The sequence below is a fragment of the Adiantum capillus-veneris genome, chromosome 7 (assembly GCF_014529385.1).
Source record: "Adiantum capillus-veneris isolate H3 chromosome 7, ASM1452938v2, whole genome shotgun sequence".
Lineage (NCBI taxonomy): Eukaryota > Viridiplantae > Streptophyta > Polypodiopsida > Polypodiales > Pteridaceae > Adiantum > Adiantum capillus-veneris.
This window is the reverse complement of record NC_140937.1, coordinates 45,081,373-45,153,461: the sequence shown is the minus strand read 5'-3', so window position 1 is coordinate 45,153,461 and position 72,089 is coordinate 45,081,373. Positions and strand designations below refer to the sequence as shown.

General features: G+C 42.0%; 1 protein-coding gene across 1 annotated transcript; it reads right to left on the bottom strand.

Annotated features, from left to right (window-relative positions):
- Nucleotides 1-32,677: 32,677 nt before the first annotated feature.
- LOC147453778 (putative glucan endo-1,3-beta-glucosidase A6) lies at nucleotides 32,678-58,008 on the bottom strand. The gene is made up of 6 exons (XM_086516970.1): nucleotides 57,640-58,008; nucleotides 56,657-57,530; nucleotides 56,097-56,525; nucleotides 33,239-33,363; nucleotides 32,958-33,171; nucleotides 32,678-32,913 (listed from the first exon to the last, which is right to left on the bottom strand). Exons 1-6 carry the CDS (start codon nucleotides 58,006-58,008, stop codon nucleotides 32,678-32,680), a joined length of 2,247 nt encoding a protein of 748 aa, XP_086373096.1.
- Nucleotides 58,009-72,089: the final 14,081 nt, after the last annotated feature.

Genomic DNA, 72,089 nt, shown 5'->3' with positions numbered 1-72,089 from the left:
TGGGTGCCAGACCCCACTAAAGTCGGAACTACCTTGGCCAGGCCACATATTGATCAATACGATCAATATATTAAAGCTTATGAGGAGTCAGAGGCTATTTTGGAACAGCAACCTGTCGAGCCATACACTGAAGAGGAGGTACAGCAATTAAAAGCTGAGCTGAAAAAAGACGACAAGGGGAAAAGGAAAGTAGATGAGTCTACTAAGCCTCAAGAGAAAGATGGGCAAGCCGACAAGGGGAAATCCAAGGAAGCTGAGGACAAACATCCCTCTATGACTGATGTACCAAGCCCGAAGAAGACGGAAAAAATTGTGGAAGAGACCACAGTAGAGGTGGACACAGATGTTTTGGAAAAGCCAGAAGCCGAGACCAAAGAAAAGAAGATAGATCCAGTTCAGCAAAAGAGAAATGATTATGAGGATCTGGTAGAGATAGGATACACCGAAGAAGAGGACCTTGAGGCAGTTTATGGGATCACCCTACAAAAACAAGATGAACGAAGAGGGATGGAGAAAAAGACAAAGAGTAAAAAAGAAAGTGAAGAGAAACTGGACGAACCGAAAGTACTAGAAGAGCCAAAGCCAGTGGAGGTGGCGGCGGAAAGAGCTTTAGAGTTGATAGATGATGATGAAAAAGACATGCACATGGTGCATGAACTGCTCAGCAAGATAAAAGAAAGGTCCAAGGCAAAGGAAGTAGAGATTGAGATAGCCAAACAAAGGGAAGCAGAGTTGAAGAGAAATTTAGAGAATGCTATGACTGAATCTGAAAGTCATAAAGCATCACTCTATGACGCGGAAAACGAGAGAGACGGCTTGGTACTCCAGCTAGCCGAGGCTTCAAGAGAAGTAACAAGTGCACAGGAAGCAAGGGAGCGGATAGAGGATGAGTTGGAGGCGGCTAAGGATGAGCTCATTGAGCTAAGGGAAAGAGTCGAGCTCCAAGAAAGAACAATCACTAGACTCAGGTCTACCCCTAGAGCTAGCAGAGCAGGAACCGAACAAGAGGGAGCTATCGTACCAGTTTTGGAAGACCAGGTCCGAAGCTTACAAAGAGACCTAAGATTAGAGCAAGTGCAAAGGTTGCACATTGCGGAGGGATCATTGGCCGTAGAGGAGAGGCTCACATTAGAAAATCAAACACTACGGACAGAGAATGAGGCCCTCCGCAAACAGCTCCAAGATCTACAAGAGCAACAAAGAAGAGAGACAGAGACACCACAAGAAGAATCAGGTGGAGCAGCCATAGAGCTACCAGAAACTGGAGAGGCAACCACAATTGAAGATCCAGCCCCAGCTCAAGAGGTGGCCTCGACTTCAAGAATCTCTGAAGAAGAAGAACAAAGGCTCCATGACCAAATAGAAAAGTCAGCAGAGGAGAGTGCCAAGGCGGAAATGGAATGGGAGAGGAGACTCCTAATCTCCATTAGACTTCAGGGACTAGACACAAAATTTCTCCATGAACAGTGGATGCAACCCAGCCTGCCTTTCCCTTTGATGAAATTTGAAGTGCTAAAGACGAAAAAGAGAATAGAGGAGGAGCAGTATGTCGCTCTTTATGAAGGCGACATCACAAAGGAGGAACAATCAAAGAAGATAGTAGATTCACAACCTAGATGGAGGAAAGGTTGGCTGAACAAATACCCAGCCTACCTCATCTACTTGGTGGAGGCACCAAAGGAGATTCGGGAGGATGCAACCTTCTGCCCAGTGCCAAGAGTCAGAAACTGGAAAGAGCATGGCAGGATTGCAGAAAAGAAGCCAAATTGGCTTAATTATCCCAGGATGCCAGGACCAAAGGCAGGAGAGAGAATAGGTAAAGCCTACATGGTGAAAACCCTAACGGGCACCATCAAGCTCTTTACTGGCTCTCCTGACCTTTCATGTCAGATGCTCAAGAAAATCTGCAGGACTCTCTTAGCTTGCATTAAAGTGTTCGCGCCAGATAAAGCCACGACCTCGAGTCTACTATCAACAGCCGACACGGTGACTGATATGATGTATGATCTTTCATTGCAGCCTTCTCCAAAAGTGTTACACCTCCTATACCAAAGGATTATGTTTTTGCCTAGCTTCCACATGCAAACATTCGAAGAAGCTTTCTACACCGGCTTTTTCACCCACGAAAGTAAAATATTCGGCCCAACCTTGACCATCGGCAACCTACGATACGAATCACATTTGCAGATGCTCAAGACGACAGGACTTTATTGACCAAGCATAAAATTCATGTCAGGGACGACATGAACGCGGAGGGGGGGAGTGTTGAGCCAACAGAGGATCACACCCACATTTTTGCTCACACTCATCATTTTGTAACCATTGATTGTAATAAATGTCTTTCCGACATTAATTTTGATTTGAGCCATTCATTAAGTAACGGGACTCAATTGAGTTTCCAGCTTGTAATCCCGAAGTAATTTCACTTGCTGATGTAATTAGTTAATGTTCTCACCTCCAAGGCTGAGGTATATAAGCCAAAGTTTTTGTAACCTAAGGGGGGGGCAGATTATTAATAAAAGTGAGTTTTTTGAGCGCCGTGACTGTGTCTGAGAGAGAGAGAGTGAGTGAGAGTCTTATCTACGTGCTACGCGAGCTACGGAGCCGCCATTGGAGAAACGACACCGCCATTGTGTTAGCAACGGCGAGAGCTACGCACAGATACCAAGAGTGCGCGCTATCGGCTTCTATGTGTGGTAAGTTCCTACGAGCTTCGGTGTGAGTTTTCTTCCAACTCGTGTGTCAGAATGGAGCGTGCAGCATATCTATAGAACCACAACGAGTAGAGCTACACATTAGTACCATTGGGGTCAAGTTTCAATCACCTGTATTTTTCGGCCTGTCTTCATACGCGTTTACCGCACGGAGTGGTTATAGGTTGATTTTGCAGTTCAAGTCTTTAGGGTGTTGTTCTTACCTAGTGTATAGACTTCCCCTTGAGTTTGAGATCGATTCAATGATTCTAGATCCTATTTCGTATAGCATTCGTTCGTAGTACGGATTTCAGTCACTTGCGTATTTTAGAACTTAGATTTTATTTCCTTAGTAGTGATTGTCATTAGAAGGTCGAGTAGGTGATTTGACACCCACCTAGTTGTTTCCATGCGCCTGCGGGTCAAGCTCCGTCCTCGTTTGACAAATTCTGTTGTTGGTTGAGTTCTCGCTATTTAGCTTCCGCTAGCGGCGTAACCGCCTTAACATCCCCCCTCATGTAGGGCTCGCCCCCTCCTTGTAGGGATTGAATCTTTGACTTTTTGACACCTCAAGCCCTCATGCATAGGCCCAGTTCCCACCAAAAGCTTGGCCCTTAGGCACTTTAAGCTTGGGCTGGGTTCTCACCTCAAGTGCAATCCTAACATCTCAAGCATGTCAAGCACCTCAAGCATCTCAATCATTAAGCACCTCAAGCACCTTATTCATCATCAAGCATGACAAGCAAGACAAGCACCTCGAGCTAGGTCGGGTTCTCGCGCCTCAAGCTCAGCCCTAGCTTACCTAAGGTCAAAGGAATTTTACACACATTATTGGAGGTCTTCAATGAAGCTAACCCTAAGGTCTTATGCTCCATTGGTTAGCCTTGCTCTTTGATAGACCATCTCTCATTTGGGCTCCTTTACCATTGGCCCCATGTTGAGATAGATCTATAAGCACATGTCTATATCTTAACCCTTGTTCCCGTTTATTCTCCCACATTAAGTGATCAGTTTAATGTGAGAAAATCATTTGGGTTGGTTAGATATTAGTTTTTATGACATCTTATGCATCTTTCTTCATTGAAGTATACGTCATTGCTGTGAACTATCTTTTTAGCTTCAGGATCCCATAACCAAAATCCCATCTTGCTGGGATTGCCATAGCCAAGAAGTATGCATTTCTTTGACTTAGGATCCAACTTGATTCAAAAATCCTTTGGAACATGGCAATATGCTTCACAACTAAAGACTCTAAGATACTTGTAAGAAGGTGGCTTCCCGGACCAAATCTCTTCAGGTACCTTCTCATCTAAAGCCTTGTTAGGAGATCTATTAATAAGATGTACAGCAGTTGCTAACGCTTTCACCCAAAATCCATTAGGAAACTCTGCATTAGACAACATGCTATGTAACTTCTCTTGTATGGTACGGTTCATCCTCTCACCAACACCATTTTGTGGAGGGTTATATGGAGCAGTCAACTCTCTTTTGATGCCTTTGGAATCACAAAAATTTTGAAAGGCTTTAGTGACATACTCACCACCATTGTCTGATCTTAAGCACTTGACTTTCTTGCAAAATTGATTCTTCACTAATGCCACAAATTCTAAAATTTTGAAAGAACTTCATCCTTCTTCCTGAGAGGATATACCCACACTTTCCATGAGAAGTCATCTATGAATGTAGTATAATGAACCTCCCATGGATATGTTAGGCATAGGTCCACACACAACACTATGCACTAACTCTAATGGCTCACTTTTCTGAGTGCTTCCCCTTTTGTGTGGTGAATGTGTTTGTTTACCATAAAGACAATACTCACAAAATCTCAAAAGTCTGAGAAATTGAAGCCAGGAACATAACCAAAACGAGACAATATTTTCATTCCCTTTTGAGAAATATGTCCTAACCAGTGATGCCACAAAGAAACACTTGACTGCTTGGTCACACAAATTACATGGTTTTTAACATTGGATACATATAACATGTACAAAGTCCCAGACTTTGAACCATGTGCTACCACTAAAGAACCTTTGGTGATCTTCCATGAACTATCACCAAATGTACAGTAATATCTTGCATCATTTAATTGTCCTATACTAATCAAAATTTTGGTAAGCTTAGGTACATGTCTCACATTCTCGAGCATGAATGAAGAACCATTCTGAAATTTAGGATGCACATCGCCGACACAAACTATGTCGCAAGAAAAAACATTTCCAAGACGAACACAACCTTTACGGGTTGCATCATATACATACTAAACCACTCCCTATGAGGAGTCACATGAAATGATGCACCTGAGTCAAGAACCCAATCCTGTAAAGCATAGTCATCAGTGGCAACCAAAAATGTTGAATCCATGGCAGATGTGACATAAATGTCTCCATCAGAATCTTCAACAAAAACATTGTTGATCTCTTCAATTTTCCTTAGTCTTGCCTTCTTCATGCTTCTTGTCTTTACCTTTGTCTTGTTTCCACTTTTGACAGTCTTTCTTCATATGACCCTTTTGTGACAATGATAGCACTCAATGTCTCTTCGGCCATGAGATTTGCTACAAGATTTCCTCTCTGATTCTACTTGCCCTTTTCCTATGATCGACCACAAACAACGAGAGCATTGCTAGTACCATGAGAAGCATCAAGATTCTTCATGTTAACCTCTTTAGTAAGTAACATTTCCCTCAACATCAGCACATGTTAAACCATCAAGAGGTGTTTAGTTACTATGGCTGTGTGAAAAGTATCCCAACTTTTTGGCAATGTAGCGAGCAAGAACATTGCGTTGATCGAATCGTCAAAATTGACTCCTTGTGCAAAAAGTTGACTGAAAATATTATTGAGCTCATTGAGATGGTGGCACATGGGTGTGCCCTCATCCATCTTCAAATCAACTAACTTTTTCAGCCAATAAACCTATGATGTTGCACTTTTCTTCTCGTACAAGTCACATAACTTCTTCCATAGTTCATAGCTAGTCTTTTCCATGTTCACATTGAAGTACAGATTCTTTGACAAAGTTAGCATGATGGTGAACCTGGCAAGCTCATCCAATTCCTGCCAATTATACTCATCCATATCCTCACGCTTTATCCCCTTCATCCTTATAGATCGGATCTGCTTCTTTTGTACTAAGACATTGTAAATTTGTTCCTTCCAAAATGGGAAGTTAGTGCCATCTAAATTCTCAATGTTGAACAAAGAGTCCTCTGATGATGAAGCCATCACCACTCAACAAGGAACAAAAAGTGATAGATCCGTTGCACTAAAGAAGATGATAGAAAAACCTGGAAAATTTCAGCAAAGTCTCCCCTACAAAGCTGACTTCTGAACCCAAAACAAATGTGTACAATGACTGAAATGCTGATCAAAATGGCTAAACTAGCAAGATAGAATCTCAAAGAACTATCAATGTCAGTGTCTCCAACTCTAGAAGGGTTTCTCTGACCAACTAAACACTGTCAAACGCATACGCAAAAAGATGACAGCAATGCGAACAATGGCGGATCAGGAGATGCACACCAATATTGCACTAACCGCATAAACATAGATCCTATGTTGTAATGTCCCCAACCCACCGACATCAAAAAAGCGGGATGGGATCCTTGACAGGTCTCTAGGTCTGATAAAAATCAGAGTCTCTAAACAAGAAAAATCCAAGGAATAGACCTTTACCATTGACAATGTCTTGGGTCTATAGCCTTAGAAGAAGACCTATTCCTGTCTCGCAGTGGAAACGGGACAACGTATTAAAAGTCCAGAAAAACTATTCCGGCCCTATAACTTCCATCATTCGAATTAAGGTTTCCTTAGCCAACGCTTTTTTCCCATAACATATGTGAGGGCACAGCCGCCGCTGGTGGACTCCTCTTCCAAGTGGAGAAGTTTCTAGATGCTTTCAGTGCGCGGGAATGGATAGTTACCTAACTAATCAGGTCCACTCGTCCATGATTGACAACCTTAGTCAATCCCCACTTACCACTCCGCACTCACACATGATTCCTTTATTTTCTAATTACTATCACATTGTTTTAACATTTAAAATAATGGTTTCTTTTAACTTTTCGTCACAGTAATTATTTCAATCAAATATTAAAGACAACATAAAAAAGAATTCTTTTAGCAAACAGACATCTTTAAACTTAAGACAGGGTACTGTCAATCAAAACATTGTCCATAATAACCATGACCAGTAGTCTTCTTGTCTCAAGATCACCTAAGGGTGAAAAAACGGCATCCATTCCTTATTCACAATCCGGAGTGGATAAACCCCCACCCAAGGTTCCGGGTGTCCATACACAAAACCAGTTGCCCATACAATCAGGCAGCTCCCCTGGGATAAAAACGGTATCCTAACTTATGTAGAAACATCAAGACATGATATGGAGTAGAAACTCATCGTTCATGGGGGTAATCGACTTATCCGTGGCTGGAAAGCCATCATTATCATCAATTTATACCAAGGAGTCGGAGGTGTCTTGAGACAATCTGTCTTAAGGATGATCAATCATATCTTTCCTAATTCAACCAGTTTTAACCCAAACAATTCTTTTCTACTTTATAAACAATTGCACGTTGGTGTCTTGGAAGTTACCTTCCGTTTTCGACCAACTATTCTTTTTCTGATTCTTACTCACTCCTTACATATGCAATGTCAACTTATAAAAGAACTTAAACTATTTAAAGACCTAATTGAATAATGGGAAACCCACCTGGGACTGATCGGCCATCTGCTGTTGCGCTGGCGCCTGAAGACTCTCCTCCGTAATCCTACTACTAGGCCCAGCTTCATCGTCGTGCGATGCTCTAGTTCTTTTTAGAGCTCTGTCCTCATCATCAAATGTAGGATTGGCTCGGGTCCTTTTAGGTGCCATAACTTCTTTTTAAAAAAACATCTAATCATTAGGTAAATTATTTGAAAGCTAGACTTAACCTTTGTATCAATTGTAGCCCATCCAAGGTTAAATTTGTAGTCTTAATTGGTAAATTCTTGACCTAGTAATTTCTTACTTTCCTATATGGGTATGATAAATTTTTCCAAAGCGTTTCCTAAGGGTCTTCTAAGCTCTCCTAATTTTCTTATAATTTTCTATATCTTTCTCCTAATTTCCCCATCAAAATTTAAGCTTGGAATCTGCTTATTTTGAGCTAAATATTTATTCTATTTATTTTATCTTAAAGATTTCATTTCCTCAATTTTATATCACAGGTTTACACTTACTTTAATTTTCCTAAAAACTTTTGACTGCAAATCTATTTATTTTAATTAATCTTTCGCTAAAAATAGGACTTTTGGTCAATTGTAATTTCCTAAACTCACTAATTAACTATGGTATAATTATCACAAGTAGATAAGGTTATTTTTAACCTCTGTTAATTATCTTTTAATTTTCTAACTTACTTATTTAATTTCCATCTTTAATTTTCAGCTAAAACTAGTATAGTTTGACTTAGATAAATATCTATACTAATTTTTTAACCTTGATATAATTATCACGACCTCTTTATCATGTAATTTAACTCTGATAAATAGGATGTAATCATATAACATGATTTACTAATTTCTCCCTTTAAATTTCAGCTAGAAGTAGTATAATTTGACTTAGATAAATATTTATACTAAGTTTCTAACCTTAACATAATTATCATGTCTTTCTTATGATGTAATATAGCTCTGAAGAATAGCATGTAATCATCTAACATGATTTACTAATTTCTCTCTTTACTTTTTATCTAAAATTAGTATATATTGTTCTATACTAATTTTCTAACTTTGATATAATTATCATGGCCTCTTTATCATGTATTCTAACTCTGATGAATAGCATGTAATCATATAACATGATTTACTAATTTCTCTCTTTGATTTATCTTCAAAAATAGGGTCTTTTAACTAAGATAATTAGCTAAATTAACTTTATATGGTTAAGCTAATTATCACAGGTCTTTCATGATATATTTTAACTCTAAAAATTATCTCAAAGCTATCTAATTTAATTTGCTAATTTTCCCCTTCAGTTTACCGTCAAAAATAGTGTTTTTCTACTAAGATAATTAGCTAAACTAATTATCTATGGTTACAATAATTATAACTGGTTCCTTGAGATTTTTTTTATCTCTACAAATTATCTCAAAGCTTTTTAGCCTAATTTTCTTATTCCCCCCTTTACATTTCTCTTAAAAACAGTGTAATTTTGCTTAAATAATTACAAAAATTATTCAAAAAATTAAGAAATAATTTTTCTAGCATCTTGACAGTCTAATACGACCTTGATAATTATCTTATATCAATCTAAGTTTAATTACTATAATTACCATTAATTTATGACTAAAATGATTAATTTCAGTCCTAATATAACATAATAATTAATTAGATTAGTATCCCTAAGCTTAATATCAATAATTAGCAAAGAATTAAGAATTAGGAGAGAAAATTAGAGTATAAGTAAGTTTAATATTCTTAAATAATTGGGTTTATTAAGAATATATAAGTAAATTAGCATAATTTTGCTAATTAAAAGGTTTAATGCTAATTATCATGGATTAACCAACTAGAGTTTTTCTCTCTAGTGATTTTTTAGTAGAGTTCTCTCTAGGTGAGAGAGAAATGGCCAAGACTCTGAGTCTGTCCCAAAATGTGAAGCAAGGGGTCTTATTTATAGGTTTCTAGGGACTCATAGGCTGAAACTGGCAGTTTTTTTAGCTCAAGCATCCCTACAGCTCAAGATGGTGTCCCCCTGCTGCTAATTGTGTCCCTGGTAGGTCAGTGATGACCCCTCCCATTACGTGCCAACTTTAAAATATCAATTTTGTTATATTTTGACCTATTTTTGCTTAATTGGTAAATATCTGGGAGGCCTTTAGTAAAGTCTATGCTTAAATGATTACTGCAATCATTCAATTTTTCTTAATAATTTAATTTACATTGAATCTTTCGAAAGGACTAGCAGGCTCAGTTTTTGTCCGAATTTAAATCTGAAAATTTCTAGCCCGGGGTTTGCTGTGCTTAAGATTCCAAAAATACCATTTTTAATTGCTTTTGAAATAGTGCTTTACCTGTTTCTAAGTCCAATGCTTTCCCCTAAAACTTTGAGTTCATCCCTCTGCAGCTAGAAAGGTGGAGACCTTACAATCACCCCAACTTAAGAATTTGAGATGTCCTCATCTCAACCAAAATTAAGAAAGTCTTTGAAAAAAAGAGGTTTCATTTTTCCAAGTGGCATCCTTGGTGAAATAATCTTTCCACTTTACCAAGTGTTCTTGATTACTCTAAGAATTCTTTCTAGTTTCAAGGATTCAATCCGGTTGGAGTTACTTGCTAGTCAATTTTTCCCCAAGAAACTCTCAGTGTTAACCTCATCTTAAAAACCTTTACAAACCAATTGATCATCTCAAAAACCAGATTAAATCCATTCTATAAAAGATCCATTTATCCACCTTGTCAACATGAACACGCTCAGTCTAACTGACCATTCAGAGCAATCAACGTTCGACAAGTATCATGTATTCAAGCTTTGCCAATCTGAATGCGCTCGGCGTGTTCTTGCCATCTTGAGCAATCTGCATTCGGCACAAGCTTCCACTATTTCATCAGAGGTACCCCCTTTGTGCTCTAACCTGGTTGACCAACAATATGTAAAGGGTTTTAAGAAGTATCATACCAAGAGTTCTTTTCGGCTTCCTATTAGTTTCGTACATTAATACTTTCATATCTAGGTCATTTTCCAAGGAAGGCTATCGTGTGCACAAAGATTGTGAGTTGGTTTTTTGATAAATATCTCATTCTCAAGATTCAAATTCTTTTCTTACTATCGAGAACCTCTGTCTCATTTGCTAGATCAACCCTTGATTTCTTGATTGAATGCTAATTTAACTTTAGACTCCTTAAGTAATTTTGGAAAATAAAATAATGTATACCATTATAATATATAAGTAACTCAAAGTTTTACATTATCGACTTATAGTGGTTTACAAAACTGCCTATTATTGCTGAGTTTTAGGATTGCTAATTGTGGCCAAGCGAGTGGCTCTTTCATCCTCCTCGTTCGTTAAGGTTGGTTCTCCCGTGATTGCATAAGATCTGGCTCCTCTTGCTCTTCCTCTACCTCGTCCTCCATTTCTACCTCCTCTTAGATTATTTCCTTGATTTTGAGGAATGGCTCTAGCGGTAGTTCGAGGGTTTTGCTCTTCTGGACAGTTATTTCTATAGTGGCCCATTTGAGTGCATCCATAGCACCTAACGTTTGGGAAGGTCTGCTCCAAGTTCACTGCTGTAGCTACTCCACGTTGTTGATATCCTTGGTTGAAATTTCCTCTGGCTCTTCCCCTAAAGTTATTAGATCCATTATAGTTCCTTGTAGAGTTCGTTCCTTCAGCTGCAAGAGGCTTAGCCCTGAGAAGGGCATCTTGTATTGATGTAGGCCTTTCGAGATGTGTACTCAAGGTTTTTTTGAGGCCTTGACAGAAGTCAGAAGAGGAGGAAGGTAAAGAAGAAGGAGAAGAGGGTGACCTCTTCCTAGCCCTTTTCTTCCTTTGTTTCCTCTCTTGCCTTTCAGAGTGATGAGGAGAAGGACTATGTGTTGATCTTTTCCTCTTGGGAGGAGTGGGCAATCGTCTAGACCGCTGTCTTCGTGGAGCCACATCTTCAAAGGAACTTAAACTTTCATTGCTTTCTTGCTCTTTGGATTCCTCCTCTCCAATGGGAGAGAGTCTTCTTTTGGGGGTCTCTTCTAGAGGCCTTCTAAGCTCTCTCTCCTCTTGGAGAGGAAGGGAAATTCCATAAGCACGAAGTTGTTGAGTAACTTTGGCTTGCAAAGCAAGGTTACCCATAGCTTGCTGCAACCTAGTGACGAGATAATTCACAAACATGGGAGCATCATCATTAGCACCTTCATGTGAAAAATCAAAGCTATCAATGTTCATTCTACTCTCTTGATTATTGTCAGCCATGTTAACAAAATTTATGTATGTACTTAGTGTATGCTTTGGAAATTCAAAACCTTAGTTGCCACTCCTCTTAGACTTTGAAAATTGGCTCTTAAGTATCTACACTCACGGCTCGAAGTGGTTAATTATAGAGAGTAGTGGAGTAGGTCTAACATAGCAGAGTTGCCGAGGGCTAGCTCCTTTCGGACTTCTTATGGCTCAATAATGGTAAACCCGTAGGCAAGTCTAAAAAGACTCCATTATTAAGTCCAAAGCTCCCGAAGTGTACACCATCCCCCACATAGTGGGCTCAACAAAACCGATAATAGATCCCAGCTCCACTTACCCTAATATAATTAACAACATCAACCATTTATAGGCTACTTAAGGACCTCTCTTCTTAAGCAAGAAAAGAGAAACCAAATGCTCTGATACCAATGTAATGGGATTGGCCTATTTAACTTGAGGGTAGCGGAAATTAATGAGAGTACTTTTGAGAAATGACTTTGTGAGCATAGAGGGTGAACATAATTGAAGATAGCAACATAATCGTAGAAATTTGTTAACTTGGCATGAACAATACTTTTGCAAGAGAGAGAATTTAGAGAACATGCAAACAATTGAGGACCGGATTTATGTGGAGCAGGTCCCCCCTCCAATAGGCATTTGTATTATGATTTCTCCCATTAAGAGAGACTTGTTACAATACAAACTTTGTGTTCCTTGGAACCTAGGTGATGCAATGAAGATGGAAAATTTCATGCATCACAAGCATAACATAAACTTGAAGAAAGCTTTAACTATCCCAAGACCTCAAACACCTTCGAAGGTGGAGAGAGCTAGCAGGGAATGAGGGAACAGGAAGAAGAAACATTTCATAGGAGAAAGAATTAGTTCCTCACTTATCATAACTCTTCTTGCTAGCATACAGTAATGAATAAGAAGGAGATGGCAAGCTTAAGAATTGAAGCATGGCTCTTGGTTGGATTTGCACTCCATAGCCAAGAGTGTTGGTGTAGGCTCTCAACCTCTACTTGCTTGGAGAAGGAGAGGGAGATCTTGCACTTTGCATAGCACACAATGAGAGTGTTCGTGAGTGTGTGTGGGTGAGTATACCCCTAAGAAACCCCCTAGCTTGCTTGGTTCGACCCCCCCTTGTAGCTCATGCTTGAAGCTCATTGGACCCCTCCATAGGCCTAGCCAATCACAAGCAGGAGGCATTACAAGCAGCAAGGGTAGCCTTGAGACAAGTGTCCCCCTTTCCCCTTTGAGAGAGAGGACTTGATAGATGCAAAATCAATTAATTCAATATCTTAAATAATCATTGGACCCCTTGGGTGGAAAACCAATAGGCTTCAGGCACACCATGAGGGCAACATGAGGAGGAACTTGACAAGTGTCGCATGTCAAGCACCTCAAGCATCTCAATCATCAAGCACCTCAAGCATCTTAAGCACCTCAATCATCAAGAACCTCAAGCACCTTAGTCATCAAGCATGACAAGCAGGACAAGCACCTCGAGATGGGTCGAGTTCTCGCGCCTCAAGGTCAGCCCTAGCTTACCTAAGGTCAAAGGACTTTTACACACATTATTGGAGGTCTTCAATGAAGATAACCCTAAGTTCTTATGCTCCATTGGTTAGCCTTGCCCTTTGATAGGCCATCTCTCATTTGGGCCCCTTTACCATTGGCCCCGTGTTGAGATAGATCTATAAGGACATGTCTATTTCTTAACCCTTGTTCCCGTTTATTCTCCCACATTAAGCGATCAGTTAAATACGAGAAAATCATTTGGGTTGGTTAGATAGTAGATATTAGATTTTATGACATTCTTTCTCTCTTTTTATCCTCTCTCATATTTTGTTTAAATATTGATTTGTGTGTATGACTTTCTCTAATATATTTTTTTACTCTTTTGACATTGTAGTTCATTTTGTCAGTGATTATGTGACTATGCTAGGATAAGAAAGTGAGGGAAGCTATTTTTAAACTCAAAGAGATAGTAAGGCACATCACATCTCCACTCAACTAAAATTTTATATGTACAAGTATCCTCAACAACCACTTAATGTACTCTTGTATGTTATCTTGTAGATTTGTAAACTCCAAAGAAATTGAAAACAATGCCATCCTTGCTGCTCAAACACTTGTCGTGGAAATTGTGTGCGCCATTGAGGATGCATTTTGTTGATCATTTCTTCTTAGCCAAATCCACCTCTTGGTTCACGTGGTTAAGGAGATCGCTATATGTGGAGTAGTGTATGCACGATGGACATTCTTTCTAGAGAGGTTTTTAAAGACTCTCAAAGATTTTGTGTGATTACAGTCCCAACCAGAGGCGTGCATGGCTGAAGGATGGATCATGCAAGAGGCATTTTTCTACATTTTAGAGTATCTGGAACAAGTTGATCGCACAATGCCTCAGATGTGGTCAGATGAGGAGGATGCAAGGATGACTTCACACTTGCCAAGTGGAAAGCAAAATTATTTAACATGGATATGAATCCATCTCGAGTGGTCAATAACTTTTGCATCCTTAATACAAAGGTTATGACCAAGTGGGTGGACTTGTGGACAATGTCAAAGGCAAGGCATTTGCAGGACAGGGAAGCATGGTCAAAGAAAGTGCATGGAGGTAGGATGGCACCCCCAGTGTCTCGACACCTTTCAGGTTTCCCAGATCTCATTAGTGCTAAGTCAATTCATGAGAGAATGATCAAAGCAAAATCATGCGGAGAAGCCATCACCGATAAACAATGGGAGTATGCATGAGGTTGTATACCAAAGGTAGAGTACTCGTATACTTAAACCATATTGTATAGTTTTTTCTTGATTTTATCTTTGTAATTGATAAAAGAATTTTTTCAATTTTATTGTGCCTTTCTTTAACTCTATGTGGTCAAAGGGTCGACACTTTTGTACATGCCACATTGATGAGTGTCAAACCACCGTGGACTCTGGCATCATGGGAAACTTTGATATAGATGGTTATGAAGTCAGGTATTGTGGGACTATTGAAAGGATAATAAAGGTCAAGTTTAGAACCTTTCATACCTTCATCTTTGAGTGCAAGTGGTTTGCAAATGTGTCTAGATGGCATGAGAATGGCCTCTACATGGTCGACTCTAGTGTGCATCACACATGGAGGTATGCCAATTTAGTTTTCTCACGCAATTGTGAGCAGGTGAGTGATTACCTTATTTACCCTTATTTGCTTGTAATATTAATTATACCAATGTTACTCGTTTTAAATTTCTCTTCTATAGGTCATCCATCAATCCACCAACCAAAACTTTGGTTTGTAGTTCCCGTAACACTTCAAGGGAGAACCATTTTTTCCACTAATGAAGTGGAGACCATCTTTGACTCTCTCCCACCTACTACTTTGGATGAGGTGGAGAAAAAGGAGAGGGAGATCAATGATTCAGGTCCCACGGAAGCCAATGTTAGCGAGGATGATTGCCATGATGATGACGATGAGATGGAGGATGACAAATTTAAAGATGATAAAGCCAACACATCCACAAACAATAAGTCATTATCTCTCTTTATTGATTTAGGAGCCATGGGCTTAAAATTGGATGACGCTTCTTGTAGATTTATTTTAGAAGATGATTCATAAAACTTTCTGTATACTTTAAGTTATGAAAAGTTTTTGTCATATTGCCCATCTCTCTCTCTCTCTCTCTCTCTCTCTCTCTCTCTCTCTCTCTCTCTCTCTCTCTCTCTCTCTCTATCTATCTATCTATTTATCTAATTTTGTGAAGCATGCTAAATTATGTTAATCAACTAGCTGTGATTAATTTAATTAATTATAAAACATCTATAATTTTAGTATTTAGAGTGAATTTGATTTCAGTACCAATCTTCAATAATTTATGGTATTATCCACCTTAGTCATTGGTGTTTGTAATTTCAACTTTATAATTTCTACCATAATGTGTGCCTAGTACGTGTTGGAACGAGGGCTAGCTATGGTGGATGTCATCTCATGCAAGCCATGGCGGGAGAGGAAGCTGCAGCAAGAGAGTATACGAGAAGGAGAGAGCAGATCAACACAAACCTCAAAAGCCACAAAAATACTATTGTATTAGATTAAATTTTGAATTCTTTACATATAGAAGCTTCTTGCCATGCAAACTGAATGCTAACTGAACCATGCAATTGCATGCTACAAAAGATCTTTCTACTGCATGCCTATAAGAGGCTTTCCCACGGGCTGGCCGACAAGGGCTTGGACCCAACAATCCCCCCCTCAAGCCCGAACTGGACAGACCCTCTCATGATACCTCGATTTTTTGGTATACTCGGCAACCGGGAGTTTTAGGTTCTCTCACAATCAAGAATTTTTGGTTTATCCATAACCTGGTGCTAGATCAGTAACCCCCCCTTGAACAGATAGGGTGTAGGTCAAAACATTAGCTACCAAAAGTGGAGTTTTTGGTTCACTGCCAAACCTTGGGTTTATGGTGTACCCAGTAACCTCATGAGAAGTGCAAAAATGGGCTGAGAACTAACAAAACATTGGGAGGTCTTACCACTTATCTTTGTGGCAGTGTCTATATCCCGTACAAATTTTGGCATGACAATAATTGACAAACAGACAAAAGCATAACAATTTATGATAACATAAAGAAATGCGAGGACATGACTTTTGACTAGAACCATTGGACTGAGGAAATGTTGAAGAATTCTTCCAAAAGAAAAGCCCAAAATAGGATGAAAGAAACCGATCCGAACTTGCTTCTTTTGTGACTCTTTTTCTGTGTGACTGCTTTCTTTCCCTTTTGTGCCGATTCTTATAGTTACTCTTGGGGTGATGATGATGATGATGATGCCGCCGGCGATTTTGGCTACTCGTATGCGATGTGCAAGTACATGGTGGATCATAAACATCTGCAGCAAAAATAACATGCTTCTCGGCCGGTGTCCAAGGCCATACTTTTCAAAACCACCTCGTAATGCTGGAATCTTTGTGTGCACTTGGAGTTTGTTGTAATGAATCTTCAACTCCGAATTATTCGTCATGGTAGAAAACCTGCTTTCGCTGTCCTTGTCGATATGAGCTTAATCACCACCGTCGTCAAGACCTTGGTCGAGTCACTCACCGTCTTGAGAAGAGTGGGATGGTCCTCTTAATCCAATTAATTTCCAAATCAATTAATTTCCAAATGGTGTGAACACCCAAGAAAAGAAAAATTCTGCGTTTTTCTGTAGCAGCAGTCGACGACACAGAGCTAGAACTCTCCTTGATTGGGCGGCCCGCCTGGGCTCTGGCAGTATTAGCGCCCTCTTGGGCTTGCTGAAATCCGACTGTTGTTGCCACCTATCAAAACAGTAGCGTGCTGATCTTCCTGCCCGCCTTGCTGATACTTCTTTGCCTTCGTCCAATGTCCTGCTAGTTTCCCTGCTCGCTACAGAAGGACTTGCCTCGTGTTGATATGCTCAGATGCAAAATTACTGCAGCTTCCCTTGGCGGCCCACGGCGTCTTGAGAGATGCCCACTCGCCTGGGAGTTGCTGCTGCACTGTGTGGCTCGACGCCGTTGGCCAAGTTATGCCCGCCTCGAGAGAGCACCTAGCTCTGATACCAGTTGTTGGAATGAGGGCTAGCTATGGTGGATGCCATCTCATGCAAGCCATGGCGGGAGAGGAAGCTGCAGCAAGAGAGTATACGAGAAGGAGAGAGCAGATCGACACAAACCTCAAAAGCCACAAAAATACTATTGTATTAGATTAAATTTTGAATTCTTTACATATAGAAGCTTCTTGCCATGCAAACTGAATGCTAACTGAACCATGCAATTGCATGCTACAAAAGATCTTTCTACTGCATGCCTATAAGAGGCTTTCCCACGGGCTGGCCGACAAGGGCTTGGACCCAACAGTACGTGTGTATAAAGGCCTCCCAGATAGAATGACCATCACTTTGGATCATCTAACAGAAAGAAAATTGGTGGCACCATGTGTCTAGTTAGACAAGAATGCCCATAGTATCTCATTGAGAAATGTTAGGCGGGCCATAAAAGGCTTCATTCTGCTCTTAAGTGCTACTAGCTAGTGTACTTATACAAAAATCTATTGCATCCCACCTTCTTTTTGAATTGTAGAATTAGTGTGACCTTCAATTTTTATAAGCTTATTAAAACCATCACATAAGATGTCAATAGACATCAAAAGTTAAGTAGAGAACTTCATACCCATATATTACAAAATGGAATATCCTACTTTGAGAAGAAGAGAACAATGTAAAAGTTCTTGAATGTTGTGCATGACTTTGTACAACAAAGATGTGTCGGATGTAGTACGTATTTTCATAAGTTAGGTAAAGAACCTCGTACCCTTATATTACAAAATGGTATACAATCCTACTTTAGGAAGAAGAGAACGATGTAAAATTTGTTGAATGTTGTGCATGACTTTGTACAACAAGATGATGGATGTAGTACATATTTTTTTAGTAAATTTAATCTACATTGGCATTATCTTGAGGAGAAAACACATTTGTCATGACCTGCATATATACACCAAAGAACGAAGGTATTAGTCGAAGCATAAGAATCTTTTGACAATATAGAATTTGACTAGAATTCAAACCTCTTTTCTTGTTTTTATCATTATTTGCATGACTATGATTGTGCATTTTTAGTACCAACCAAGCTAAAGTAGTTTGCTACTAAAATACATTTGTGTCCTCGGGGGGTGCACTATGCAATCATGTTAATGTATAACGTGAGTTCAACACGGGGCCAATGGTAAAAGGGCCCAAATGAGAGATGGTATGTCAAAGAGCAAGGCTAATCAACGGAGCTTAAAGACCTTAGGGTTAGCTTCATTGAAGACATCCAATAGTTAGTGTTAAAAGTCCTTTGACCTTAGGTAAGCTAGGGTTGTGCTTGAGGTGGGAACCCTACCCAAGCTTAAGCTGCTTAAGGTGCTTGTCATGCTTGATGACTAAGGTGCTCGAGATGCTTGTCGTGCTTGCTGACTAAGGGGCTTGAGGTGCTTGTCGTGCTTGCCAACTAGGAAGCTTGAGGTGCATATGGGAATACCACCCAAGCTTGAGGTGCTTTGTCATGCTTTATCACTACGGTGCTTGAGGTAAGGTGTGCAAAAGTCAATCACTATCCTTACAAGGAGGGGGAGAGCCCTACAAGAGGGGGCTAGAGAGAGAACACACACACCCTTACACAAGGCAAGCTTAGAACAAAGAAAGCGAAAGGGACACTTTTCAAGTTCCTCCTCATGTTACCTTCATGGTGTGCCTAAACCCTATTGGTTGGCCACCCAAGGGGTCCAATGATAATTTAGAAGATTTAATTGATTGTTTTTGCATTTATCCAGTCCTCTCTTTCAAAGGGGAAAGGGGGACACTTGTTCCAAGACTACCCTTGTTGCTTGTAATGCCTCCTGTTTGTGATTGGCTAGGCCTGGAGGGGTCCAATGAGCTTCAAGCATGAGCTACAAGGGGGGGTCAACCAAGGAAGCTAGATTCATGCTTGGGGGGGTATACTCTCCCACACACACACACACACACACACACACCCTCATTGTGTATTTTGAAAAGTGCAAGATCTCCCTCTCCTTCTCCAAGCAAGTAGAGAGGTTAAGAGCCTACACCAACACTCTGGAATGCATATCCAACCAAGAGCCATGCTTCAATGCTTAAGCTTTCCATCTTCTCCATCTTCATTACTATGCTATTATGTATGCTAGCAAGAAGAGTGATGATAAGTGAGGAACTAATTCTTTCTCCTATGAAATGTTTCTTCTTCCTCTTCCCTACCCTCATTCCTTGCTAGCTCTCTCCACCTTCAAAGGTGTTTGAGGTCTTGGACTGAAGCTTGGGATAGTTAATGCTTTCCATGAAGTTTATGTTATTCTCGTGATGCATGAAGCTTTCCATCTTCATTGCATCACCTATGTCACAAGGAACACAAAGATTGTATTGTAACAAGTCTCTCTTGATGGGAGAAAATATAATACAAATGCCTATTGGAGGGGGGACCGGCTCCACATAAATCTGGTCCTCAAATGTTGTCATGTTCTCTAAACTCTCTCTCTTGCAAAAGTATTATTCATGCCAAGTTAACTAAATGCTATGTTTATGTTGCTACCATCAATTAAGTTCACCCGCTACGCTCTCAAAGTAATTTCCCAAAAGTACTTTCTCTAATTTACGATCCTCTCAAGTTAATAGGTCATTTCCATTACATTGGTATCAGAGCATTTGGTTTCTCTTTTATTGCTTAACAAAGAGAGGTCCCTAAGTAGCCTATAAATGGTTGATTTTGTTAATTATATTAGGGTAAGTGGGACTAGGATCTATTATCGGTTTTGTTAAGTCCACTATGTGGGATATGGTGCACACCTCGGGAGCTTTGAACTTAATAATGGGGTCTTTTTAGACTTTCCTATGGCTTTACCATTATTGAGCCATAAGAAGTCTGAAAGGAGCTAGCCCTCGGCAACTCTGCAATATTAGACCCACTCCACTACTCTAGATAAAATTTAATCACTTTGAGTCGTGGGTGTAGATAGTTAAGTGCCAATTTTCAAAGGCTAAGAGGAGTAGCAACTAAACTTTTGAATTTCCAAAGCATACACTAAGTAAGTACACAAATTTTGTTAGCATGGCTGACAATAGCCAAGAGAGTAGAATGAACATTGATAGCTTTGATTTTGCACATGAAGGTGCTAATGATGATGCCCCCATGTTTGTCAATTATCTCGTTACTAGGTTGCAGCAAGCTATGGGCAACCCTGCTTTGCAAGCCGAAGTTACTCAACAAATTTGCGATTATGGGGATTCCCTTCCTCTCCAAGAGGAGAGAGAGCTTAGGAGGCCTCTTGAAGAGACTCCCAAAAGTAAACTCCCTCCTGTACAAGAAGAGGAATCCAAAGAGCAAGAAAGTAATGAAACTTTAAGTTCCTTTGAAGATGTGGCTCCATGTAGACGGTGGTCTAGACTATTGCCAAGTCCTCCCAAGAGGAAAAGATCAACACACAGTCCTTCTCCTCATCATTCCAAAAGGGAAGAGAGGAAACAAAGGAAATGTTGGGATTCAGGCCAAGTGGATGGACATCCCACTTACTATTAAACCATCTACTAACTTAAACATGTATACACTTATTCTTTAATACAACAGAATAAGGAGAGGATAATGTTGTTGTGCGCTCCACCCAAAGCAAGTCTCTCTCTCTCTCTCTCTCTGCTCTCGCACTTGCACTTGCACACGCTTTCCTTGGCACCTTCAACTGGTATCAGAGCAGGGTCTGTGCTTGATGTTTTCGTGTCCGCGCATGCGCAATTCAAATGTGCAAGCAGGTTTTCGATTTCGACATCGGCAAATTCAGCGTTTCCACCAGGTGTCCTGGGGTCTTGGGGTTTTACCCCCCTTTCAAAGTTGTTGGTTCAGTCGAAAGCTTCATCCAAGCTACACTTCAGAAGTTGTATTTTTTCATCCCCACTTTTGCTACAACTACAGGTACAAGTATAGGACATAGGTGCAGGTTGTTCAGAGACTATTTTGGCATGGTATATAGTCGTTTTATGGCTATTATGTGCTATTGAGACAGTGTTTATAGGCTGATCAGGAGCACTTTTCGGCATCTACATTGTCTCGAGTTTTTCAAGCATCCATCTCCTCACAGGTTCTTGCATACATACAGGACATCCAGGTTTCTTACAGGTTGCAGTGTTTACCATTAGCACAGATTTCAATGGGAGTTTGATGCACATATGCATTTTTTTGGCACTTTTGATAGTGCTTGAGCTCTTTTTGAGAGCGGTTTTACTCCCCACAGGGATTTGTTTACTACTTGCACATTTTGTTTGGCGCCTGTTTGAGCGCGTATACTGCTCCTTGCAGTATTGTTGACGGTGGATGTACGTTGAGTTGCGGAAACTGCCATATGTACCTTTTGTGGAGCCGATTTGGCTTGTTTCTGGCAGCCCCGACCGTTTTTGAGACTCGATTCGGAGGCCCTTTCTGAGACTGGGCTCGTTTCTTGTCTGCATAACCTTTTGTGAGGGTCAATAGCGTGAGGTTTTCTTGAGCTGGGGAATTATCGAATGTTAAGATCCTTCCGGTGATAGTGGCCTCACCATAGGACATGTATAGAGAGGGCTAGGTACATTTGACGCCGTGTTGGCAGTCTTGGGTCAGTTTTTTGACTTTTTTATGCACAGTTAGTGCTTGATGCGCCTGTCTTATGCTCTGAGAGCATTACTTTTTATGGTTACTGATCTCTTGTGACAGTTTTGGATTGAGATTTTGTTAGTTTTTCTGGGAAAACTCTGCCAAATTTATTTTGAAATTACCAGTGTTTATCACCATATTATCTTTAGCTTGCATCCATGTCATCTAGTGGTGAAAAGGATATTTACAATATCCGGAAATTAAATGGGACAAATTTTCCTATCTGGAAAGAGCAGATTCAAGATGTTCTTATACAAAAAGGCCAGTTTAATCCTATCATGGAGCGCCCATAGGGCGAGTATACAAATGTTGAATGGGAGAAACTTGATGCTAAGGCCAAATCTACCCTCCATTTGCATTTGATCGAATCTGTGTACTTTACTGTAGTTGGAGAAAGGACTTCTAGAGATGTATGGGTTAAGTTGTATTCCAGTTATGAGAAGAAAAGTGCCACTAATAAGGTTTTTTTAATGAAGAAGCTGTTTTACCTTCGTATGAAGGAAGAGGGCACTATTTCTACTCACATTAATGAGTTCAATATCATTTTCACTCAGTTGACCACTCAGGGTTTGGTCTTCGATGAGGAAATCAAAGGTATCTTCTTGCTATGCAGTTTACACTCGTCTTGGGATATGTTTTGTACTGCGATTAGCAACTCAACACCTGGTACCGGTCTAGTGTACAATGATGTCCTTGGGATTTTGTTTATCGAGGAGATTTGCAGGAAATCTCTCGAAGGCAAGAAAGATAGTGATGCATATATTGCTAGTGATAGAAAAAAGGGTGGAAAGGATCGCACTCAAAGTCATGCCAAAAGCAAGGAACGTGGGGGCTCACGCAGTAAGTCTCGGGGTTCTATGCGTAATGTCGATGCTATCACTGCCATAAAAAAGGGCATGTGAAGAAGGATTGTAGGAAATGGCAGCAAAGCAAGAAGGATAAACAATCTGGTGAAACTTCTAAGTCTGATGATTCAAACAAGGGCAAAGCAAAGTTAGAGGAGATCAATGTGCTAGAGTCCTCAAATGCTCCTATTGTGGAGACTCTTCCAGTGGTTGTTATGCCACTTACCTCTGATGTATTGGTCTTCACATCAGATCTACCTGTCGAGGCTCTTGTTACAGAAGATGCACAGTATGCACAGAATTGGATAGTATATTCTGGTGCGAGTTTCCATGTGACACCACATAGAGAGTGGTTCTCTACTTATTCTCACTCTTGTGGCAAAGTGAGACTTGGTGATGCTTATGAACTAGACATTGAGGGTGTTGGAAACATTAAATTGTATATAAGGAATGGCACGCACATTACTTTATATAATGTCAGACATGTGCCCAAGTTGATTAAAAGCTTGATTTTTGTTGGTCAGCTTGATGATTTGGGATACAACACCACATTTGGCAATGGTTCGTGGATAGTACGCAAAGGTAATCTTGTTGTACTCAGAGGTCAGAAGCATGGTACCTTCTATTCATGCATGTGTCAGATGTTGGTCATGATTACATATCTATAGCCGAGCTACCATCTACTGAGTTGTGGCATTGCCGGCTAGGTCATATTAGCCAAAAAGGAATGAGAACTTTACTCGTTTTGGCTACTCACCTGTCTTGTCTTCTGTTAACTTTCCTATTTGTGACCATTGTATCTATGGAAAACAGACTAGATTCGTGCACTTACCATTGGGTCAAAAGCAAGCTGAACCTCTAGATTTAGTACATAGTGATGTTTGTGGTCCTATGTCAACCGAATCTCTAGGGGGGACCAGCTATTTGTGACATTCATAGATGACTCTACTCGAAAGGTGTGGGCATATCCTTTGAAACATAAGGATCAAGTTCTTCCTGTGTTCCAAAAATTTTTAGCACTCGTTGAGAATCAGTCTGGCAAGAAACTCAAGAGGTTGCGGACTGACAACGGTGGAGATTATGTCTCCAAGGAAATTGAAAATTTTTGTGCTAAAAGGGGGATTAAAAGGCAGTTTACTGCACTATACACACCAACTCATAATGGAGTTGTTGAGCGCATGAATCGTGCGATTCAGGAAAGAGTCACAACCATGCTTTCTAGGGCAAATCTCACACAAGACTTTTGCGCAGAAGCCGTCTTGACCGCAGTGCACATTATAAATCGTTGGCCTAGTACGCCACTGAATTATGAGATTTCAGAAGAGTTATGGTCTAAAAGTAAGCCCCACTATGACCATCTACATGTTTTTGGTTGTGAAGCTTATGCTCACATACCTAAACAACTTTGACAGAAGTTAGAGCAAAGTCACACAAATGTATTTTCATTGGATATGGTGCATATGGAGAGATGGGATATCGTCTCTGGCACCCGGAATCTTGTCGAGTCATCCGTAGTCCAGATGTGATCTTCAATGAGTCGAAGATGCATGAACAACCTATCAAGGAAATAGAAATTCGGAGAGTCACTTTTGAGGATGTTGCCTTAGAGACAGTGAAATCAACTCGGTGGGCTAGTGATGTACCTTCCACTAGCAATGCTCCAGAGGGAGAAGATAGCAATGGTCAAGGAGTGAGACGGTCTATTAGAGTCTCTCATCCACCTGTGTGTTTTGAGCCGGGTCTTGATTACATCATGTTGAACGATTGTGGTGAGCCAAGCTGCTACCAAGAAGCCATGATGGCAGATGATATGGTGAAGTGGGAGTAGGCTATGCAATCTGAGTATAACTTGATTCCGGCTAATGACACTTGGGACTTGGTAGAACTGCCAAATGATGCGAAAGCTTTACCTTGCAAATGGGTTTACAAGAAGAAATTTACCTCAGGTGATCCAAATCCAAAGTACAAGGCTGGACTTGTAGCCAAAGGGTTCAAACAGCAAAAGGGAATCAATTTTGATGAAATCTTCTCGCACGTGGTCAAGATGACAACACTTAGAACCGTACTTGGTCTTGTAGCGATTGAGGACATGGAACTTGTCCAAATGGAGGACATTATTTCTTCACGGGTATCTCAATGAGGATGTTTACGTGCAGCAGCCTGAAGGGTTTGTTTAGGAGAACGCATCTTGTGAGGAGCTAGTATGTAAGCTCCAAAAGGAACTTTATGGCTTAAATCAGGGTTCAAGGCAGTGGTATCATAAATTTAATGCATGTATGAGGTCTCAAGGATATAAAAGGAGAGAATAGGATCACTGCTTGTACACAAGAAAGCTAGATGATGGCTCGATGATCATTCTAGTTTTGTATGTTGATGACATGCTTATAGCTGGGAAATCCATTGCGGAAATTGCCAGCTTGAAGAAAACACTTAGCAATAATTTTTCAATGAAAGATTTGGGGGATGCTACACACTTTCTTGGCATGCGAATCAAACAAGATTGCAAAAATCGTATTCTTGAGTTATCTTAGGAAACAGACATTGAGAAAGTTTTGCAACGTTTCAATATGCAGGGGGGAAAGCATTGAGTACCCCAATGCAGGCATTCTTGAAACTCAGCAAGGAAGATGCACCCAAATCTGATGCTGAGCAAGTTGAAATGGCTAAGGTACCATATTCTTCGGCAGTGGGCAGTCTCATGTATGCTATGGTGGCCACAAGACCATACATTGCTTTTGCAATGGGAGTGGTGAGCCGATATATGGAAAATCCTGGCAGTAAGCATTGGGAAGCAGTGAAGCACATTCTTAGGTACCTCAAAGGTACATTCAGCAAGTGTTTATGCTTCAAGAACAGTGATGCATGCATCGTGGGTTATGCAGATGCAGACTATGCGGGTTGTGTCGACAATAGGAGATCGACATCCGGCTATGTCTTCATATTTGCTAGAGCAGCAGTATCTTGGAGGTCATGTCTTCAAGATTGTACGTCATCTTCCACTACGGAAGCAGAGTACATTGCATTATCGGATGCAAGTAAAGAGGCTGCATGGTTATCTCGCTTGGTCAAAGATCTTGGCATTGATGAGACTCCAGTGATATATTGTGATAATCAGAGTGCTCTTGCATAGGCAAGGAATCCCGTGTTTCACTCCAAATCAAAACACATTGAAGTCAAGTATCATCTCATGAGAGATTTCTTGGCCAAAGAGTTCATTGATTTGGTCAAGGTACACACTGACAACAACCCAGCAGATGCTTTAACGAAAGGCTTGGCTTTGAAGCGGTTTACACATTGCAGTGAGTTGACGGGTATAGGTTGAAGCCACTAGATTGCTTCACGGTTGTACATACAAGGTCACTTGGCTGCGTTGGCCTTCAAGTGGGAGTTTGTTGGGATTCAAGCCAACTGGCCGGACATCCCACTACTTACTAACCCACCTACTAAATTAACCATGTATACACTTATTCTTTAATACAACAGAATAAGGAGCTGCAATAGGATAACGTTGTTGTGTGCTCCACCCAAAGCAGGTCTCTCTCTCTCTCTCTCTCTCTCTCTCTCTCTCTCTCTCTCTCTCTCTCTCTCTCTCTCTCTCTCTCTCTCTCTCTCTCGCACTTGCACTCACACACGATTCCCTTGGCACCTTCAGGAAGAAAAGGGCAAGAAAGAGGTCACCCTCTTCACCTTCCTACTCTTCCAATGAAAGCTATGGCTATTCTCATAGAGAAAAGAAGAGGGGAGCACATCGCAAAACATACCCTGCATGGCGAAGGTCACAAAAGCTCAAAAAGTTTAAAGAGGGAGGAAAGAGTATCTCTTTTCTCACCTATAATGGCACCTTTGGTGCCACTGACAAAGTATTGGCCTTCATCCAGAAATTTGATGCGGCCCTTGGAGACAAGGGCTTCACAGAGTCCTCCAAGTAGCTATGCACTTCTAGAAATCAGCTCGTTAATGGTGGGCTAGCCTTCATGGCAATGGTGAAGCCCCAAAGACATGGAAAAATATCTGAGTTTCCATCATGAAGCAATTCCTTGCAAGCGATGCAAAGGACAAAGTGCTTACCTAATGGTGCAGTTTGAAGCTTCTCTCTCATGAGTCTATCCAAAAATATGTAGACAAGTTTTGGGATTTACATCCCAAAAGGAAGACTTTGCCGAGCAAAAGCAACAACTTTGTGTGGGATTCCCTGAAGAGATGGCCGAATAAGTCAACTCTCAACGACCTGGTTCTATCACCGAAGTAAATCATCACACCATGGTTGCTTCACACATCAATTTTCAACAAGGGGCTAGACGGAATGTCAAGCCCATGGAAAACAAAGACAAAAATGAAGCAAAGGGGAAAATCAATGCCCAAAATTCTTCCTAAGGCAATTCCTATAACAACAACAACAACAATCGGTCCAAGGAGAAGGGAGTTTACAAAGGTAAAAACAAACTCTCACTTGAAGAGCTTGAAGCTTTTCGCAAGGACCATAAGTGTTTTAAGTGTGGGGAGCAAGGAAATGGCTATCATTCATGCCCCACGAAAAATGCTCACAATGAGACTCCTAGGGCTTCCACTATCGAAGCTCCAAAAGAGGATTCTCATTGCAAAGGATCACCCCTCTCCTATGCTTGGGGAAAGGTAAGGAAGCATGATGCCTTCATCTTGTTTGACCCTGGCTCTACTCACAACTTCATATCAACGGAGTTGGCCACCAAATTGGAAATTCAAGCTTTCGAGATGGGAGATATTGTAACGGCTGACACAGCTTTCAAGAAACGGCAAGCCTCTGTTACTCTCTTGATTGGAAAGTTGAGGCTTAATGTCCAAAGCTATGTCGACAAAGAAGACTTATTCATCTCTCCTCTCCAACATGAGGATGCTATCCTAGGGGCGCATGGTTTAATCGCATGGCTGCCAACATGAATTTTCTTGAAAGAAGAATCTACTTCACCTACATGGAAAAGAACATGTATATAGATTCTAGTGAGTGCGGTCGTACTATATCGCTTGTAAATCCTCCTACTTTTGATAAATCAATGAAGAGATCAGTTTTTGCGTACATGATTCTTGTCAAAGAGTCCCTAAAAGGTCCCAATGTTTCATCAAATGTAAATGGTAGGAATCAAAAAGAGTTAGACTTGTCAAATTTTCTAAAAGGATTCCAAGATGTGTTCATCGATGATATCCCTATGAACTTACCTCCAAAACGAGGGGATGATGACCATCAAATTGAGCTCCTACCAGGAAGCTCACCGCCTAACAAGCCTCCTTGTCGAGTTTTTCAAGCTTAACAAGAGGAGATCATGAGGCAAGTATAAGAATTGATTGACAAAGGGATGGTGAGGCCTAGCTCCTATCCCTTTTGTTCTCCAATCCTTTTAGTACAAAAGAAAGATGTTACATACCGTATGTGTGTTGACTATCAAGCACTAAACCATATCACTATCAAAAACAAAGTTCTCGTGCCTTCGGTAGAAGATCTATTTGATAAGCTACAAGGCTTCACCTACTTCAGTAGGATTGACCTTAAAAGTGGCTATCATCAAACAAGGATAGTGGATGAACATATCCTAAAGACCGCGTTTTGCACAATGTTTGGTCTTTATGAATATCTAGTCATGCCTTTTGGCTGGACTAATGCACCATCTACGTTCAATCATCTAATGGAGAAAATCTTTAGACCCTATCGCAGATTCATTGGATTTTTCTTTGATGATATCATCATCTACTCCAAGTCTTTGGAGGAACATAATAAACATCTCCAAGTGATTTTTCAAGCACTAAGGGAGAACAAGCTTTTTCTCAACCAAAAGAAAAGTGAATTTTTCCTTCAGGAGAGTCTCCTTACCTAGGTCATATTATCTCTCAAGATGGTATGCGTATGGATCCATCGAAGTTGGAGGTAATAAGAGCATGGCCTAATCCAAGAAATCTACATGAGCTAAGAAGCTTTATTGGTATGTGTGCATACTATAGACGCTTCATAGCAAAATTTTCTCAAATAGCAGGACCACTACATGACTTAACTAAGAAGAACGCTAAGTATTTATGGACTGCTAAGGAGAAAAATTCTTTTGACAAGCTCAAAGATAAGCTTACCTCCCAACCAATTCTCATGCTTCCAGATCTCTCAAAGACATTTGAGGTCCAATGTGATGCTTGTGGTGATTTCCTTGGAGTAGTTTTGCTTCAAGAAGGGCATGCCATAGCATATGAGAGACAAAGGCTCAATGCAGATGAGCGTGTCTTAAGCATTTATGAGAAAGATCTTTTAGCTGTTCTACATGCCCCAGACACATGGAAGCATTATTTATTGAGGACTTCATTTATTCTACAAACTGACCACCAAAGTCTCAAGTACTTCATGACGCAAACCAAGCTTTCCGACAAAAAAATGAGGTGGGCAAATTTTCTTTTGCAATTTAATTTCCATATTGCTCACACTGTTGGTAAGCACAATCAAGTGGGTAATGCACTTTCACGACGACCAAAAGTTAATGCGGTGTCTATAACTACCCACAAATGATCTATCTTCTATGATAGATGAGTATGCTACTGACCTTGACTATAGAGACATAAAGTCAATCCTTGCTTTGGGGAAGAAAGAGGAACCATTCACCTTGCAGGATGGTTATTTCTCCACGACAATAGGTGTTCGTATACTTGCAATGCCCACCTCTCTCAATTTTGTGTTGGAATTAGGGTTGCAGAAAAACACACACAGCTTGGAGAAGACGAAGGAAGCTCAAGGCACACAATAGAGAGTGTGTTACTTAGTGTCCAATGGAAAGATAGATAGCCCTAGAGTGATGGGTGTATATAAAATGCTCGGGGGGGAAAACCTCCTAAAGAGGGAAAAAATGCCCCGGTGGTCCTAGTGTGTTCACACACATCACTACCACATGTATATGGTAACAAATTCCCCCTGGAGTGATGCGGTGAACGAGAGCTAGCACATGAGTAAAGGGAAGTGCCATGCCCTGAGGACATGATCAATCCACAAAGGGGAGTAAGCCCAAAGCTTTGTGGAAAGCTTCAAGCTTCTCACAAGACAATGCCTTCGTGAAAAGATATGCAAGGTTGTCCTATGTTGGCACATAAGCCAACCTGATCTCTCCTGCTCAGAGCCTCTCCCTCACATAGTGGTAATGCACCTCAATGTGCTTTGTGCGAGCATGAAAAACTCGGTTCCTTGCAACTGCCAATGTGCTCTGACTGTCAGTGTAGATAGTGTTGGCAGTGTCCTGTCTAACTCCCAAATCAGCCATAAGGCGTCTGAGCCATACACACTCAATCATAGCTATGAAGACTTCCCTATACTCAGCCTCACAACACGAAGTGGCCACAGTATGTTGCTTCTTGCTCAACCATGATATACATGAACTACCAAGCATGAAACAAAAACCACTTGTGGACACTCGCGTGTCAAAACAACCAGCCCAATCTAAGTCCGAAAAAGCATGTAAATTTGGCAGCAATGATCTCCCCTTGGGATAAAACAAGCCAAGATATAAAGTGCCACTAAGGTAGCGGAAAATCCTCTTGATAGCCTGCCAATGCTTAGACCCTGGGCTATGCATAAATCTGCTGACATGAGAGACTGCAAATTGAATATCCGACCTCGTGTGGCCTACATAAATGAGGCAGCCCATAGCAGTTTGGTAAAGAGTGACATCAGCAGGATCACCAGCATCATGTAGACTCAACTTCAAATCTATTTCTATGGGAGTGGAAATAGGTTTGCAATCCTCAAGTCCAAACTTACATAGCAATGTCTCTATGTAACTTTTCTGACAGAAGGCAATACCACCATCACACTGCTTAAATTGTATGCCCAAGTAATGATGCAATAGCCCCAAATCTTTCATCTTGAAAGTAGGATTCAAATCAGCCTTAAATTCAGCAATATGTCCCTCATTTGGTCCAATGATCAGCAAATCATCAACATAAAGAACCACAATGAGAAGTACATCACCCTCACGCTTTACATACAATGTGCTTTCTATTGGATTGTTACGAAAGCCTCGTTTGACCAAATGAGTGTCCTCTTGTCCTTTTATGACAAAACTACGAGGCTGCGTTACATAAACTTCCTAAAATATGTCGCCATTCAAGAAAGCTGTAACAATGTCTAATTGATGTACATCCCAACCAAAATGAGCTACCAATGCACATAGAAAACGCATAGTAGTCATACGACAAGTGGGAGCAAAAATCTTGTTTGCGGGTCGCCGCAACGGACGTCCATAGCATAGCTCTCACGCATCAACATAAAATATCAATACAAGGGAAGCGACCAGGATGAGGCATGGAAACTCACTAGGGTGTCAATCCTAATGAAGTGAACTTGATGAGATGCAACTACTAACTCTACAAGAAAATCATACGCACAAAAGCCAAGCAATCTGCATATGTCCTTCTACACAGCTCTACAGTTATCACGCCCGTTTACCATGCAATTCATGTCGAAACCGCACGAAACTTGAAGGGAAGCTACACGGGACTATCAGGAACATATCCTATCACTGTCACAGCATTCTGGAGAGTACAAAGATCGCAATCGTTCGTCCCAAAGTTAGCAAAAACAGTGAACAGATGATCCTAAAGGGTCGTTTTAGGGTTCATGAAGCCTCTCCTAAGGTCAAAACAACATAAAATACGCATATAAGCACTCAAACAACGATTTAAGATCTCAAACTCGTAGTTAAAATCCTACACCGAATCCTCAATGATTACACTTGAATGGAAGAGCAAAGTAAGAGGAACACAATGCAATAAACAAAATTGAATTTTGATTACCGTAGCCACACTAGCGAAGATTACAAGTTGGAGCAAGAAGAAGCTCTCAAACGTACGTTGTCTTCTCAGTTTCTCATAAAAAAGATGATGTTCCAACTTACAAAATTGACCTTTATAGTTTAGGTCTTTACAAATGGCTTGTCCGGCCAAAAGCTCCTAAACTTCTAACTGGCTCTCTTATATATATTTGCTCCCATAAAAATAATCATAAATTCTTTTATAAGTTCTCAGCTCAAAGAAGCTCTTTTACAAAAGGTCAAGATTTCCGAAAAAATGTAGATTTTATCTTTGGAAACCGTAGCTTCGTCGCTTTGTCCGCCAAACACTCCCCCCTTCCTTATCCTTGCACGCCCTCCTGCATGTTCAGAGCTTTGGTCGTTGATGGGGCTCCAAGGAAGCAAGTGTTGCTGAGAAACTCCATGTTCGAAGGACAGCTTCCAAGGCTTCTTGATGCTGTCTGAAAGAATTTTCACTTAAAGTGTGCTGGTATGCTACGTACCGTGCCTTGAGGTCCTTCGCCATAGGGTGGAAGATCCTTGAGTCGATTTCGAAGAAACCTGTGAAGGCCTCTTCAAAAGTCTGCAAGTAATGTGAAGGCAGGTACATTAGCCTTGAGTACATTGCCATCATAATATGTCGTGGCGACGAATCTTAGAGATTCCAGCAGATTCTTCTATGCCCTTCCAAGAGCAGATTCCACAAATGATCGTCACCTTCAGTGTCTTTGAACACCTAGATGCAGGTGATGATCATCCGGGCTATCTTTACTAGCATCTGACAGGCCACGTCGGGGACATCTCACAGCAAGGTGATTGTCAAATTCAGGGTGTTGACTACATAGGCTACTATAGGAGGATGCTACGCTGTGAGGACCGGGTAGTTCATCTTTTGTTGCCTTGAGCCTTTCCATGTGGCAAAGTCCTTCCACGTGCGTCTCCTAGGGACTGGGCAAAAAGTAGGATCTATTTGAATGTGCTGAGGAGCGTTGTGGTAGTTGGTTAGATCCTGTGGCCGCTTGTCCAGCCACTTCTGCCTCCACTTTGGGTGATCTTCAATGAGAGCCTGAGCTTCTTCAGCTGTCAGTGCTACACCTTCGTAATCTCCATCTTTGTTTCATGGCAGGGTCGGCCTCATCTTCTCCTTCCATAGGATTGCTTTGTGGAATATCAAGGGAAAAGGTAGGTAATCATGGCCGAACCCCTTCACCTGCTCTTCTGGCTACAAGAATGCCAAGGCCGTTGACTCCATTATCTTCTTTTCATACATCATGTACTCTTTTACTAGTCCCTCTGGCATGTCCTTGATGCTTTCAGTGAGTTCATCTCGAATATCTAGATCTACCTCTGCTGATCCTTGCTCTTGTCCTCCATGGTGTGATGTTTTAGGCAAGTCAGGCATTTCTTGTCCTGAAAGCAGTCTCACGGTTGCATTTGGGCTGCGTCTGTTCTGATTTGCTGTTGTGAAATCAGGTCTTCTTTTTCTTTTAGCAGTGTCTCACTGATCTGTTTCTGAGTCTCTAACTCGGCCCTTGCTTGTGCGAGTTGCTGCTCCAGCTCTTTTCCCCTTTGCTCGTTGGCCACCGTCTGGGTCATCATTCCCGATAAGAGCAGCTGCCTCTGAAGTCTTTCTTGCTCTAGCTCCCCCTTCAGCGCTGCTAGGGTGTTCACTGCTGTGGAATTGTCTGATGTGGAGGCCAATGCTCCAGCAGGTTCCTGGTTTGCCATCAAGGTTGTCAGAGTACTTTTGACAGTGATGTATGAACTATTAATTCTCTTAAACCTTGCGCTTTTGTAAGCAAGCTGCTCCGCTGCTTTTTGTACCTTTGCTGTCAATTATTGGCGTTCTTTTTCCTTGGTGGTCAACTCCGTCTTGACGTCCACCAGATCTCTTATCAGAGACTGAGCCTGTTGTCGCTCAGTGTCTCTTTCATGCGTTGTGAGCTCCAGTTGTGCCCGTAGGCTCTCTAACTCATCTTTCCCAGATGCTTGCTTTTGTTGAGCCTCCTGTACCTACTTTTCTTTTTCTCTCAGCACCACGTGCTGGCATTGGAATTGCCTTTCTAATTTCTGTAAGGTTTTCCTGTAGTCAAAATCAACAATAGCCTGACACGCTTCTTGGTATCCTACTGCTTCTGTAGGCATAGACGCTTTTTGTGAGGATGAAGGAGGAGGAGCTGGTGGTTTTTGGGTTGATGGAGGAGGAAGAGGAGGAGATTTTGGTGAGGGAGGAGGTGGTGATTTATCCGCTCCTTGTACACACCTCTTCTTCAATGCGTCTTCTCTTGGTTGTGAAGCAGAAGCTTCCACTTTTCTTTTCTTTTCTTTAAAATCTTTATGATTCTTTGGCGAGTCAAATCCGCCGCCCGTCGTGCTTCCACATTCCTCTCTCTTTGAGTTTTCTTTAATTGCTCTGCTTGGTTTGTATCATCAGCTGCATCTTTCTCCTTTGTTCCTTCAGTGGACTGCGAAGAAATGTCCACTTCTGCAGCCTTTTGTTCCGCTTCTAACCTTTGCTTTTCAGCCCGTATGCAAGCTGCATTTTCTATTCCTTCTTGTCTTTCCTTCTCGAACCTTCGTTTCTCTGTTTGTTGTGTTGCAGCAGCTCTCGCTTTTCTATCAGCCTCCTGCAACTTGGTCCTTCTTTCCTCAACTCTTTGTTGGGCCTCTGCATATGCTTTTTGAAGGTCAGACTGCGGCACTGTACTTTTTTCCCTCTTTCTTTTCTCAAGTGGTGTGCTGGTGTCTTCTTCCTCGCTTTCTTCAAACTCAAACGGTCCTTTGTCTTTAAAACTCAGACGGTGTGCTGGTATCTTCCTCCTCGCTTTCTTCAAACTCAGACGGTCCTTTGTCTTCAGTCTCCGTCGTTTCTTCATCACTTGAGCTCTTGTTGGATGCCTTGGCCGAGCGCGATGATGTTGCGCTAGTGGTCGTCCTAACTGAATGAGCAACCAGCTTTGCTTTCTGAATCAGGGCCATTTGAGAACTGGTACCGACAGATCTTCAATCATTCCCAAAGCTTGGTATGCTATTCTTGTTAGCATTGGCCCTGCACTCATGTGGCTTTTGTTCTTCGTCGAGCCTTTCAAATTTTTTTCGACCAGGTTTTCCAAGATGTAAGAACCATAATCACAGCGGATGGTTCTATTTTCAGCTGTTGCTAGAGCCATGACCACTGTGATGTGCAGGATCGGCTCGGTGTAACGAGGAGGCTTTTGTACTTTGAAATACTGAGAGATCAATTTCATCGGTAATTCCAGCTCACCATATATCATGTCACTGTATTTGTACTTGTTTCCTTTTGCTTTGATAAATGCCTTCTCGTTATCCAGTGACTTGGTCTTTGCCAGCAAGTCGTGTTGCCCTGGACGGAAATGTAAAGCTTCATTGATGATTTCTTTTGTGATCTTTACCTTTACCTTTGATCCATCCTTGTCAGTGAGCATCGCTTGCCCATCATACTGTATCGAGCTCATGAGCTCATGGGCCCTCATGTAGTCTGTTCCCCATGGCTGCAATTTGAAAAACTGCTCCAAATGCACAGCCCGCACAGCTTCTGTGACCTCCGGCCTTCGGTGGAGATTCCATATTTCCTGTGGCATGATAGTTGTCTTTACCATGTCACCATCAGCATCCCTAAACTTTGCGATGAAAATGTGAACAGGGATCTGAGCTAGTATTTCATCCAAGATGTGAGCTTTTTCATTTGTAGCGAGCTCATCCACTTCATATGGTGCAGTTGTCCACTGCCTTTCTTTCTTTTGGCGAGGCATTCTGTGTCAGTAGAATCACAAGCTGTCAGGATTTTCCTTTCGCAACCAGTAGCATTTAGACTTTTAGTAAAAAGCAGTTCAAAAGTTAAAACTGATCATAACTTGAACAAATCTCATCCATTCTTGTCCATATTTCACGAGTGGGACTAGGAAGACTAGAGCTATGATTGATTGAAATCTGAGCCAAATCTGGGCCTGAGGTACACCGATCGCGATCGTAGTACAGAGGCCAAAATGAGATCTGATCACATGAGTGGTTTGCTGATAGCTAGAGGGTCATTTTGGTCCACTCTGTGTTTTATTTGAAGCACTTTTGAGTTTATAAGTCCCAATTTTGGGTTACAAGGGAGTTTTGGACTAGAATCTGATTTTTCATGGGTTTTTGATGTCCAATTGGCTTGAAACTTGATGTGTGACTTGCACAGGATGTGTACAAGAGATCTGTTAAATTTTGGTCAAGATCTGATGTTGAGGTACACCGATGGCGATCGTAGTACCTGGGCTTTTCTGGGTGAAAACTGGATGGCCTTGGTCCCCTATGCCTGCCTAGCCCACTGATGATTTATTTTCAATTTTGGACTTAAAATGAACAAATTAGAGCAATTTTTCACTGTTTGACCTTATTTTACTAAGTCTAACCATATTGGGTTTTTCCTGATGAATTTTGGTTGGAGCCTGGAGTTAGTTGAAGTTAGTTTTTGAGCTTCCACTGCTTCCATGATGTGTTGTTATCATCAGCCTACTCCGCTATCTGATTCTGACTTGATTAGGCACTTTTTACCCGGTCTTTGGGGATTTCCCAGACTTGTGCATTTTTCAGGCATTCTTTGGATACCAATGGGATATTTGGGCGTCTCTAAGTCGCCTTTTAGTCTTTGACATTAGTTCGGCCTAAATCTTCCCTTGTGTGATCACTCGAGACTGAAATGGTCATCTCTGTTGTTGTAGGAGACTCTGAGATCCATTCGGGGTTTTCTACTACCGTGCTGACTCCTAGTCGGACAGGTATGCGTTTCAAACCACCCGTCATAATTTTCATTCGAATTTTGGTAGTTGTAGGTCAAATTTTCCCGTTTCGGTTGTGTTTGACAAATTTGGCCGATTCTATGAGCAAAATTTGTGCATTTTCCATGAAAATTCAAGAGAGTGTATCTTTCATTGAGTTCTAAGCCTGGGCCAAGCCAAAATTTACAAAGCCTGCATCTGGGGGCACCGATTGCGATCGTATCCTGGATCCCAAAATGAATTCTGACACCTGCAGTTTGTTGGCGGAGCTGAGGGGAGGTTTTTTGCAAATTCTGTGTCAAGTTTGGTCAATGGGGTACACCGATCGCGATCGTTGTACCACCACCAAACTGAGAACTGATCATATGGCTTTGTTCCTGACATTGTGGGGAGCACATTGATGTGTTCTGTGCTTGGAAAAAGTTTTGTTTTGATGCCTCTAAGGGCCCTTGACCTATTTGACTCAATCCGACTTTGATTTGATCCATTCGCTCGTTTGTGCAATGATTCACGCTTGCATGCGTAATAGACTTGATCTTTACTTGATAAGGAACATACCTGTGAAATCTGGTATGAAATGCTGGCTCCGATCGTCCGTACGGGGTAGAAATGTCGCACCTCGCTCTAGGTCAAGAAGCTCTCTTCTTCTCTCTCAAAATGTGAAAATGAACAATGAACTAGATTTTGGCCTACCTGACCTATATCTCCCCGAGGTTTTCGTGACATAGGGCTGATTTTCCTTACCTTTGATCTCGATATAATCTTCATACCATCTGTGGTCGAACCGTTCGTCATTCTAGTGTCGTATGACCTTTTGATACGATTCTGACGAAATGTGGTCATGATCATTAAGGCTGAAATTCGACATCTTTAGATTAGCTTCATATCTTTCATGCTTGATAACCTTATCATGATACTTCGGCGTTTGCTTCCAGAACTTGATTCCGACACTGTGGGCGATATTTTTTAATTTTTGAAAGATTATTAACGAAAATTAAACGAAATAAATTGAAAATACTTATTAACTGGCGAAAATTAGCGAAAATTTATTATACTCACCCTTAAGCATATATTTTCACAGAAGCATCCCAATGCTCCAAATTTTGTCATTACAGCTCATTATTATGCTGGTTGAATGATAAAAACGCTAAAAAATGTCAGATTTTGATCAAATTTGTTCGAAATTGAACTCTAAAAAATGAAAAAAAAACAACAAACACATGCATTATTACATATATAAATGTTGGATCCCTCAAAGGTCCTGACTGCTGCTAGATTCAACAGTTACTCCCGCCTTCCTAAATTGAGTCGTCCCGGACAAAGATTGTGTGCATGTGCATGGGTTTTGAAATCTGTGTCTATGCACGGGCGTGTAATGTGGCCCTATCCTCATGTTTGAGACAATGCATTGGGAAACAAAGTGCTGTGCAAGATGCGAGGACTGAATGTAATTTTCAGTGGCTTTGGATGGCGAGGCTAGCTGTTTATGGAACAAAAGAGCTTGCAGTTCAATTGCTCTCTCCTTGATTGTCGATTTTTTGATGGAAACTATTTTTGGAACCCATTTGTATTCAATGGTTTTATAGTTGCAAATTTTAATGTAGGTTCCTGAATTTTCTTAGGTTTCCATTGCCATTTTGTTAGTTCAGGCTTCCTGTGTTGACTTTTTGGTCTCCCTTCGATCTTGGTCGCCGAATTGTTGGTTGTCTTCAGCTTTGGTTGCCATTTCCTCTCTGGATTAGCTCCTGAAGGTCTTTGATATGGTGTTGCTGTCGTCTTGAGTTGTGCCTTGGGCAGCCATATATGTCTTGGTTTGTTCTACACGACACTTTTCTTTATCCATACTTTCCGAACAACCGTTTTTTTCTGTGTTTCTGGCTAATGAGCTGATTGCTTTTTGTCGATGGGGATAATCGGCCATGAGTGATCTGTTTTGGCGAATGGAGTCATGTACGTGTTGGAGTCGTGTGTGTACATCATGGCATGTTCTGACCATTCGATAACTGCATTGTAAGTTCTCATCCATGGTACTCCCAAACATAGTGATTCTCTGATTTCTCCGTCTTTCATTACGAAAAATTGATGAGGACAACTATTTCCATCAATCTTGATTGGTAAGTTTACTATCCCCAATGTTGGCATTGTTGCCCCATTTGCAGCTTGTAAATCTCGTGTGGATTGCACTAGGGGTCTATCGGTAAGCATCTTGTAAGTGGAGAAGTTGACCACATTGACTCTTGCCTCTGTGTCAATCAATGCTCGTTGATATCTGCCATTCGGAAGTCTGACATTGATGCAAACATCGATTCCTATTTCCCATTGCTCGTCAGTGTGAATTATAGAAAGAGGAATTTGAGCCGTATCTGCTGGTTGAGGAAGTCTTTGTTGTTGTAAGTTCTGTTTTCGCTTTAAAATCCTGATTCTGGCCTCCTCTTGTGCTTGAGCTTTTGTCTCAAGTGCTTTGTTCTTGCGCTCCTTCGCAGTGTAGATTTTGGCAAGCATCTCTGAGGTTAGTGGTAGGTTGTACTTCTTTAATCCGCAGCCACTAATCCAAGTAGGCATCTACTCTCCCTCTAATGTTGCAAGCTTAATGGCACCGCTAGATGATATGTCATGAATCACATAGGGTCCATTGCCTCGCTTTTTGAGTTTCCAAGAATGTTGTTTCAGGGTATACATTAAGACGTAATCCCCCGTAGCAAATTCCTTGCTGATAACATGTTGGTCAAAGAATGATTTCATGTTTCGTTTTTGTGCATAGATTGATGCAACTGCTCTCAATCTAGTTTCATCCAGTTTTTCCAGGATATCTATTTGATTGGATAATTCATGGCCCATCCATTCTAAATCTTTAGCTACCCGAAGTGTGGGGATAAGAAATTCAAGTGGCAAAATCGCTTGAATTCCATAAACCATGTTGAACGGAGTTGTTCCGATTGAGGTTTTGTATGCTACTCTATATGCCCACAAAGCTGAATGCAGCTTCTGATGCCAATCGGCTCTCGATTCATTAACAATTTTAGTGAGAATTGTCACCAAAATCTTGTTCGTACTTTCTGCTTGGCCGTTAGCTTGTGGATGATAGGGAGCTGACTTCCTGTGAATTACCATGAATTCATCCAATAGGAATTCGATCACTTCATTAACGAAATGAGTCCCTCTATCGCTCACTATCTCTATTGCTAAGCCATACCTGGTGAAAATGTTCTCATACAAAAACTGTGATGTTGTTTTCTCATCATTTTTGGTTGTTGCTTTTGCTTCAACGCATTTTGTTAGATAATCTGTTGCCACAATAATGTATTGAGCATGCGTTTTATATCCCGGAGGCGCAATTGGTCCTACAAAATCTATTCCCCATTTTGCAAACGCTCTTGCCCCCATCATTGACCTCAAGGGCATGTCATCTCGTGCTCTAGGAATCTTTGTCCTCTGGCAATCATCACATCATTTCACAAACTCTTCCGCGTCCATGAATAGTGTGGGCCACCATATGCCAGCAATAAGAATTATTTTGGCCGTTTTGTCAGCTGAGAAATGTCCCCCAGCTTGTCCGCCATGTGCTTGCTCTAAGATAGGAACGTATTCCTCTTCCGTCGCACACATTCTCAATTGATTGTCTTTTCTCCTCTTGTAAAGATTGTCCTCAATCAATACATACTTTTTTGCCTCTTTCGTGATCGTTTTGATACGTGATCTACTCATCCCTTCAGGCAGTATTCCGGTGGTGAGGTATTCTACAATGTAGTTACTCCACCTGGGTGCTACAGATAATTTGAATAGAGTCGCGTGTTCTATCAGCTTTTGAAAAGTGCAGATAACACATGATTTGATATGCATATGAACACTTTGTTGCAATTTCTGCCAATATACACCCATTCTCATCAATCTTTGATACGTTTGTGCCTGTCTATTGTGAATCCCCATGGTCTGCACATGAGACTGGTGTAGATACAAGTCTTGTTCACTTGATTTGACACAAAGCCTAAGGATTTGATCCGATCCCTGTTTGTATAGCCTTCCAGCCAGCATTACCAATGATCTAGATGTTGCAATAATAGATGGTTGTCTTGTCAAATTCAATGACCCAATAGTCAACAAGGAAATTACATCCTCGCTCCATCTTGGAACCATTTCTATGTTGAAGAGATATGCATCTGGCAAATCATTATCAACTCCTACAGGGTTTTCTCCATGCATCATTCTAGATAAATGATCCGCTCTTTGGTGTGTAGTTCCTTTTTTTACTACAACCGTGAAGTCAAACTCAAGCAGTATGATGAACCATCGTACAATCCGCCCTGTACTGCAAGGTTTTTTTACCAAGCACAGCAGTGCTTGGTGATCAATGAAGAATACAAATTTATTGGAAAGTAGGTAATGTCTAAACTTTTTCACAGCATAGATCATACCCAAGCCCTCCCTTTCAGTTGTCGTGTAATTCTTCTCTGCACTGTTTAGTTGTCTACTGAAGTAACTGATTGGAAATTCCATGTTGTTTTCTCCAGGTTGTGCAAGTATGCATCCTATAGCATAGGTTGATGCATCTACGTGGACGTGGAATATCTTTCCCAATCCGGAGCCTTCAAAATTGGAGCGAATATCAATCTTTGCTTCAAAGTTTGAAAAGCTTTCTCGCACTCATCTGTCCACTCAAATTTGGTTATCAACGCGTAAAGTGGTTTTGCAATTATAGCGTATGAGTAGATAAATCTGCGATAATATCCACAATGGCCCATAAATGCCTGTACCTCCTTTACCTTTACTGGTCATGATAGATCAACAATTACGCTGATCTTCTCTATGTCTGTCGAAATACCATTTTTGGACACTATATGTCCCAATATTTTGCCTTGTCTTACCATGAAGACACATTTCTCCGGATACAGTCTGTATTTTTCGAACACTTTGGTCAAGTGCTCTATGTGCTCCAATCTTACGAGAGAGTGAACGCACAAGTCATCCATGTAAATTTCTAAGAACTTTCTTAGATATTCTTTAAAAGCATGACCCATCAGCCTCTGAAATGTGGTTGGTGCATTCGTTAAGCCAAAATCCATTACCCTGAATGCAAAAATGTCCCATTCAATTGCAAAAGTCGTCTTGTGTTGATCCTCTGGCTTTATTGCGAGTTGGTTGTAGCCTGAAAAGCCATCTAAGAAACTGTAAGCTTCTTTTCCTGCCACTCTTTCTATTACATGATCAGTAATGGGTAGGCGATAGTTGTCTCGAATTGTAGCAGCGTTTACTTTCTTGAGATTGACGCACACTCTCAACTTTCCATTTTTCTTCGGGACCACCACAATCGGTGAAACCCAGTCAGTGTGCTCAATTTCGTAAATAAACTCTGCATCTCTCAGCTTATCTATCTCCTCCTTGATCTTCCTTGCAAACGTCTCATTGTAAGTATAAGGACGTTGTCTGCTTAGTTTGGCGTCATTCTTAAGGGGTATTGTGTGTTGACAAATACTTGGATCCACCCCCTTAAGATCTTTGTATGATCAAGCAAACACATCTCTATACTGTTTAAGAGTAGCTATCAAAAGCTTTTCCTCTTCTTCAGTCAGATCCGTGGCAATATATGCAGGTTTTGGATCTTCTCCTGGCTCCGCTAGATCTATTCGTTTGGCCTTTTCAAGACCATCGTATGACGTACCAGGTTCCTTCAATTCCCTCATCGGTTGTTGCACTATGATTTTCCTATCTTGTATGGTATACTTCTTTTAATGGGACGGCACATCCATCTTGTAAGAATTCGTGTCCTCATATGTTTCCATTTCAGTTGTCCATACGTCTTTGAGGGTCCGTTTGAGCTTATTGTACTCTGTTTTTCTCTCTGTTTTGGTCATTCTAGACCTTGTTACCCCCTCCTTATGTGTCTCAGTCATTTTCTTTTCACACTTGTTCTTCTGGTTTAGTTTTGATAAACCCGCCAGTGACCTCGTCTTTGATACAATTGTCAGATTTTACAAGCCTTAGATATCCCGTTTTGTCATTGACAAGAGGCATGGGTTTATGCTTATTCGCTCTTGATTTCCTTGTTCTCTTTGATCTATACCACTCCTGTCGACTAGGTTTTCGGTTAGAAAACTCGTAAAACCTGTCCGGTCTCGACATATACTTCCTATTTGTCTCTAATCCACTTGATCTTTCGTCATCAGCATCTATCATTTGGATTTCATCTCCCAGTGATGGAAGGTCACCGCTTAGTGAATCTGTGAATTCCTCCTCTTTTCGATTCCTATCGTCCACTGCAGATATCTCACCAACTATTCTTTTACACTCAGTCTCACGTAGTGGTTCTTCTTGTTCCTCGCTCTCTAATCCTGACTCAAGGATGACGCTAGCCATTTGCAACGTTACTATGTTGTATCCTTCATCGTCACAAAATTTTGTAGGCGTGCATTCGTTAACACATACATCCAAGGTCGACAATATTTGAGTCCACCCAAATGGCTCAAATAAATGTTCAGGAAAAGGTTCTGGAAGATAAGCCTCGTCTTCTACTGACCTTTCCAACACACATTCCTCTTTGATTAAGTCTCCACATTCAGATGCTCCACACATCCAAACATGTGCTTTCGTTTGTAACCACACAGGTATTTCTTTTTCGTTCACTATGGTTGAATCAAATTCTTGCACTGGTGTTTTTGCGACGTCTCTATAGCTGTGATCCTTCATGTTAATTTTCGTTATTAGCTCCTCATGCCTTAGGTAAATTTGGTCGTACCCCGAATCTTGTATCATTTTGAGTTGACGCATAAAAGGTCGTCCCAAAATAATGTCAAAGTTGTTTGTTTTTCCAAAATCTACCACGGCAAAGGTGCTCATAGTTAATTCCACACGAAGTTACAACTATTTGGTCCAAGAATCCCAATGGTCTCTCTACATACCCATCTGCGAGTTGCAGTTTCATTCTCGTCTTTCTAAGAGCTGGACGACCCCATTTCTCCCAGATTTGCTTTGTAGCAATCGCAACTCCCGCTCCACTGTCTAGGATAGCTATCGTCTTTATATCCTGATATTCGACAGGTAAGGTTGTATTACCTTCCTCGCCTTCACAGTAATCTCCGACCTTGTTTATGGGCACAAGTGGGCTTTGGGTTGATCTTCCCGTTTGTTTTCTTCTACAGTAGGGTTTGTCTGAAGAGGAATCTTTATTCCTTTGTTCTCCAAATGTTTCCCCATGTCTTCCCATAAGTGTGGTCTGACTCTCAAGAGTTCTGACAGTGTGATTGTGCATGTTACAGGTGTCAAAAGCATCTCTTGAAGATTTTTTGAGTCAATCATTTGTGGAATAGCTCTCATCTAGGATGGAACTAATCTTATCTCCGATCGTGCCTCGTGTTCACCTATAAATGAAGGCAGGGTTTTCAGGGATTGAGCTTTGCTTTCCATTGATACCTCCGTTCCTGCGTCTCCATACAGCGATTGTATATCTCATGGATAAAATTCATTGTCCATATTAACCTCAGGAATCGGTGCAGACTGTAACGTCGTGCTTCCGTTCTTTCTATTTCTGATGGTTTCCCATAAGTGTTGTGGCCATGGTTCTTCCACTTCTGATTTGGCATTATAGTCATTGACTTAGCATCATCAGTGGTGTTCGGCACCACTCGGTGATCCAATGGCACTATCGTTTCAGGCCTAGGTTCGTTTACATGTTCTGATTCATCGACCTTCAATTTTTCTCGCTCTTTGTGAATCAGCACTTATTGTTCTGGGGTTCTAATCGCATTAGGTTCCATCAATGCCTGGGCTGCTTCAATGAGGTGTTTACACATTTCCAAACGCTTCGTTTCCACTTCCGATTGAGGATAAGTCAACCATCTGTGCTCTAGGGTTTGGTTTGTTTTTAGCCTCGCTTCATGCGCTTGTAATAGAGCATCTAAAGGCTCTAGCACTTTCTCGACCAAGACTGATCCCCCTAAGGATGCTTTCCTCGGCTTGTTGTTGTCCTCAGTAGTTTTACGATCTCTCTCTTGTTTCAGTTGCTCTTTCGTTTCATGTAACTCATTTTGCATGGCGATTTGGATTTTCGTCCTTCTTGTTTTCATTCTGTCTCGTTTTGCTTTCCAGGATTTCCGTTGTGTTCTCACATATAAACTCTCGTTTTTAGTGGGTATTGGCAACTCGACATTTTCTTCCAATGGCTTGTTTTTCTCTAAGTCCTTGGCTTGGGCTCTGGTTACTGGATTGATTTGGATCATGGGTTCGGTTTCTGATCCACTGCTTGCACTTGGTAACACCCCCACAATATTTATAGTTGCTTTCCCCTTGTTGTCCGGATTCTTTGGGCAATCTGGCAGTATGTGATTCACACCACAATTGTCACAAAACCCAAAAATTTTCACTCTTTCGCCTTTGAAAGGACAATTACTCTCCCAATGATCTGTACTTCCACAGCTATAGCACGGTTCAATTGGTGGTTGATTTTGAAAAGGTGGTCCCATAGGTTGTCCCGCCCTATCAGGATATCCTCTTGGTTTGTAGTTCTGGTTCGCAATGAACATGAGCGTTCTTTCGTCCACCAAATATTGATCCCTTGAAGGTTGTGCTATATACGTTGGTGGTGCCATACCCTCGTTATTTCCCCACGGTTGATAGTCTTCGTCTGCGTACATCTGTGGTTCAGGTTTAGTTACGTAAGGCTCATTCGGTTCCTTGCAATAAGAAATTTGAGTCATACTATTCGTTCCTGGTGATGCTTCATAAGGTTGTGCATAACTAATCATGGCCCTATTTTCCTCTGGTAATGGAGGTTGTTGACCCAACACAGGTTGAGGTATGTCTGCTCCTGCTACCATATTCACATTCGGCACAACTTGATATCTTGGAGGAGGTGGCTGGGGTGGTCCTGCTGGAGATCCATACGGCCTTTCCCTCACGAAGTTTTTGTTGTAAAAACACTCATCCGTGCCATGGTTCGTCCATTTTTGCTCTATGGCGCACCATTTAAGTACTCGTCCATTCGGAACTGGTATCTTCGGTTGTTGTGTGCACCACAGCGCCGATGATCCCCCCCACATATGTCACATTTACGCATCTGAGACTGTCTCATCCCCGGATTTGATCTCATATGTTGCTGCATTCTCTTCGTTACTTCCTCTATCATTTGGTCAGCTGTCGGCATCAAAGGAGCCTGAGCATCTTTCTTGGTAGAGGGTTCACTCTTAATAGATGAAGAGCCATTGGTTACTGAATCAGTATCCTCTGACACTTCCCCATATGCTTTGCAGTTATCAACAAGATATAACTCTTCCCTTGTAACTTGTTCAAATGTGCTACAAGCTTTCAAGTGAAGGTCCTTTTTAAGGTTTCGTTTCCAAGTCCTTCAATGAAGAGCACAGACAATCTCTCGTCTTGCGGTAATTCTCTTCCTGGGCACCTCTCAATGTATTGCTTGAATCTCAAGGATGCTTCCTTCACTTTTTCATTCTCCTTTTGTTTAAAAGCATATATCTGTGATATAGTATTATGCTTTAAACCCTGTTTTGAGAATTCCTGAGTGAACTCCCGTAATACATGTTCAATATTCGGACAAGTTTCAAGGTTCAATGATTGAAACCATGTTAAGGCCGTCCCTTCCAAGGTCAGCCCGAATCCCTCATATTGAGTATGGAAATCAGTGATCTGCTCTACTCTTAAGTGTATGGTTTCTTCCCAGTTTTGATGTGTTTTGGTCTACTGAAAGTCAATTTCTATGCCAGTTTAGCAGTTTTTGACTTGGATCTATATTTAGATGGTTTGACAGGTATTTTGAGGTTTCTGGCTCTAGATATTCTAGACTTTTATGTTTGTATACACCTGAGGATCCCACAAATGAAATCTGGTCAAAATCTGGCACTTGGGTACACCGATCGCGATCGTACTTCTGAGCCCAAATTAGACCAAATTTGGCATGCTTATAGACACTAATGTTTTAAGGCTATCCCCCAAGTATTTTTGCATTTGGATCACCAAAAGCCAAGATTTTGCACTTTCTGGGTCTGTCAGGCTAGTTTTACCCAAGTGGCCTGATTTCTTGATTTTTGATGTTTTTGGGTGTGGTTGCTTTAGACAAATTTGTTTAGAATCCTATCAGGAAAGCACACAACAAATCTTGTCCAATTCTAGCACAGAGGTACACCGATCGCGATCATAGTACCTCGGCCAAATCTGATGAAATTTTGTCTGCTCCCTTTGACAAGTGTTTCCCAATGTTTTGTGCTACCACTTTGTGATTTGAATCAATATCAACCCTGTTTGGTCAGATTTTCTAAATTTCAGAGTCTTATGGCCTTTTTTGCCAAAGTTATGGTCTTCTCGTTTCTCGACTCTAACTTTTGCCCCAAATCTGACTGGAATGTGAATTACTTATCCTACTCCTAAGTACAGAAATGAAAGAACATAAAGAAATGAATCAAACAAAACAAACAAGACAAATTTCGGGTGAGATTTCAATACTCAATCGAATTAGAGAAATTGAAGAGCAAAAATGATTTGAACACTCCCACTCAGAGCTCCCTAAATCTCCTAAGAGAGGATCTAGCCGGTCCACTGACTCTAGACTCCACTAAGCTCTAAACCCCTGTCTAGCAGCTTAACTGAGGTGTAAAATGGATTTGTGGATTGATCTTCTCTTAAGGAATCTAACTGCGCACTTGGTCACTCATCACCTAAGGTGCATTCCTCGACAGCGGCGCCAATGTTTGCGGGTCACCGCGACGGACGTCCATAGCATAGCTCTCACGCATCAACATAAAATATCAATACAAGGGAAGCGACCAGGATGAGGCATGGAAACTCACTAGGGTGTCAATCCTAATGAAGTGGACTTGATGAGATGCAACTACTAACTCTGCAAGCAAATCATACGCACAAAAGGCAAGCAATCTGCCTATGTCCTTCTACACAACTCTACACTTATCACGCCCGTTTACCATGCAATTCATGTCGCAACCGCACGAAACTTGAAGGGAAGCTACATGGGACTATTAGGAACATATCCTATCACTGTCACAGCATTCTGGAGAGTACAAAGATGGCGATCGTTCATCCCAAAGTCAGCAAAAACAGCGAACAGATGATCCTAAAGGGTCGTTCTGGTTCCGGAAGCCTCTCCTAAGGTCAAAACAACATAAAATACGCATATAAGCACTCAAACATCGATTTAAGGTCTCAAACTTGTAGTTGAAATCCTACACCGAATCTTCAATGATTACACTTGAATGGAAGAGCAAAGTACGAGGAACACAATGCAATAAACAAAATTGAATTCTGATTACCGTAGCCACACTAGCGAAGATTACAAGTTGGAGCAAGAAGAAGCTCTCAAACGTACGCTGTCTTCTCAGTTTCTCATAAAAAAGATGATATTCCAACTTACAAAATTGACCTTTATAGTTTAGGTCGTTTCAAATGGCTTGTCCGGCCAAAAGCTCCTAAACTTCTAACTGGCTCTCTTATATACATTTGCTCCCAGAAAAATAATCATAAATTCTTTTACAAGTTCTCGGCTCAGAGAAGCTCTTTTACAAAAGGTCAAGATTTCTGAAAAGATGTAGATTCTATCTTTGGAAACCGCAGCTTCGTCACTTCGTCCGCCAAACAAGTCTCTTCATAATCTATGCCTTTTTGCTGTGCATAACCCTTTGCAACAACTCGAGCCTTATGGCAATCGATCTCACCATCCGGCTTGCGTTTCAACTTGTAAACCCACTTTGTACCAATGGCCTTTTTGCCAGGAGGCAAATCACATAAAGTCTATGTGTCATTTTCTATAAGTGCATCATATTCTGATTGCATGGCAGCCATCCAATTTTCTGAATTTTGTGCTTCATCAAAAGACAGAGGCTCCTCAACATCATGTAAGCTAGACACAGCCAAAGCATAACAATCTAATGCATAAGATGCATGGCGAGAGCCTGAACGAGTACGACTAGACAAAGGTGCAGCCAATTTACTATCACGCAAAGTGTGCACCAGCCATTTTGGCATACCTCTAGCCTGCTTATTTTCAACCATTTCCTCATCAAGTACATCATGTACATCTGCATCAGTAATAGGCTGATCTGTAACATTTTCAAAAACCCCCATAGGCTATACATTTGCCTCTTTGGAACTTACATTCGTATTTCCACCACTGAAAATAGGCAACAAAGTGTCATAAATGTCCTGTGAGCTTACATTATTGTCTCTAGTACATGACAGCAAGGGCTAAACAGAATCTTCCACAAACGTTACATCCCGTGAAACCAAAATACGTTTTTTTTGCGGATGATACAACCTGTAACCTTTGCTTTCAGCACTATAACCAAAAAAAATACGTTTGACAGCCTTATCATCTAATTTTCTGCGCTATGTTTGTGGCACCAAAGCATATGCCAAATAGCCAAAAACACGTATGTGCTCAATAGAAGGCTTTCTATCATGCCATGCTTCATATGGAGTAATAGACTGCAAAGCTTTCGTAGGACACCTGTGTAGTACATAAGTGACACACATGATGGCCTCAAGCTAAAAGAATGCGGCAAAGCTTGACTTTTGACCATACATCATGCCATTTTCGTAAGTGACCTGTTTTTCCTCTCAGCAACACCATTTTGCTAAGGTGTATAAGGCACTGTACATTGGTGTTTTATCCCACGACTAGCCAGAAATGCATTGAATTCATGAGACATATACTCCCCCCCTCGATCAGAATGGAGGGTGCCCATAGTACATTTCGAGACATTTTCAGCCATAGCCAGAAATTGTTTGAAGCACATAAAAACTTTGGACTTCGCTTTAAGTGGAAACACCCATGCATGCCAGGAGTAATCATCAATGAAAGTCACGAAGTAAAGGTAATTGCCCAAGGACGGAGTTTGCATGGGCCCACAAACTTCACTATGCACAAGCTGCAACCTGCATGTGGCTTGAACTGAACCATCCTTTGGAAGCTTAGAACGCAGCATCTTACCTGAAATACAACCTTCACAAACATGTTTGACAGGTGCTTCAAGATGCGGCAAAGAAGCAACCATATCAGATTTTTGCAAACGCAGCAAACTGGCAAAATTCAGATGACCAAAACATCTATGCCAAAGTTTTGCATCTGAAATAGCCCTTGAATCTGCAACAGCATTTGCAAAATTTTGTCCACACTTGTCATACAAAGTGAGCTTATACAGCCCATGGCACAAAAGGCCAAATGCAACAATTTCATCACCAAAAATGAGATCATGAACTGTACATCTGTCATCCACAAATTTGACTACAAGTCCAAGTCTAGCAAGTGCGGATACAGACAAGACATTCTTCTTGATCCCAGGTACATAAAGTGCATCAACAAGTGTGAAGGAACTGCCATGTGCAACAGTAAGCACAATCTCTTCAACTTCCTGAACCGGATAAGAGGCATTGTTGGCACAAGTGACTGAATTCCCATGAGGGACAGACTTGAGAGAGGTGAACAATTCACGATGTGAGGTAATGTGCTTTGTAGCACCACTGTCAAAATACCACACATGTGAATTTGCATCATGGACCACTGTCAAAATACCAAGCATGCATCATGGACAGCAAGATTGTAAGTGAACTCTGCGCTAAAAGCCGATTCTGCATGAATATCAGCAACACAGTCTCCTTTCACAGAAGACTCAACAATGGCTGCATTTGTAGTGGAACCAGCATTTGCAGTGGAACCACCCTCTTTCTTCTTAGCCTCTTTGGCCTTCAACTTAGGACACGACTTGATCAAGTGATCATTAGCTTTACAATAATGGCAACGTATCTTCTTTTTTCCCTTATCACCAGAATTGCCAGACGAAGTGTTGCCAGCAGAAGCATTGGGAACGGAAGTTTTGCCACTTGCAGCAAAATCATAAGAGGTGGCTGCATTGATGTTACCACCCTTTCTTTAAAAAGCAATAAAAGCCTGTTCAACTGCACGCTATCTAGTCCTGTTTTTTCTGGAAAGAGACTCTTGTAACAGCAATGTGCATAATGCATCAAACTTGACAACTTTTGGATTTCCTTGGGTCATAAATCTCCAAGTACTAGCAAAAGTCTGGTAAGAATTTGGTAAGCTATCAAGAACAGTCTGCACAAGGGAACTGTCTGAAATGACTTCACCTGCAAAAATAAGTTGCTCATTGATATCCTTGACACTAGCAAGGAAAGTGTCCATATCATCTTCCTCATGCATAATCTTCGACTCTAGCTCTTTACGCAGCAAAGCAATTTTAGCCTCATTGCGACTTGCATAAAGACCAGCCAAAATATCCCAAGCCTGTTTTGCAGATTTTGCTGAACGGATGTGAGAAACAATGGTACGCTTCATAGACAATGCAGTCAATGCATGAGCGGCCTGCACATCCTTTACATCCCAACGAGCTTGTTCTGGTATAGGCAAAACAAATCTAATAGCAGCAATCCTTGCAGCAAGACCTGCAACATCTTCAACATCGCCTATATCCTCAGAACCAGGACGTACATCAATGCCCTACACAATATTCCAGACGCCCTTTGACAAAAGAACGTGTTGTATCATATAAGCCCACATAGGCTAATTGTCCCCAACCAACCTGTCCTCAGCAGCAAACATCTTGAAGACATCTGTGTTGTTGTCAGCCATGGTAAATGTTGCACCTGATGTGAAAACTGCTCCAAAATAGGAGAAACGGAGCAGGAACAACACGTGCTATACAACACAAACTGTAGACAACTGTAAGGCACCTGTTATGTAGAAATTGGCACTGACAAAAATTCTGCACAAAATGACGAAATAACCTGTGCAGCATTGTCAGTAGTGGAAACGGAGGCCGAAATGAGCCCGAATCAAAAATCTAAGCAAACTAAGTTGTAAGAGCTATCCCAAAATATTTGTCGACCTGCGAACGCTCGCCAAAGCTCACTGAAATTGGAGAAAGTGAGCAGGCGTGTGCTAGAGCAGCTGCTGCTGGCGACTAAGCCCGGGAGGACGCAACCTGCTCGGATACCAATTGTTGGAATTAGGGTTGCAGAGAAACACACACAGCTTGGAGAAGATGAAGGAAGCTCAAGGCACACAATAGAGAGTGTGTTACTTAGTGTGCAATGAAAAGATAGATAGCCCTAGAGTGATGGGCGTATATACAATGCTCGGGGGGAAAAACCTCCTAAAGAGGGAAAAAATGCCCCGGCGGTCCTAGTGTGTTCACACACATCACTACCGTATATATATGGTAACATTTTGCCACCACAATATATGTTGCACAGTTTGTAAGGCCCCCATATGAGGAGAAGCCAATGGTGCATATATATTTGGTGGATTCCAGCTTTGCACGCTAATGAGATCTCTATTTGTGATTGTGGATGGTACAGAGAAAATTCAAGACCAACTTTTGCTGGAATGTTCCTTTTCACCAGAATATCTTGACCGTACGATGGCAAAAGACAATTGGAAAATGGCCGTTCGGTGGCCGATGGCCAATTGTCCGTGGTCTTTGGTCGGTAGCCAGGTTTCCTTGGCCGGTGGCCGAGTTCTAGGAGGACTTGTCTACCCAAAATCAGCTACACATGGGTGCGTGGGAGAGTCCTACTTGGACTTGGCTATCTAAGGGCAGCTACACATGATCGTTTAGAGGCTCCCTTACATCTATATAAGGAGGCCTTATCATGAGTAATCCAACAAAATGGTGTGCACACTTGACGCACACAACACATCCTTGTGTAAGGATTGTTAGTCCCTTGTATTCCTACTTGCTCTAGTTGTCTAAATTGCCATCTAAGCTCTACCTTGAGAGCGTATGGTGGATGAAGCCATCACTTTGTAATAGTGTGCTAATCTAAATTTTTTGATTTTTCACTAATCTACTTTGCATCGTACCTCTCTCTACTCTCCTTGCTACTAGATCCTTATTGTATTCCTCATTTCTTACAATAGGCTATGTATTATCCACTCTCTTCGTGAGAAAGCCATGTATGAATCCCATGCTCCTCCTAGATTACTCTAGCCATTGCCTATTCCAAATTCACCATGGTAGAGTATCTCCATGGATTTTATCTTTGGATTACCCAAGTCTATCCATGGAAATACGGGAATATGGACAATAGTAGACAGGTTTAGCAATCAAGCACACTTTAGTCCTGTCAAAAAGACTATTAAGGCACACCGAATGGCAACTCTCTTTATATCACAGATTTTCAAACACCATGGATTAACAACATCCATCATGTCACATAGAGATCTTAGAATGACCATTAATTTTTGAAAAGGTCTCTTTAAAAATCTAGGAACAAGATTGAATTTCTCTTCGGCCTATCACCCACAAACGGATGGCCAAAGTGAGATACTCAATTTTACAATACTCAATCTACTAAATACTTATGTTACAAAAGTAGATCAACGCTCACAATGGGAAAAGTACTTATCTCTTGTAAAGTATGCCTACAATAATATTACATACTTCTACGGGAAAATCACTTTTTGAAATAATTGAGGGAAGACCTAAAAGTCCCTTGCTACTTAAAGTACTTGGGAAGATCTTCATTGCCGATAAGTATAGCCGTGACCTACAAGAACTTTTTCAAAATATTAAGGAGGCTATATCCATCTCTCAACAAAGGCAAAAAGCTATTACTGACAAGCACAGAATGGCATTGACGCTCAAAGAAAATGATTTGGTCTTTCTTAAGTTTCCTAAGGCTCGATTGAGGCAAACAATGGGCAAAAATCCTACGCGCCATCAAAAGTATTATGCTAAGCTAGAAAAAAGATAATATGGTCCTTTCCAAATCTTGAATCCCATCAATGAGATGGCTTACCAACTCAAGTTGCCCAACCATTGGCTCATACACAATGCTTTTCATGTGAGCCTACTTAAGTGCTACAAAGGAGAGCCACCAAGTGAACTAATTATTGAAGACCCTCCCGAACTTGAAGACGAAGAAGAGATGCTACAATCTGAAGCTATCCTTTGGCATGAAGATAAGGTACTACGATATGGTAAGATTATCCAACGGTATCTTATTAAGTTCAAAAAATATCCTTTTGAAGATAATCGATGAATGCAAGGAATACAGCTTAAGAATAGTATGAACCTTGTCAATGCTTACAATGCTACATTAGAGTAAGCAATGCACAAATTTATTTTAAATGACCAAATTGTGCACAAATTTAAATAGTATGCATGCTTAGAATCATGTAATTTGTGATGGCGACGTCTCTCAAACACCAAGTAGAATTTGTCACTCTACTTGGGAGAATGCAATGGACTAAAGAGCAAACATGCTTGCAGTAGCTATGTCTCCCAAGCACCAAATGGATTAGTCGTCCATCTTGGAAAGATGTTGTAGGGTAAAAAGGGATCCTCTACCTGCTAAGGAGATTGACTAATGACTAAGCTTTACCTCTTCTACCTCATATTCGAGGATGACTATGATTTCAAGAGAGAGGTAATGTCATAAAATCTAATATCTAACCAACCCAAATGATTTTCTCATATTAAACTAATCATTTATTGTGGGAGAATAAATGAGAACAAGGGTTAGGATATAGACATGTGCTTATAGATCTATCTCAATACGTGGCCAATGGTAAAGGGGCCCAAATGAAAGAAGGTATGTCGAAGAGCAAAGCTAACCAATGGAGCTTAAAAACCTTAGAGTTAGCTTCATTGAAGACCTCCAATAGTTAGTGTTAAATGTCCTTTGACCTTAGGTGAGCTAGGGTTGTGCTTGAGGTGGGAACCCGGCCCAAGCCTAAGGTGCTTGTTGTGATTGACGACTAAGGTGCTTGAGGTTCTTGTTGCGTTTGATGACTAAGGTGCTTGAGGTTCTTGTCGTGCTTGCTGACAAAGGTGCTTGTCGTGCTTGCCGACTAGGGAGCTTGAGGTTCTTGTGGGAACACCACCCAAGCTTGAGGTGCTTTTTCATGCTTGCTGACGAAGGTGCTTGAGGTAAGGTGTGCAAAAGTCAATCGCTATCCCTACAAGGAAGGGGAGAGCCCTGCAAGAGGGGCTAGAGAGAGAACACACACGCCCTCACACAAGGCAAGATTAGTACAAAGAAAGCAAAAGGGACAATTGTCAAGTTCCTCCTCATGGTGTGTCTAAAGCCTATTGGTTGGCTACCCAAGGGGTCCAATGATAATGTAGAAGATTTAGTTAATTGTTTTTGCATTTATCAAGGTCTCTCTCTCAAAGGGGAAAGAGGGACACTTGTCCCAAGACTACCCTTGTTGCTTGTAATGCCTTCTGCTTGTGATTGGCTAGGCCTGGAGGGGTCCAATGAGCTTCAAGTATGAGCTACAAGGGGGGTCGATCAAGGAAGCTAGGGACATGCTTGGGGGGGTATACCTCCCCCCCCGCCCCCAATACACACACACTCATAATGTATTGTGCAAAGTGCAAAATCTCCCTCTCCTTCTCCAAGCAAGTAGAGAGTTTGAAAGCCTACACCAACACTCTTGGCTCTGGAATGCAAATTCAACCAAGAGCCATGCTTCAATGCTTAAGCTTGCCATCTTGTCCATCTTCATTACTATGCTATTATGTATGCTAGCAAGAAGAGTGATGATAAGTGAGGAACTAATTCTTTCTCCTATGAAATGTTTCTTCTTCCTCTTCCCTACTCTCATTCGTCGCTAGCTCTCTCCACCTTCAAAGGTGTTTGAGGTCTTGGGACTTAGGACAGTTAATGCTTTCCATGAAGCTTATGTTATCCTGGTGATGCATGAAGCTTTCCATCTTCATTGCATCACCTAGGTCACAAGGAACACAAAGATTGTATTGTAACAAGTCTCTCTTGATAGGAGAAAATATAATACAAATGCCTATTGGAGGGAGGACCGGCTCCACATAAATCCGGTCCTCAACTGTTGTCATGTTCTCTAAACTCTCTCTCTTATAAAAGTATTGTTCATGCCAAGTTAACTAAATGCTATGTTTATGTTGCTACCATCAATTAAGTTCACTCGCTATGCTCTCAAAGTAATTTTCCAAAAGTACTTTCTCTAATTTTTGCTACTCTCAAGTTAATAGGCCATTTCCATTACATATATCATTGAGACATTGACATTGCATTCATGCATTTTGTGCGGTAAAACCCAATTGGGGATGCTTGACATAGAAAAAATAATTCATGCTTACTTGGATTTTTGTTAACGATTTGTCCAGCTCCACGAAAATCACAACTCCCTCCATTTGTTTTGTTTGCCTGCCAATATGAGTTCATGGCAAATGATGCATGGGCAATGAGGGTGTTAGGCTCAAAACATGGTTGTTGATCCTGGATGAGGGAGCAAAATTTAGGGTTGGAGCCGCAGACATAATCCAAAGTCTCTTTTAAGCTTTTGTCATTTGTGGTGCTCTTGGCAATGCACCATTGGTTGGTAGAAGTTGGGGGGGGTAGTAGTGAGGATGGTGTTGGTGGAGGCACGAAAACTGGTGAAGGCAGTAGTGGCGAGGATATCGGTGGACCCACAAAAATTGGTGTTGGTGGAGGCACGAAAACTGGTGAAGGCGGTAGTGGCGAGGATATCGGTGGACCCACAAAAATTGGTGTTTGTGGAGGCACGAAAATTGGTGCAGGCGGTAGTGGCAAGGATATTGGTGGACCCACAAAAATCGGTTCACTATTACCATTGTCGTACGTGCAATTGTCATAACCTATTTGTGCATGTGAGTTAGAAACTTGGTTGCGCATGTGAGGTAGAGACTTATCTCTCTCTCTCTCTCACACACACACACACACACACATCTACATTAGAGAGTTGGTTGTGATTGTGAGAAACACACTAATCATTTTGTGTGTGTATATAATAAATAAAAAACACCCATACACAGATAGGTAGATATATATTCACTTCTTTAACATATACATTGTAGAATATGGTTAAGTGGGAGAGCATATGCTTACTTGGATCTGTGATGGTAATTTGTCCGACTCCCCCAAAATCACAACTCCCATTATTTGTTGCTTTGTTTGCTTGCCAGTATGAGTTCATGGCAACTGATGCGTGTGCGACGAGGGTGTTAGGCTCAAAACATGGTTGTTGATCCTGGATGAGGGAGCAAAATTTAGGGTTGGAGCCGCAGACATAATCCAAAGCCTGTTGTAAGCTTTTGTCATCTGAGGTTTCTTTGGCAATGCACCATTCGCTGCCAGAAGCCGGTGTGGGCAATAGTGGTGACGATTTTGGTGGAGGCACAAAAACCGGTGCGGGTGGTAGTGGCGAGGATTTTGGTGGAGGCACAAAAACCGGTGTGGGTGGTAGTGGAAAGGATATTGGTGGAGGCACGAAAATCGATTCGCTACTACTGCTATTGTACGTGCAATTGTCATAACCTGATTGTGCATGTAAGTTAGAGATGAGGTGGTTGTGCATGTGAAGTAAAGATTTACACACACACACACACACACAAAGACTTATCTTTTATGTGTATAGGTTAAGTGGGAGGGCATAATATAATACTTACTTGGATCGTTGATGATAATTTGTGCGCAACCCCCGAAATCACAAGTGGAGCCATTGGCTTTGTTGGCTTGCCAGTAAGCGTTCATTGCAACTGAGGCATGGGCAATCAAGGTGTTAGGGAGGAAACAAGGTTTTTGTGGATCATCGATAGCAGAGCAATATTGCGTAGCACCGGAGGCGCAAACGAAGTCCAAAGCCTGTTGCAAGGTTGTGTCATTGGAGGTGGGCTTAGCAACACACCACTTACTGGCGCTAGCGCCAGCAGCTGCTAAATAAGTGAGGCTCGTTTCATACACCCGAGTTCCGTTGGGGTAGAGAAGACCCCAGTGTTTCTCGGTAGGTGCTCCTCCCTTCTGGTTCTCGTTGAAGAGAGCGAAGATGTAAGTTGGTATGGGGGTTCCAGGGTGCGAAGGGGTGCCTTGCGATGTGAGCATCTTTTGCACGAGGGCTTCCATATAAACCGATGCACTCTTTGGGGTTGCGCCGACGCCGCCGTGCGTGGGCCAGCCCGTTTCTGTAATGGCGAGAGAGATGTTGGGAAAGCCAAGCTTGGCCATAGCCGCCCACACAGCGTCAAGCTGTGCATCTAATAGGTTTGTATAAGTGAGCTTTCCATCTTGAACCTTAATGGATTTGGCATCGGATTGGAGAAGGGCGTATTGGAGCGAGATTTCTTTGGGATTCGAGGACCACGTGAGGTAAGGGTAGACGTTGAGGTGGAAAGGAGAGGAGGTGTTTGAGAGGAACTCCAGGAGAGGTTTGATGATGGAATCTCTGATATCGGCTCTGAAGGTGCCGGCGGAAGGAGGATAGGAAGAGCCCAAGACGTCGACGGTGCAGGCGGTGCTGACGGCGATCTTCTCAGCCAGTCCGGCCTGTGTGTATGAGAAGACTTAGTTAGAAGCGGGTCGACGTCCCACGTACACAAAATTCTTTACGCAATATTAGCCAGCCCAAGTGCAGAAATGAGGGGTAGATCAGTACCGTGGCGATGGCTGCCTGTATGCGGCGCATGGCCGGGACGAGCCTAGTCCACGTGGTATTGTCGTCGTGGTTGCTGAGGATCTCGTTGCCCACGTCGACGCCAATGATTTGTGTGGCCGGGTAGAAGGGCAGGATATTGGTTTTGACCCAGCTGTCAGCCGCAGTCGGGTTGTCCGCCACCCCCGCCAAGTCCTCGTTCTTTAAGGTGATGAGGACCGTGAGGCTGGTGTCGGCCAGCGCTTTCAGGACATCCGGATCGCTGTCGAAAATGCGCACGGCGCCCACGCCCAGCTGCTGCATCAGCGCGACTGCCTTCGCAGGGGACGGCAAGTCGTCCGCCACCCTGCCGTAGTTGATGCCCATCATCATCGGCCGCGATCCATTCACGTTCTTGATCGACGGTACCCCAGTCGCCTGCAGTACTCTCCTTGCCGACACACCATGGCCTGACAACAATTGCTACATTATATTGATTGTTAACGCACAGACAAATGAGACCGTATAAGTATAGCACAGATAATATTACGCTCACTGAATATTGCTGCGCTTAACGCACAAACCGTAAACGCTAGAAAGATAGAACTGATCTTGATCATTTCTCCTCGCGTGCCCAGTAATTAGACCTACTTCGTTTGGCTCGCCTGCTGATCCTCTCTTTACATAAGCATATTTTTTGGAATCCCGACGTCTGGTTATTGATTTACTTTTTACTTTTCGGTCGCGTGACAATTACTACGCGCTCCACATACAAGCCCTCTAATTTGACAAATGCATGGACAGAACTTGCAAGAAGGTGAAAGATCAGCCTGCTAAGGAATTGCTATATGAAATAAGGGAAAGGGAGGTGAAAAAGTTGGGTTTGTCTGCTGGCCACACAGCAGGTGTGTGTGTGTGTACTGTGTGTGTGTTAAGCACTCATATAACATATTGTGTGTTGGAAACATTCAAAGAGAGGAGTTCAAGAAAATATGAGCAATAAGTTAGTAAGAGATTCACACTTACTAGGGTTTCTTCTTGGAAAGCTCAGTTATGCGCGAAGGTCATCAATGGGCATAATGGCTTGGTATGGGACCCGGGGAAAAGGGACTTAGGTTTGGATTGCAGATACATCTATACACTATAAGAGGAAAACTCCAGAACTGTTAGCATTGCTGCGGATTAACAAAGGAAAATAGAAAGAGAAAATATTGCGTGGGCAGCAATAACAGTGGCAAAGGCCGCGGTAGTGGTTTGACAACAATATACGTAGTAATAGGAGCGGTAATATAGCCGTGAATATTATGTGCATATTATCGCGCCTATTATCTCGTATATTATCACGTATATTATCTCGCATATTACCGCGCATATTATCGTTGTATGGATTCTTAAAAATAATGATGCTCATCTGGTCCATCCAATTTGGATCGCTCAGATGAGCATCTTTATTGCTGACCTGTATAAAGTTATCTAGTCTATGATTGTCTTCTTTTAGCACATAGTTCACATCAACAAATATTAGTCGCTTCTTCTTAATACTCTTCTCTCACAAGGGAGCTCTATTTATTGTAGGGGGTTTGTATACTCATCTTCGACATTGAAGAGTGAGTCAAATCAACCAGAGATTTGGAAGCTGATGTAGTTGATGATTGACTTAAGAAGATTTGTGCATGATCATAGTTCTAGTACTAGGAGCACACTCATAATCTTTAAGGTAAGCATCCTATTTGAAACTTTGTAGCATTTCCATTGCCATTTACATTGACATTGCCATGTTTGTGCCGGCATCCATTTGGCATTCTCGATGATAATTATGCATTCTGCTCATTATGACATCTATGATAGGTAGATATAAATAGACAAATAGATTTAATTATCATCCACGAAGGTCAAATATGAGCTATGAGACCAAAAACAAAACATTACAAAGTTCCTTCTGAATAAAGGGTTTGTTGGATCTCGGAGGCTCCACCTAAAAATATTTAAGTGTATCACGTGAGTTCACCCGGAGGGGTTTTTTATATACCGAAGAGTTAGAGAATTCCATGTACAATGGAAAATTAAAAAAAAGTTACAGGTTTATGAAGGAAGATGGGTCTTTTAATTCATGATGAAGTGTGCGTGTATAGGGGTTTTAAAAATACCTCTTGAGCGCACGTGCTATAGGTATTTTTGAAAGGTGGAACACCCCTCCCCCTCCCCCCCGGGTGTCGAATACATCTCAATTAAGGAGTAAGGGTCTAGCGAGGTGTAATAAAGGGAAAATAAGATGAAATGAACAAAACCTAAGAAGGGGTAGTGAGGAGGGAGCCGGTTTGGGAGTTCAAAACTCCTAAATAATGGCTTTACCTTCTTGATAAACTGACTATTTTCCTATTGAGTGCGCTTCTCACATCTTTTGGAGTTCTTCCTTCTTCTATTTGAGTTAGGTGGGTGTTAGATCTTTTGCAAACCGAAATTTGGTGTCCTTGTGAAGCCGCAATCGCTCAAGGAATTTGATTTGATATGCCTTGATCGATCTTGAAAGTGAGAGAGAGAGAGAGAGAGAAAAGACTAAGGATGCCAATAGAAGATTAAATTTATGTCTAGGTTATAAGGTTTTTACATTCATTATGAGTAGTAACAACGATGTGGGGCCGTCCAACCGAAACACCTATCTCTCAACAAGGATCTTATGTCCTTGTAATTAATGCAAACATGTTGTGTGACGGACAAGATGCATTTCTTTGCAGCACGTTCGCGAATTTAGTGAGTTTGATCCATCTATAATAGATCGAGTTGTTGCCAATTATAACTCGTCGGACTTTGACGCTGGCCAACATGCAGCAATCTTGCAACCCAATAGACGTGTTCGCAAGCGCTTTGGTCAAGCAGCATACGTGAGGCCACAGGATGTAGCCTCTGATAGCTTCGAGGATGATCATGCAGACCACATTCCCAACGAGGCAATGTTTGAGTCCAAGATCGATGAAACGATCGAGAGGATCATGGATTCAGAAAGGCTTATCTATGATGATATAAAAAGTGAAGCCGATATGCCATGTATGATGGAGCACGTGTGTCTAGATTGAAGGTGCTCCTAGTTCTTCTCAACATATAGGCAAAGTTTGGATGGAGTGACACTAGCGTCACAACGCTTTTTAGGTGATCTATTACAATGTGTTTACTTCAATAAAAAAAACTCTAGATGTATAATGATCTGATAGATTACTTACATAAGTGTGCCGCATTTTTTTCGTTGTGTAGATTGCTCAAAGAGCACATACTATCAGTTGATAATGTGATGCCAAATTTCAAAGAGTAAGTAAGAAAGATCTTGCAAAACTTGGAGATGGATTACAATTTGCACTACAAGAGGTTGTGTGCTCTTGTGACGCTGTTAGCGACGGAAATACACTGGGTTTTTATAACCCCCGACGTCGCTAATAGCGTCGCTACGAGAGCGTCGCTATATGCGACGCTATAGGCGTCACTATATGCGTCGCTATGAGCGACGCCCATAGCGACGGTCATAGCGACGGTTATAGCGACGTTTACACAGAAGTCTATAGCGACGCTACAGAGCCATAAATAGCGACGGTTATAGCGACGCCTGAGAGAAATATTTTTTTGGTGACAGGGCATTGAATGCCCTGCCACCCATCAACCATATTGTACTTGATTCACTTTTTTAAAAAAGTGCAAGGGTAGATAATAGACCCAAAATAGTCACCCACAAGACGCATTGTTTGCAAAATTGACAAGCGTAAAATTGACAATTGTACACATCATAGGCAAAATGAATTGATTGGCAAATGTAATAATGACAATTGTACAACATCATAGGCATAAAGAATTGATTGGCAAAATGAACTGCGGTGACAAATGTAATAATATACATGGTTCAAAAAGACGTATAAAATCCGTCTCATGATACATAAGCTATGAGAAACCCTAAACTAATGCTATCTAGCTACGGCTAAACTGACGTCGTCTAGTCAGACGTCTCATCGCGTCCAAGTGGCGTATCTGTCGGATTCTGCAAAAAAAGACAATAAGACAGCTTTCAGTAAGTATAAACATATAACGACATTTATAAAACAATACAAAAAATAGAAAAGAGTAAACCCTAATACTAACCATGCCGCCGCGAGAACTAAGAATGTCCATCAGGGCGTTTAAGCCCTTCCTGCCTGCGTACTCGCGCTCGTACGGTGTGGGATCACGTCCTGTCATCGACCACTGTCAAAACATACAAAGAATTCATTATGTTAGAATTAAAAAACTCATAAACCCTAAACTATCGAACATAAAGAGCAATGTGAAAACACTTACAAAATCGGCCTCAAATGATGCCCATCCACCGCTCCCCAAGTGGTGCGAGCTCCCTGCCTCTACTCGCGCTCTGGCTGCATCCTTTTGTTGCTTCCACTTGTCGGGATTCTCGCGCGCTGCTTTCTTCGCATTCTTTCAATCTTCTTTGGCCAGCCAATCTGGCCTGTTCCACCCATGCTTGATTGCTTTTTGCACTTCGGAACGCTTGTGTTTGCAGTATTCGCGCATTCAAATCTTCATCAGGTCTTCATTGAAGCGCTGATCCCGTGTTGGAATGGGAAACTTATCATGAAGTATGCTGATGACTCTGTTTTTTAAATCACATGGTACTTCACTCCATTTGTTTAGTATGTAGTGTCTAAACAGCTGAGAGCAAAGACCACGCATGCGCGAGATCACCTTCTTGCCGTCATCATCCATGATGATGCCGCCGCTGAAGTCGACGGAGTAAGGCAAGCCCTCTGGCCGGTGACGCGTGAACCTGGGTGTCCCGGCAGGGGTCTCTAGCGGTGTGTCGATGGGGGTACGGACGTCAGGTGTCTCCACCGGTGTCTGGGCCCCGAAGCGAGGAGTGTCGAGTGGGGTGGCTCCTGGCGGAGTAGGTAGAGGTGTGTAGCTGCTAGGAACAGTCAGCCGTGCAAAACCTGGCGTAGATGGCGATGTTGTGGCTGGTGTGGGGGCGGGCAAAGAAGGGGAGGATAAAGAGCCTCGTCGAACACGAGGCGGTGTGGAGGCATCAGTGGCGGAATCCCCACAACAACCGCCACCGCCACCACTAGAGCGCCGGTGTCTAGACGAGTGTGAAGCTCGTCTCGTCGACGTCGAAGCTTCGGAGCGCGCCGAATGCTTCGAAAGAGAGGGAGATGCGGATGGAGTAGGAACGCGCGATGATACGCCAGAGCGATGACGCTCCACGTACCACTGTCTCTGCTGCGGTGACAAAGAAGAAAGAAACTCCTCATCATCCATACCTGCATTAAACACACGAATATTTAAACTTAATATTGAATAAATAGAGTAGACAATGACGCAAAGACCATTAAATACAATGAAGTAATGACACATATAAATACAATGACGCAATGAATTGAGTGATAGAAGAGGACAGTCGAAAACTCAGAATTGTCAATCAAAAGATGTAAGCACGAGTAGAAAAGAGCGTTATACACCATGGAAGGTACTTAGAGAGCCAGAACTTTTACAACACGGAGCAAAATTGTTCAAATACAATATTTGTGGCTTTAAGAGATCTCTCTCTCATCCTCGCATAACTCAGCATAACTTCCTATATCTATATAGAGCTCTCCGTTTAAACACATATCCTCTGTTTCATTTTGTAGCTCCTCTGCATGCACCCCATATAGAGTAGTAGCATCTTGATGCTCGTCTGGCACCACCGCAGCGGCTTCTGATTGAGCATCTTCTCTGATCTCCTCCATTGATGCCGTTGTGATTGGCACATGGTAGCCTTCATACGTCCTTGCACTACGAGGGGCTACTTCTATGACGTACCACCAGTTTGATGTAGACTTTGTAGGATGAAATATTACCTGCCAAAGCCACATAACTTACATGAGAGCTTTCAAGCACATAACTTGTAAAAGGGGGATGTTAACTATCTATATACTTACTTGTTCACAATGCTCGGGTAGTACGAAAGTGTCTCTTAGGTCAGTCCATTTCTTAGTAGAATCCACCTCAAGAAAACCAGACTCTCCTCTACGCACAGTAGCGTTGCGACCCTCCATGATTATCTTGAACCATTGCACGTCGAACAAGTCGACAAAAAATCCTCTGTAATAAATCCTCAAAATCTCTTGCAGCGTGCCGAAGTAAGTGAGTTCCGCCACCGCAGGATCTGCATCAGAGGAACGTCGTCGACTAGACTGTTCAAATTTTGCCATGATTCCACAATCTTGAGTAAAACGCTTTTTGTCGATTCGTTCCACCCTAAAATGTCGACCTTTACACCATGCTGCTGTGTATGACTTATACTACAACGAACAAAGATTATGAGTGGCCGTTCAAACGTTTAGAAATAAAGTCACTAGCTAGTCGTACATTGCAAACTTACCTTGGTCGCGCAACCCCTAGAGTACTCCCACTCTTCCTCAGTCACTTCGTCACCGCATTGTTGTGCGCTTTTCAATTGGTTGTGCAACCATCTTAAGCTCATGAAGGTTGGTAGGCTCTCCAAAACCGTCGGATAGTGCATCGGTGGTCGTCTTCCCCGTCTCCACTCGATTCGTGCCCTTTGTCGCTCTTGCTTTGCATCCTCATATTGTGAAATCCACTTTTGCATCACTGGATTGTGAAGCATGCAAAATCGGTTGATTTTAGCCTCTAGATCTTCCGTCATCTTCTTCTCAACACCGAGATTGCACATGACAATCCCAGATATGCGCTCATCATCTATGGTTCGCCATAGCATGTCCCGGGCTTTATCAAATCCGTCTAGCCACTCTCCAATGTACACTAGGGACTCTAATACCAACCAACCTTCTTCCATGCTACCCTCCGGACGTGCCTTTTGACGCACATATCCCTTAAGCGTTTTCATGAAACGTTCTAAGAAGAACATCCATCTGGAATGAACTGTGCCAGCTATTTCCACCTCATCAACTATGTGAACAAGAAGATGCACCTGAATGGTTAGCATGGTAGTAGGAAAATGTTTCTCAAACATGCACACAAGCTCCGCAGCATTTAGTTTGGCGAATGGTATGGAGTCTACGTTGATCTCCTTTTGTGAGATCCATTGCACCAGCTTTGCAAGTTTGTAGATTGTGTTACGAATGTCGAGAGACAAACATCCCTCAATGGCAACCGGTAAAATAAACTGTAAAGTATGTGCAGCAATGATATTAAAGTCCACATTTTATGCAATGATATTAAAGTCCACTATGAACGTACCTAACACATTTTATGCCAATCGTGTGACTTCAAACCAGTAAGCTTTCCTTCTTTAGTAAAACACGTTCGGAGCGAGTGCATTACGCCAGTGGGGGTCTGCAAAGATCGAATGGTCTCTTTTACTGCGCGTTCTTGGGCTCCTGTCAAAATCCATGGTGCTTTAGGGAGTTTTATCGATCCATCAGACGCTGTTTGCGGCCAATATTGCTCCATACGATCCACATTTCTAAGGTCAACTCTGGCTCCCAAAGTATCTTTCTTGCCGGTCAGATGGTCCCATAGTAGATTACCCACATTCTTGAATATGTGCATTGGATCGAGCAAGTGATTGATCATGAGTCGGGGCCAGTATGGTACAGATAGTCTCTTCATCCCTGGAGGCAATCTGTCATCGCACATCTCCTTCTGCTCTAACCATGCTTGTGCAGACATCCTTGGTGGCTCTCTTCCCAGAAAGCCGTCGCGTAACACATGATTCTCTGGAAGATACGCTTGATGACCTTCGTAGATTTGCTTCTTCAGTGAGGGTGCCCTACGTGCATTCAGTCTAGGTCCACATGTGACACATGCTCTGTATCCGCTTGTTTGAAGCCCTGCATGTATACACATGATAATAGATCAACTATGGGAAAAAACAAGATTTACAGTGTCTGAGTGAGGAGTGTCAATAGATCACCTGAGCATTCTGTTAGCCCGGGATAGTCATGCATGGTCCACATTAGAATGCCTCTGATCAAAGCATTCCGTCGTCCTGTGTGTCGGCTCATATCCACCACCTCTATGCCAATCCACAATTGTTGTAGCTCTTCCAATAGTGGACGAAGATACACATCCATATTCTCCACTTTATATCGCCTTGGCACAATCAAGCTTAGCCATAGGTGCCCCTTCTTCGTAGTCAACCACGGGGGAATGTTGTAGTTGACGATGACAATGGGCCATACACTGTAAGATGTTGATCTTTGACCAAATGGATTTACGCCATCCATAGCCAGGCCTAAGCGCAAATTTCGAGCTTCCCTGGCAAAATCCGACCATGTTCCATCTATATGTTTCCAGGCTGCGCAATCTGTAGGAATTCGTAGCACACCATCCGAAGATTTATTCTCCTCATGCCATGATGCTAGGGCGGCCATGGACTTACATTCGAAGAAATGCTTGATGCGAGGAAGCAGAGGAAAATGTCGCAAAACCTTTTGTGGAATTTTTGTCCCGTGGAGATCTACTCGATATCTTTCGGAATCACATTTCGGACACTTCTCCATGTCTATGTATTCCCCTCTGAAAAGAATGCAGTCATTAGGACAAGCGTGGATAGAATTGTAATCCATCCCCAAGTTTCGCAAAATCTTTCTTGCTTCATCTCGGGAATCTGGCATCACATTGTTAGCTGGTAGTATGTGCTCTTTAAGCAATCTACACAACATAAAAATACGATACAGTCGTGTAAAAATCTATCAGATCATTATACATTTAGAGTTTTATTAAAGTAAACTAATTGTAATAGATCACCTGAAAAGCGTTGTGACGCTAGTGTCACTCCATCCAAACTTTGCCTGCATGTTGAGAAGAACCAGGAGTGCTTTCAATCTAGACATACGTGCTCCATTATACAATGGCGTATCGGCTTCACTTTTCATATCATCATAGATAAGCCTTTCTGAATCCATGATCGTCTCGATCATTTCATCGATCTCGGGCTCAAACATTGCCTCGTTGGGAATGTGCTCTGCATGATCGTCCCCCGAGCTGTCAGAGGCTACATCTTGTGGCCTCACATATGCTGCTTGACCAAAGCGCCTGCGAACACATCTATTGGGTTGCAAGATTGCTGCTTGTTGGCCAGCGTCAGAGTCCGACGAGTTCTAATTGGCAAAAACTCGATCTATAATAGATGGATCGAACTCGCCAAATTCGCGAACGTGCTGCAAAGAAATACGTCTTGTCCGTCGCACAGCATGCTTGCATTGATTACAAGGACATAAGACCCTCGTTGAGAGATAGGTGTTTCGGTTGGACGGTCCCACATCCTCGTCACTACTTATAATGAGGATAAAAATCTTATAACCTGGACAACAAATTTAATATTCTATTGGCATTCTTCGTCTTATCTCTCTCTCTCTCTCTCTCTCTCTCTCTCTCTCTCTCTCTCTCTCTCTCTCTTTACCTCACATTCTCTAGTCATGTCCAATCCCCGCACACCTCGGTCTAGAGGTGCACGGAGATCAGAACCACCGGGTTATAATCTCATCTTTATTGGTCAATACCTATATTTGTGGGTACAAGAAATCTACAGACCCACGTCTACATGATACTGCATGTAGTGGACAAAACCCCTTTGCCTCTTCTCTAGCTGTAGCACTTCACAGCATCTTAACATCTTTTCACAGTAGATCTTTTCACTGTTCGTCTAACTCTAAACCCTAAACCGTAAGTAATTCTTGCGTGGACTCGATCTAACGTAAATAAGCGTAAATCTAAATAAACGTAAATCTAACTAAAAATAAACCTAAATCTAATTTAACGTAAGTCTACATCTAACCTAATCTTTAACGTCTTTTGGGATAGTTTCCTACGACGTTAAAACTCTCTTCTTCTTGTGTGTGTGTTTGTGTGTGTGTGGGTAAACCTAAATAAACCTAAGTCTAATCTAATATAACATAAATCTAAATCTAACGTAAATTATGTTATATTAAAAACAAAGAACTAAACTAACAGGGATTATAAGAACCTTAAAACTGATTTAACACATAATTTTTCACATAACTCGGCAAGAGTTGGCATTCTCATCACTAAAGATGTCAGAGTTAACTTCCGGCGGTGACGCTGCCTCATCTCCATCCACATCTGACGACAGCAATTGGCCCTTTAGACCGTTCTTGCTCTTGTTACTAACTTTGAAGTTGCTGTTGAATGACTAGAGGTTGTCTAGATGGTCATTGTGTCGGGGATGTAGTGACTCTTGCCGCCCTGAAGATCCACCTTCTTCCCTATCTTCTGAAGATATTTCACCAGTTCTTTTGGATCGACGGAGCCCACCATGAGTGAAGGCAGCAATACCCTATATTCCATTGAGGGCTTTCTTCACCCGCTTCATGCAGGCATCGCAGTCTATGGAGACCTAAATCTAATCTAATATAACGTAAATCTAAATCTAGCGTAAATAAACATAAATCTAATTAAAAATAAACCTAAATCTAATCTAATTTAACTTAAATAAACCTAAATCTAATTTAACGTAAGTCTACATCTAACCTAATATTTAACGTCTTTTAGGATAGTTTCCTACGACGTTATAACTCTCTTCTTCTTGTGTGTGTGCGCTTGTGTGGATGTGTGTGCCAATAAAAATAAATAAATGGTATAACCTTTCTATCACCCATGCCAAGTATGATAGATTGGTTATGCCATTTCCCTCTTGAATAATAGGTCTTGAGTTCAACTCCTCGTCGGCTAGATCTTTAGGTCTTTTAATTTTAATTAGTTTCCTACGACGTTAAATTAGTTTCTCTCTCTTTCTCTCTCAATGTGTGTGCGTTTTTTTGTTTATGCATGTTTTCTCTCTCTTTTCCTCTCTCAATGTGTGCGTTTTTTGTTTATGCATGTTCTCTCTCTCTTTTCCTCTCTCAATGTGTGCGTTTTTTGTTTATGCATGCTCTCTCTCTCTTTTCCTCTCTCAATGTGTGTGTGCATTCTTTGTTTATGCATGTGTGTGTGCGTTTTTGTTTATGTTTGTACTCTCTCTCTCTCTCTCTCTCTCTCTCTCTCTCTCTCTCTCTCAAAAACACTATGTGTGTGTGTGTGTGTGTGTGTGTGTGAGAGAGAGAGAGAGAGAGAGGGAGAGAGAAAGAGGGGAAGGGAACATGAGAGTGAGGAGAGGGAAGGAGCATACCTGGCTCTCCTTCCTCTCCTCGTGTGTGTGTGTGTGTGTGTGTGTGTGTGTGTGTGTGGAGAAGAAAGAGAGAGAGAGAGAGAGAGAGAGAGAGAGAGAGGGAGAGCGTTACCTGCTCCTTGCTTGAGGGCGCCGAAAAACTCGGATCTGAGATCTGAGTTTTTGGGCGCTCTCTGTTATTTTTTTAGCCCAGTCGGCGTCGCTATGAGCGTCACAAATTTACTTGTAAATTTGCGACGCTCATAGCGACGCCGGGAATTTTGTTTTTGAGCGTCGCTGTGTGAGCGTCGCTAATATGAATAGCCTCTTGTAGTGTTGATTCACGCTTGTCCTAACGAGTGCATTCTTTCCAGAAAGGAATACATAGACATGGAGAAGTGTCCGAAATGTGATTCCGAGAGATATCGAGTAGATCTCCACGGATAAAAAATTCCACAAAAGGTTATGCGATATTTTCCTCTGCTTTCTCGCATCAAGCATTTCTTTGAATGTAAGTCCATGGCCGCCCTAGCATCATCGCACAAGGAGAATAGATCTTTGGATGGTGTGCTACGGATTATTGCAGATTGCGCAGCCTGAAAACATATAGACGATACATGGCCGGATTTTGCCAGGGAAGCTCGAAAATTGTGCATAGGCCTGGCTATGGATGGTGAAAATCCATTTGGTCAAAGATCAACATCTTACAGTGTATGGCCCATTGTCATCATCAACTACAACATTCCCCCATGGTTGACTACCAAGAAGGGGCACCTGTTTCTAAGCTTGATTGTGTCGGGGCCAAATAAAGTGAAGAATATGGATGTGTATCTTCATCCACTATTGAAAGAGCTACAGCAATTGTGGATTGGCATAGAAGTGGTGGATATGAGCCGACACACAGGTTGACGAAATGCTTTGATCAGAGGCATTCTAATGTGGACCATGCATGACTATCTCGGACTAATAGAATGCTCAGGTGATTTACACTCAAACTCAAACACTACAAATCTTGGTTTTTCTCAAGCTTATCTATTGTCATGTGTATACATGCAGGGATTCGAACAAGCGGATATAGAGCATGTGTCACATGTGGACCTAGACTTAATGCACGTTGGGTTCCCTCACTGAAGAAGCAAATCTACGAAGGTCATCAAGCGTATCATAGAGGTAGCCCCTCATAGTGCACGGACGTATGAGGGCTACCATGTGCCAATCATAGCGGCATCAATGAAGAAGATTGGAGAATTATATGCTCACTCAGAAGCCGTTGAGGTGGTGCCAGACGAGCATCAAGCTGCTACTCTCTACGGGTGCATGCAAAGGATCTACAAAATGAAACGGAGGACGTCTGCCTAAAAATAGAGAGCTCTATATAGACATAGGGAGTTATGTTGAGCTATGCGAGGATGAGAGAGAGAGACCTCTTAAAGCCATAAACATTGTATTTGAACAATTTTGCTCCATTTTATAATATATATTGTATTCACGTGGCTTTTTGTCCATTCCTATCTATATGCCATACTTGAAAAATTTAAATTGGGTTTAATCGTCATTGCTTCCACTCCAGGTATGCTCCTTCCCTCTCCTACCTAGTCTCATGTTCCCTTATCCTCTTTCTCTCTCTCCCTCTCAATCTCACACACACACACACAGTACACACACTCGGCTAGCTCCTACGGTTTCAATGGCTGCATGTAAGGGTCCTGCAACAAACATGCACAACACACCATTAAGAACTTACAAATGTACAAACATATACAAATACTTCAATGAAAGAGTATTCTCCAAAGAGGGAGTTGGAAACTCCCGATGCAGCATAGCAATAACATAATCCTTGGAGGCTTTATCCTAAGCAGTCTCACAAGTAGGGACACTCCTCGATGCGTCGTGAAAGTCTGATATGCTGACTACATCTGCTCAAGGCCGACACAGCACTGCGCTCCGAATGTGATGGAGACTGAGACTGCAATCGCGGAGGATGTGATCCATCTCTGCTCATAGATGCTGCTCGTCCCTCCACTAGATCTAGTCGATCGGGTGAAAGAGACGTTGAGAGGCACTCTATGTCTGCCTTGTTGGGGCTAGCACTACTGCTACCATGATCACTCATATTGCTGGAGTCTGAGAACCTACAATTGCCCAAGAATATAGAAACCTGCATATACAAAATATATTAGACATACCGCTCTCGCTCTCTCTCTCTCTCTCTCTCTCTCTCTCTCTCTCTCTCTCTCTCTCTCTCTCTCTCTCTCTCTCTCTCTCTCTCTCTCTCTCGTGATAGATAAAGATCTGTTGCAAGTAATCAAGAAAACTATGGAAAATAGAAAAGAAATTTAATTTATGATCACCAGAGTGTCTTGTCACAGCTACATATAAAAGGCATGTTGTTCAAGACATAGCTTTTACAAGATACGTAGAGCACATGGGAGACAAATTCACAAGAACTTCAGAGGAATATCTCTACACAGGAATCCCTCCCCCTTTATGAGTCCTCTCTCTCTCTCTCTCTCTCTCTCTCTCTCTCTCTCTCTCTCTCTCTCTCTCTCTCTCTCTCTCTACAGAGGATTCACTCTCCCTATTATCTATAGTATGGATTATAACTTGTCCATGTTTTCTTCTCCATTCAATATTAAGATTAAATGTTCGTGTGTTTAATGCAGGTATGGATGATGATGAGTTTCTTTCTTCTTTGTCACCCCAGCAGAGGAGGTGGTACGAGGAGCGTCATCGCTCTGGAGCACCATCACGTCGTTCCACTCCTTCAACGTCTCCCTCTATTTTAGAGCATTCAACGTGCTCCAAAGCTTCGGTCTCGACGAGACAATCTTCACACTCGTCTAGGCACCGACGCTCTAGTGGTGGCGGCGGCAGTTGCTGTGGGGATGCCGCCGCTGAGGCCTTGACACCACCTCGTGTTCAACGAGGCTCCTTACCTTCCCCTTCTTTGCCCGCACCCACACCATCCACGGCATCACCATCCACACCAAGTTTTGCGCGGCTATCGGCCGTTCCTGGCTACACACCACTAGCTACTCCTCCGGGAGTCACCCCATTCGACACTCCTCGCTTTGGGACCCAAACTCCAATGGAGACACCTGACGTTTGTACCCCCATCGAGACGCCGCTAGAGACCCCTGCCGAGACACCGAGGTTCATGCGTCACAGGCGAGAGGGCTTGCCGTACTTTCTCAACATCAGCGGCGGTATCATCTTGGATAACGAAGGCAAGAAGGTGCTCTCCCGCATGCGCGGTCTTTGCTCTCAGGTGTTTCAACACTACATACTAAACAGCTCGAGTGAAGTGCCAAATGAATTAAAAGTAAAGTCATCAGCATACTGCATGACGAGTTTCCCGTGTCAACACGGGATG

Bases quoted from the DNA above. Each gene is read 5' to 3' on its own strand.
- LOC147453778 (XM_086516970.1), bottom strand. From the start codon at position 58,008: ATGATGATGGGCATCAACTACGGCAGGGTGGCGGACGACTTGCCGTCC. The intron at 56,526-56,656 runs GTAAGTATTATA...ATGCACAATCAG, and splicing joins AATTATCATCAACGATCCAA to GTTATGACAATTGCACGTAC. The intron at 33,172-33,238 runs GTTTAAGAGAAT...ATGGCAAACCAG, and splicing joins CTTGCTTACAAAAGCGCAAG to GAACCTGCTGGAGCATTGGC.